Source organism: Peromyscus maniculatus, chromosome 8 (genome assembly GCF_049852395.1).
Source record: "Peromyscus maniculatus bairdii isolate BWxNUB_F1_BW_parent chromosome 8, HU_Pman_BW_mat_3.1, whole genome shotgun sequence".
In the NCBI taxonomy this organism is placed as follows: Eukaryota; Metazoa; Chordata; class Mammalia; order Rodentia; family Cricetidae; genus Peromyscus; species Peromyscus maniculatus.
Window position 1 is genome coordinate 86822676 of NC_134859.1, and position 72089 is coordinate 86894764.

General features: G+C 42.1%; 6 protein-coding genes and 5 pseudogenes across 6 annotated transcripts; 6 read left to right on the plus strand and 5 right to left on the minus strand.

The window, feature by feature from the left end:
* Positions 1–5291: 5291 nt before the first annotated feature.
* LOC143274495 (large ribosomal subunit protein uL22 pseudogene) lies at positions 5292–5844 on the minus strand (annotated as a pseudogene).
* Positions 5845–6239: 395 nt separating this feature from the next.
* LOC121831591 (uncharacterized) lies at positions 6240–6899 on the plus strand. The gene has a single exon (XM_042283394.2). It carries the CDS (start codon positions 6240–6242, stop codon positions 6897–6899), a length of 660 nt encoding a protein of 219 aa, XP_042139328.2.
* Positions 6900–11167: 4268 nt separating this feature from the next.
* LOC143267085 (large ribosomal subunit protein uL22 pseudogene) lies at positions 11168–12635 on the minus strand (annotated as a pseudogene).
* Positions 12636–13028: 393 nt separating this feature from the next.
* Positions 13029–13688, plus strand: LOC143267086 (uncharacterized). The gene has a single exon (XM_076544000.1). It carries the CDS (start codon positions 13029–13031, stop codon positions 13686–13688), a length of 660 nt encoding a protein of 219 aa, XP_076400115.1.
* Positions 13689–24769: 11081 nt separating this feature from the next.
* Positions 24770–25399, plus strand: LOC143267087 (uncharacterized). The gene has a single exon (XM_076544001.1). The coding sequence runs from the start codon at positions 24770–24772 to the stop codon at positions 25397–25399; it is 630 nt and encodes a 209-aa protein (XP_076400116.1).
* An 827-nt stretch (positions 25400–26226) lies between these two features.
* LOC121831665 (large ribosomal subunit protein uL22 pseudogene) lies at positions 26227–30497 on the minus strand (annotated as a pseudogene).
* LOC143267088 (uncharacterized) lies at positions 30496–31170 on the plus strand. The gene has a single exon (XM_076544003.1). It carries the CDS (start codon positions 30496–30498, stop codon positions 31168–31170), a length of 675 nt encoding a protein of 224 aa, XP_076400118.1.
* Positions 31171–42857: 11687 nt separating this feature from the next.
* Positions 42858–43487, plus strand: LOC121831592 (uncharacterized). The gene has a single exon (XM_042283395.2). It carries the CDS (start codon positions 42858–42860, stop codon positions 43485–43487), a length of 630 nt encoding a protein of 209 aa, XP_042139329.2.
* Positions 43488–53839: 10352 nt separating this feature from the next.
* On the minus strand, positions 53840–54396 carry LOC107399457 (large ribosomal subunit protein uL22 pseudogene; annotated as a pseudogene).
* Positions 54397–63560: 9164 nt separating this feature from the next.
* LOC143274496 (large ribosomal subunit protein uL22 pseudogene) lies at positions 63561–64142 on the minus strand (annotated as a pseudogene).
* Positions 64143–64538: 396 nt separating this feature from the next.
* Positions 64539–65198, plus strand: LOC121831589 (uncharacterized). Its single transcript, XM_076544004.1, has one exon. It carries the CDS (start codon positions 64539–64541, stop codon positions 65196–65198), a length of 660 nt encoding a protein of 219 aa, XP_076400119.1.
* The last annotated feature ends 6891 nt before the right edge of the window (positions 65199–72089 follow it).

Sequence of the window (72089 nt, forward strand, 5' to 3'; positions counted from 1 at the left end):
TGAGGGTTCTACGATGACAGTTAGGGTATTCAGCTACCAAACACCAGTATAGGCCAGTGCAGGCAACTTCTCAACTATTGCTAGTAGTCTATGATGGAGTCATTCTTGTGGATTCCTGGGAACCTTGCCATGGTGTCTTCATTTATTATGGTATCTCTTTCCTTGCTCTCTCACACTGTTTCCATTCCATGACCCGTCCAGCAGGCCAGGTTATTCGAGGGTCTCGAGGAGGGACCACCTGTGAATCAATGGGGGGTGAGAGGGAAAGGAGACCAAGCGCGTGAAGAAAGACAAAGTCAGTCTGAGTTGCGTCAAGGTCTCCCTTTATTGACTGGTGTTAGAGCTTATAAACAGGGCTTCAGGTAGGGAGGGGGAGCAGGAGTGAGGAGAGGACAAAGAAAATTCCTAAGGGAGGGTCAGCAGGAGGTCGCTTTGGTCCCAGGCCCCTGCAGCTAGCTGATTTAAAGAGGTTTATTTAATCCTACATTCCTAGGTTAGACTAAAAGCCTCTTATTTACACGAGGCTTGATAAATCGTGGCAGGTAACACAAGGTTCAAGACACAGCTGTCCAGAGTCGGTCTCCAACAATTCCAGCTCAAACCTCCCTGTCCTCTAAGCTCTCATCCCCCATCCCTTGTACTCCATTACCTCCCTGACTCCTAGTATGCTCATGTAGATCTGATCCATTTCTCTATCACTCAGCAATTCATGCATCCTTCGTAGGGTCCTCCTTACTAGCTAGCCTCCATGGATCTGTGGGTTACAGTCTGGTTATTCCTTGCTTTATATCTAGTATCCATGTAGGAGTGAGGACATACCATGTTTGTCCTTCTGAGTCTGGGTTACCTCACTCAGGATGATATTCTCTAGCTCCATCCATTTGCCTGCAAACCTCAGGATGTCATTGTTTTTCTCTGCTGAAGTGTACTCTATTGTGTATATGTACCACATCTTATTTATCCTATCTTCATTTGAGGGACATCTGGATTATTTCCAAGTTCTGGCCATTACTAATAATGCTTCTATGAACATAGTTGAACATGTGTCCCTGTGGTATGATTGAGCATTCCTTGGGTATATGCCCAAGAGTGGTATAGCTGGGTCTTGAGGAAGATTGATTCCCAATTTTCTGAGAAACTGCCATACTGATTTCCAAAGTGGCTGTACAAGTTTGCATTCCCACCAACAGTGGAGGAGTGTCCCCATTGTACCACATCCTCTCCAACATAAGCTCTTCGGTGCTTTTTTTTTTTTTTTAATCTTAGCCATTCTGACAGGTGTAAGATGGTATCTCAGAGTCATTTTGATTTGCAATTCCCTGATGACTAAGGATTGAGCAATTCCTTAAATGTCTTTCAACCATTTGTGATTCTTCTATTGAGAATTCTCTGTTTAGCTATATAGCCCATTTTTTAATTGGAATGCTATGTAATTTGATGTCTAGTTTCTTGTGTTCTTTAAATATTCTGGAGATCAGCCCTCTGTCAGATGTAATTTTGGTGAAGATCTTTTCCCATTCTGTCATTTTGCTGTCATTTTGTCTTAAGGACCGCATCCTTTACCCTACAAAAGCCTCTCAGATTCAAGAGGTCCTATTTATTAATTGTTGCTTTCAGTGCCTGTACTACTGGTATTATATTTAGGACATGATCTCTGCTGCCAATATATTCAGACTACGTCCTACTTTCTCTTCTATCAGATTCAGAGTAACTGGATTTATGTTGAGTCTTTCATCCACTTAGACTTAAGTTTTGTGCATGGTGACAGATATGGTTCTATTTGCAATTATCTACATGTTGACATCCAGTTATGAAAGTATCATTTGTTAGATGCTCATGGATAGATAGGATTAACATCGTAAAAATGGCAATCTTACCAATAGCAATCTACAGAATCAATGCAATCCTCATAAAAATCCCAACACAATTCTTGACAGATCTGGAAAGAATATTATTCAACTTCATATGAAAAAAACAGAAGACCCAGGATAGCTAAAACCATCCTTTACAATAAGGCAACCTCTGGAAGAATCACTACCCTGACTTCATTCTCTACTATAGAGCTACAAGAATAAAAACAGCTTGGTACTGGCATAAAAACCAAAATGTGGACCAATGGAATCAAAATGAAGTCCCTGACATTAATCTACACACGTATGAACACCTAATTTTTGACAAAGAAGCAAAAATTATTCTCTATTTCTGATGGCCAACATGAATAAAAGTCCTTGTTAGAGGACTAACAAGAGCTTGTCCTGCTTGGATGGGGGCAGGGGAGAAGAGTCTGTGTCTCAAAAGAGGTGAATGGCATGTGTGATAATGACACCTGATATTGTCCTCCAACCCCTGGTGCATACACACACATGAACACAAACACACACATATCACTGTGTGCATACACACGTGCATTCAAATGTCCCACTAACACATAGTGGAGTAGAACCCATCCCATTTAACAGACAGCACTGAGAAACTGAGATATCTAATTGTACAAGACTGATAGTACATCCCTGTCTCTCACTCTAGGCAAAACCCAACATAGAATGGATTACACTCCATTCTGGCCCCAACTAATACCCCTTCTCATATGTGAATCTGAGTTTTGAATTTTTACATTTGTGTGTTTATCTTGGAATGCCTGTAGAGGCCAGGGAGATTGACAGGGACTTATGATGTGGGAAGGGCTTAAAAGACAGGAGACAGTAGAACACATGTCAATAAAAATAGAGAGGTAGACTATTGTGGTGGAAATGTTTGCAGGGAGCTAGTAGTAGGAGAATGGGGAATAATACAGAGTGGAGGAGAGAGTTAATCAAAACTAATGATGTGTTAAAAGTTAACTGGAGACTGATTATTTTCTACATTAGTTGACAAGTATTATAAGAAGAGTCTGAATGGAAATACCCTGAATGGGTAGTGCAGCTCCCAGAAGCTATAGGCAATTAAACAAAATACAATTTGGGGTATGTCATAAAAACACTGTGAGAAGCCCACAGGTCTCTAACACAACACACACTATTAGCATTTCTTTTGATTACTCATCAGACCCAGCTAGTAAGACCCTACTGCCAAAAACATCGTATGATTTGGACATAGGACATAGAGAAAAGAAGCCAGTAGTGTAACCAGAGTTATGTTGCCCATAACTGCCTACCATGATTATGAAAGCAACAGTAATTAAACTCAGTGGGATGGACACACACAAAAAACACAGAAAGACACAGAAAAATATAGACACACACACACACACACACACACAATGAACACTGGAGGGAATCTTTGGAGGAAGAAAATAAGATTCAGTGGAAGAGAGATCCAAGAGAGTGATTAGGAAACCATATCATCAAAACATATTATTTGCATATATGAAATCAATAAAAGGCATCATGAAAGAAGCTTTTAATCCTGCATGCAAGAGACAGAGTTAGGAAAATTTTTGTGATATTCGGGCCATCCTTGTTTACAAAGTGAAATCCAGGGCAGTCGGTGCTTTATAGTGAAACTGTTTTGAAAGAAAAATAATGAAGCATAAAAGGATAAAAGTAAAAAAAAAGGAAAATAAAATATTTTAAATAAACCCAATAACATTCAAGGTATTTTCATAAAAAAACTTCAAGACAGATTTCTGAAAAGTGAAGATGTGGAACAGTCCAGAAAATGAAGAAGAAAGACAGACAGAGAGAGATGAGGACAGGGGTTAGAGAGCCAGGTAGATGGAAGGAAATCAGGAGATCACCAGTCTAAGATCACTGCTCCTGCTGACAGCCAGTTGTGCACTGGAGTCACCAGCTCACCCTCATTTGTCTGGATCTTAGCACTTCATCCACATGAGCTCCTGGGAGCAGACAGTCAGCCAGGATTATTGATAACCACATCTACCCAGGAGCAGACAGTCAAGACTGATAGTCACCACATCTTTCCAGGAGCAGAAAGTCAGTCTGTCAGGATTAATTGTCACTACATCTACCCAGGAGCACACAGTCAGTCAAGATTAACTGTCACTACATCTACCCAGTTGCAGACAGTCAGTCGGGATTGATGGTCAGCACAACTACACTGGAGAGGACAGTCAAGACTGATGGTCACCACACTCCACTGATGTCTCCTTATTTCTAATATGCTGTTTCTTTTTATACCCATCAATTGTGGGTTCTAATCCATGAAACACATCATTCCATATACCCTTATCTCAAACCACCTTTAAATGAAACCCACATACACAGGGATAGGAAATCACACAGAGATTGACACCTGGGACACTTTAGTTGGGCTTTGTGGGCAATACTCAGGGAACTAGGCAGAGAGTACATCATTGTGAATACAGCTCCATCATACCTGTGGTGATATTGTGTTCCCCAAAATATTGTGCACCCTAATAAATTTTTCTGGGGTCAGTGAAGGGACATCCACTAGATAGAAAGACTAGAAAATGAGGGCACTAATGTGTTGTGGTTATCACTCTATATAAAGAAAACACTGATGGCCAGTGACCAGGCAGGAAGTATAGGTGGTACAAAGAGAGAGGAAAATTGGGGAAACAGGAAGAAGGAGGAGAGACACTACAGCCACCGCTAGGACAAGTAGCATGTAAAGACGCCGGTAAGCCACCAGCCACATGGCAAGGTATAGTTTTATAAAAATGGGTTAATTTAAGATATAAGAACAGTTAACAAAAAGCCTGCCATGGCCATACAGTTTATAAGTAATATAAGTGTCTGAGTGATTATTTTATAAGTGGATTGTGGGATGCGGGGCTTGGGGAACCTGGAGAGAAGCCCTCCAGCAAAACTCATGCCTTTAATCCTCCCATTCTAGAGACAGAAATCCCCCTGGATCTCAGTGAGTTCAAGGCTACATTGGAAAGAGCTAGTCATGGTGACACTTTAATCCCAAGAAGTGAGCCTTAATCCCAGGGAGTGATGGCAAAAACATAAAGATATAGAAGGCATGAAGACCAGAAACTAGAAGCATTTGGCGGGTTAAGCTTTCAGGCTTCTAGCAGCAGTTCAGCTGAGATTCATTCTGGATGAGGACTCAGAGGCTTCCAGTCTGAGGAAACAGGATCAGCTGAGGAATTGGCAAGGTGAGGTAGCTGTGGCTGGTTCTGCTTCTCTGATCTTCCAGCATTCACCCCAATACCTGGCTCCAGGTTTGTTTTTATTAAGACCTTTTAAGATTCATGCTACACATACCCAGAGACATGTATCAATCTAAGTGCAGAGAGCAGAAGAAAGTTGTAAGAACAAACTAATCCTTTTTTTTTACTTCTATCCGCATTTTTTATGTGGAATTCATTCCTGTGCCATAAGTTTTTGTTTCTTCAGTTTCTTCTGGGTATCTTCTTCTTCTGTGCAATCTCCTCTTCTGGCTTTGGGACAATTTGTTCCTTTTCAGTGAGGATCATCTCGATGTGGCAGGGGGAGCTCATGTATGGGTTAATCCAGCCATGAGCTCTGTAAGTCTCTCAGCGCATCTTAGGTGCTTTGTCACCTTCATGTATTCAATGACTAGAGAATCCACATCTAAACCCTTCAGTTCAGCATTACTCTCTGCATTCGTAAGCATGTGCAGCAAAAACTCAGCACTCTTTTTAGGCCACCAGCCCTGTGTCCAGCCCCACTGTTTGGCCTGGGCGCACCTACCGGCCCCACCATTATACCGCCTGAAAGGCACACATTGCTTCTTTAAAGTGACATCTTTCAGATATTTGATCGCTTTTCGGATATGCATACCCTTGATGGCCTGGGCAGTTTCACTGGTGTTCTTAAAGTGAACCCAAAGATTTGAACCTCTGGATTTGCATGATTTTGTAGAGTTTTCTGGGTCAAGTGTGTAGAGAACCATCTTCACGGGTCACCTGAGGCTACTTACAGGAAGAGGAAGTGCTCAAGAACAAACTAATCTTGACCTTCTCATCCAGGCAGGAGCTACCAAAGGACCAGATGGTGATGAGAGTTACAAACAGCGCTGAAGGGATGAACCCATGACTTATTGGAACAAGTTCAAGTGAGCTATTCCCAAGTAAGCAATGAACACTTTCAAATGATTCAGAGCATTAGGTGAGAATGTACTTCTTCAAAAACACAAATTAAATATGGAAATGATACACAAAGAGGAAGAGTCTTTCTGATTGGCCCAAATGTTGGAGGACGGTTGTATAAAAGGCCCTGACTGGAAGAACTTGCTACACTGTTGAAAACTCACCTGTGAACAGACTATCACCCTTAACACCTGATACCATGACCCTCTGCTGCTGCCCACCTTGCTGTCAGCCTAGCTGCTGCAGCACCACCGGCTGCAAGACCACCTCTTGCTGTGAATCCAGCAGCTGCCCTGAGTCCATCTGCTGCCAGCTTTGCTGTCCCCCAAGTTGCTGTTGCATACCCTGCTGCCAGTCCAGCTGCTGTAACATCAAGTCTGTCAGCAACTGCTGCCAGCCCTGCTGCCCACCAGCCTGCTCTGAAAGCACATGCTGCAAGACCACCTGTTGCAAGCCAACCTGTGTGAGTATCTGCTGCAGCACACCCTGCTGCCAGCCCTGCTGCTGTGTGCCTACCTGCTGCCAGCCCTGCTGCTGTGTGCCCAGCTGCTGCCAGCCCAGCTCCATAAAGATCAGCTGTCAACCAGCTTGCTGTGAAACCAGTTGCTGCAAGAATACCTGTTGCAAAAAAAATTGTGTGACCATTGGTTGCAGCCCACCCTGCTGCCAGCCCTGCTGCTTTGTGCCCACCTGTTGCCTGCCTTGCTGCTGTGTGCCCAGCTGCTGCCAGCCCAGCTCCATAAAGATCAACTGTCAACCAACTTGCTGTGAAACCAACTGCTGCAAGACCACCTCTTTTAAACCAACCTGTGTGAGCATCAGCTGCAGCCCACCCTGCTGCCAGCCCTGCTGCTGCTGACCAGCTCCACAAAGGAACATCTGCAGTGCCATGCTCTGTGATGACCTAGCAGCACAAAGCCACATCTCAACCCTTGCTGACCACCTTCATGTTCTCACCAGGAAACCTGACCAATGTAAATTCCTACTTACGTGTTGGAAATGCATTGAGGAAGCAAGGAGTCCCTCACCTTTACTTTCCTCTTATCCAAGATTATGGATCTTTTGCCATCTTCATAGGGGCTCATGTGAAGGTCTGGAATCAGTTTAAGTTCTGAGCCAAGATCTTTAGATCTCTCACCAAATAACTTAACAAAATGCTTCCCCAACAATAACTGTATTTAACCACTTATTTTCTCAACTGGATTTTCTTCTGAATTTCCCAAGATTTTTGTGTACTGTTTTCTTCTTTCTGCTCACTTATGAGTTGTGTCCCTGGAAGCAAGCAATTTTAATAAACTCTGTGCTATCATCATTCCATATTGTCTATCATTTTATTTTGATAAATTACTTAATGAAAAATCTACAGAATCAATAGACTTTCAAATGCTCAACGTGGTGCCCTGCATTAGTAACACTAGCATGTTGGTGAACAGCCAATCAATGGAGAGTTCCTAGCTGGAATAATTGAAAATCAACACTCAGTGGTTGCCGTCTTCCTAGTTCCTCCACCTCAGCTCCCATAAACCAAGGGTCTGTTCTCTCCTTTGATCTCTGACTTTTATAAACATCACTTGGAATCGTTTATAACAGTGACTTTTCTGTGATATTCTCTTTATCACATCTTATCAGTTCACAATGGGATAGGCATAAACTTAGAAGTGTCAATATCCCTCTAGGATTTGGAATCAACCATGTCATTTGCTAAAACACAGGGGCATATGTGATTATCATGTTGAATAAAATAACAAATTGAAAAAAAATTTTCATCAAGTGTTCTCACTTGGAAACCCACAATTTTACACAGGAATTTCAAATCCGATAGATTGTCTGTAAGAACAAGGGGAGGGTCTGTGGAAGAACAAATATCATTAGGTACATGAGTGCATGATATGCTTAAGGGGACTTCATAGATTCAAGTCACTACATTCAATATGTGGGGATGATTAAAAATAAAAAATGTAAATTATAAAAGACTCCAATTTCAATGATCTTGAACAAATATCCTGAGATAATGGCTACCAAGTCATAATGTCCCTTTACTTTTACATTTTTGAGGAGTCTTTGAAATGTTCTGCACACCTGCTTTTCATCACATTCCCATTGCTGTGTACCAGTTTCTGGGGCTAGAGAGATGGCTCAGCTCTTAAGAGCACACACAGCTCTTGAGGGCACCTGGGCTCAGTTCTCACCATCCACATAGCAGCTCACAACCACCTATAATTCAGGTACCAAGACATCCAATGACCTCTTCTGGCATCCCTGGGCATTGCTGTACATACATATATACATACAAGCAAAATACTCGTATATATACAATATAATAAATGTACATATATGTGCATCAAAACAATCATGAACATAAAATATAATACATAAACCTTTTTAAATTTTTTAAAGGTTGAAGAGGCCCAATCCTCCACACTTGTCAACATCTTTTGATCTCTTCTATCTCTGATACTAGATAGACAAAATTCTAATACTGCAGTTGTTATACACTCAAATAATATTCCAGTGCTTGGTGATATCTCACACCATCAGGGAGAATAAAGGAGACAAGGAAGGAACCCTGTCCCTCTGCTGTGCTGCGCTGGGCAAGCCCTGTCTCAGTGCAGCTCCCTGGACTCTAGACTTCCGTGCTTCATCGAGTAGTTATCTTTAGAGGAATGGCATTCCTTCCCACCACCTGCACCAGGACCTGTTCTCCTCATTTCTGAGTTACTCATTTCCACAAAATAGCTCTGTAGCTACTTGTACTATTCTCTTAAAAAAACAAAAGCAAAAACAACCAGAATCTATTTATGTAGCCCTGGCTATTCTGGAGCTCTCTCTGTACAGCACCCAGGCAGGAACTCACAGAGATCTGCCTGCCTCTTCCTCCCAACTGCTGGTTTTAAAGGTGTGTGCTACACACCTGGACACATATGTGCTTACAAGTTGTGCCCCTCACAGGGAATCTCTCTTGATTTCTGTCTTGAGCACCAGGATAAATAGTTTTCATGATGAGTTTTCTGACTTAGTGTAACTTTTGCTACCATTGAAAACCTTCTCAAACCCTGAAAAATGTTATTTCTGGAACCCAGAATTAATGTTTCATACATGACACTTCTCCAGTCAGCCATGAAGACATCCAGATCCTTTGCTATTCTTAAGAAACAGCCTTCGGGAGGCAGAGGCAGGCAGATCTCTGTGAGTTCCAGGCAAGCCTGGTCTCCAAAGTGAGTTCCAGGAAAGGCGCAAAGCTACACAGAGAAATCCTGTGTCAAAACACCAAAAAAAAGTAAAGGAAAGAAAGAAAGGAAGGAAGGAAGGAAGGAAGGAAGGAAGGAAGGAAGGAAGGAAGGAAGAAAGAAAGAAAGAAAGAAAGAAAGAAAGAAAGAAAGAAAGAAAGAAAGAAAGAAAGAAAGAAAGAAAGAAAGAAAGAAAGGAAGGAAGGGAAACAGGGTATGGTAGGAGGATAAGTAAAAATGCTCTAAAATACATTATGCTGACCCGAAGTTCACCCTGAGATTCATTACCATCCCATTCTACATCTCCCTACTTAATTCCTGACCCACAGGATTATCTTCTGCCTGCCAGCCTTCAGCCCACACTCAAGCCAGGTCATAGGAGAGTTAAAGGAATATGAACTCTCCCAGCACTGGAATCCCACCCTGAATACTTGAAGGAAGATGTTCTTATTCATTATCTAAACTCCTCCTTTGTATTTCCTGACCCACCGGAGACTCTCTCATCCTTCATTTATATAAAAAGTTGTTTGACCTGTCACATCTCCCTTCCTATACTCTGGCCAAGAATGAGGTCCATAGCTCAGTGGTATCTTAGCTCTTTCCATTATTCCTAGAAGGATAAGAAGACCAGGTCTGAGAATAGAAACTCTTATTTTATCCATTCATAACATGCTTTAAAGTCAGTTATGAGTTTATCTGTCATAAAAGTCAACTTGTTTATGAATATAAAAAGATATGAATGTTTGTCTATAGGTATTATGTGCACCATACAAGCACAGTGCCCACAGAAGCCAGAAGAGGGCATCTGATGCCCTGGAACTAGAGTTACAGACAGTAGTGAATTGCCATATAGGTGCTGAGAACTAAGTCTGTGCTCTCTGTAAGAGCATCCAGTGGTTTTAACAACTGAGCTATCTCCCCAGACCCCAAAGTGCCTTCTTTACCAACTCAGAGCTTCACCTATGATGTCTTTGAAATTCAAAGTTTCTATGTCAGTAGAGTAGCTAACTGTCTTCCCAAAGACCCAGAGCTTGCCTGTTTTTGTGCTTATGGATCTGGTGACAATCTGGTAGCATCAGCTTCTTAGTTATGTTTAGTTAGCGGGCACATTTCTCCAGAGTCTCCTCAGTGAATTTAGCTGGCACATCCTTTGTTTAAACCTTAAAACCTCTGTAAGTGAGAAGAGACAAAAAACAGACTGCTATTACTTATAAGTGTTCAGAAGAATGTTAATATATGAAAACATTAGTGTGCTACTAGGAATCTAAGCACAGACCCTTACAGAATAGTTGTGTTGGCTTTTTATTACTTTGTGAGCATTATTATTATTATTATTATTATTTACTTATTGTTATTATTATTGTTTGATTAATCAAATTTGTTCCCTGACATTTTCAAACATGTTTATAATGCATACTGATCGCTCTTACCCCTACATTCCCTGATTTCACTGCCACCCATGTCAACCCATCCACTTCATATGAATCTCTTTTCCATACTCATTTATTTGTTTTGGTGAGTGGCCCAAAGACTTTAAGCAGGGCTGTCCAAGTGTCCAGGAGTTTGAAGCTATCCACTGAGCATGGTGAGCTCAGCAATGGGCACAAATCTAAAGACTTCCTCTCCCAGAACTTATCAAAATAGTTCAGCAATGAAGCATTGCATCTTAAAAGCCCCTCCCCCATCAACCATTGATTATTGACAGGGCTGATCTTGTACATGTTCAGTGAAACTAAATACATCTGCTATGAGTTTGTAAATCAATGGCTGTCCTGGGCTTTGGAGGATAACATTTACAGACATTCTCCCATCTTCCAGCTCTTACATTCTTCCTGCCCCTTTTTCTCAGTTTTCTCTGAACCTTACAGGGGGTGACACAAATGTTTTCCTTGGTGCTGGTCTATAAATCATCATTTATTCTCAGGATCTTCGGCAGCCATGAGACTGTGCATTCACTACCACTGGCTGCAGAGAGGCTTCTCTGATTAAGGCTGAGAAAATTGCTTTGGTCTACAGAAATAAACAGAGATGTTTAGAAGGCAGTTTGATGCCATGTCAATGAATTAAACAATAGCAGTATAAGTTCCTCCCTCATACCTATGAACTTGCCAGTCATGGGAAATTGAATGGGTTTACAATACCAGGCATGGATTCCTTCCTGTGCAGCAGGCCTCAAGTGTAACTGAAAGGCATAAATGTGGTGGTATTGTGTTCCCCAAAATATTGTGCATGCTAATAAACTTACCTGGGGTCAGAGAACAGAAAAGTCACAATATTAAACGTAGAGGATAGGCAGTGGTAGCACATGCCTTTAATCCTAGCATTCCAGAGACAGAAATCCCTCTGGATCTCTGTGAGTTCAAGGCTACATTGGAAACAGCCAGGAATGGTGACACATGCCTTTAATCTCAAAAAGTGAGCCTTTAATCCCAGGGAGTGATGGCAAAAACAGGAAGATATATAAGGCATGAAGACCAGAAACTAGAAGCATTTGACTGGTAAAACTTTCAGGCTTCTAGCAGCAGTTCAGCTGAGATACATTCTGGATGAGGACTCAGAGGCTTCCAGTCTGAGGAAACAGGATCAGCTGAGGAATTGGCAAGGTGAGGTAGCTGTGGCTTGTTCTGCTTCTCTGATCTTCCAGCATTCACCCCAATACCTGGCTCCAGGTTTGTTTTCATTAAGAAGACCTTTTAAGATTCATGCTACACATACCCAGAGACATGTATCAATCTAAGTGCAGATAGCAGAAGATGTAAGAACAAACGAATCTTTTTTTTTTTTTTACTTCTATCTGCATTTATTTTATGTGGAAGGTATTCCCGTGCCATAAGTTGTTGTTTCTTCAGTTTCTTCTGGGATATCCTCTTCTTTTGTGAAACCTCTTCTTCTGGCTTTAAAACAATTTGTTCCTTTTCAGTGAGGATCATCTTGATGAGGCAGGGGGAGCTCATGTATGGGTTAATCCGGCCATGAGCTCTGTAAGTCCATAGGCACATCTTAGGTGTTTTGTAACCTGCATGTGTTCAATGACTAGAGAATCCATATCTAAACCCTTAAGTTCAGCATTACTCTCTGCATTCTTAAGCATGTGCAGCAAAAATTCAGCACTCTTTTTAGGCCACCAGCCCTGTGTCCAGCCCCACTGTTTGGCCTGGGTCACCTACCGGCCCCACCATTATACCGCCAGAAAGGCACACATTGCTTCTTTACAGTGACATCTTTCAGATATTTGGTGACTTTTCAGATATGCATACCCTTGATGGCCTGGGCAGTTTCACGGGTGTTCTTAAAGTGAACCCAAAGATTTGAACCTCTGGATTTGCATTATATTTTAGGGTTTTCTGGGTCATCGAGTAGCGAACCATCTTCACGGGTCACCTGAGGCCACTTACAGGAAGAGGAAGTGCTCAAGAACAAACTAATCTTGACCTTCCCATCCAGGCAGGAGCTACCAAAGGACCAGATGGTGATGAGAGTTACAACAGCGCTGAAGGAATGAACCCATGACTTATTGGAACAAGTTCAAGTGAGCTATTCCCAAGTAAGCAATGAACACTTTCAAATGATTCAGAGCATTAGGTGAGAATGTACTTCTTCAAAAACACAAATTAATATGGAAATGGTACACAAAGAGGAAGAGTTTTTCTGATTGGCCCAAACATTGGAGGACGGTTGTATAAAAGGCCCTGACTGGAAGAACTTGCTACACTGTTAAAAACTCACCTGTGAACAGACTATCACCCTCCACACCTGATACCATGACCCTCTGCTGCTGCCCACCTTGCTGTCAGCCTAGCTGCTGCAGCACCACCTGCTGCAAGACCACCTCTTCCTGTGAATCCAGCAGCTGCCCTGAGTCCATCTGCTGCCAGCCTTGCTGTCCCCCAAGTTGCTGCTGCATACCCTGCTGCCAGTCCAGATGCTGTAACATCAAGTCTGTCAGCAACTGTTGCCATCCCTGCTGCCCACCAGTCTGCTCTGAAAGCACATGCTGCAAGACCACCTGTTGCAAGCCAACCTGTGTGAGCATCTGCTGTAGCACACCCTGCTGCCAGCCCTGCTGCTGTGTGTCCAGCTGCTGCCTGCCCTGCTGCTGTGAGCCCAACTGCTGCCAGCCCAGCTCCATAAAGATCAGCTGTCAACCAGCTTGCTGTGAAACCAGTTGCTGCAAGAATACCTGTTGCAAAACAAATTGTGTGACCAGTGGTTGCAGCCCACCCTGCTGCCAGCCCTGCTGCTGTGTGCCCACCTGCTGCCCACCCTGCTGCTGTGTGCCCAGCTGCTGCCAGCCCAGCTCCATAAAAATCAACTGTCAACCAACTTGCTGTGAAACCACCTGCCGCAAGACCACCTCTTTTCAACCAACCTGTGTGAGCATCAGCTGCAGCCCACCCTGCTGCCAGCCCTGCTGCTGCTGACCAGCTCCACAAAGGAACATCTGCACTGCCATGCTCTGTGATGACCTAGCAGCACGAAGCCACATCTCAAACTTGCTGACCACCTTCATGTTCTCACCAGGAAACCTGACCAATGTAAATTCCTACTTACGTGTTGGAAATGCATTGAGGAAGCATGGAGTCCCTCACCTTTACTTTCCTCTTATCCAAGATTATGGATCTTTTGCCATCTTCATAGGGGCTTATGTAAAGTCTGGAATCAGTTTAAGTTCTGAGCCAAGATCTTTAGATCTCTCACCAAATAACTTATCAAAATGCTTCCCCAACAATAACTGTATTTAACCACTTATTTTCTCAACTGGATTTTCTTCTGAATTTCCCCAGATTTTTGTGTACTGTTTTCTTCTTTCTGCTCACTTATGAGTTGTGTCCCTGGAAGCAAGCAATTTTAATAAACTCTGTGCTATCATCATTCCATATTGTCTATCATTTTATTTTGATAAATTACTTAATGAAAAATCCACAGAATCAATAGACTTTCAAATGCTCAACGTGGTGCCCTGCATTGGTAACACTAGCATGCTGGTGAACAGCCAATCAATGGAGAGTTTCTAGCTGGAATAATTGAAAATTAACACCCAGTGGTTGCCACCTTCATAGTTCCTCCACCTCAGCTCCCATAAACCAAGGGTCTGTTCTCTCCTTTGCTTTCTGACTTTTATAAACATTACTTGGGATCATTTATAACAGTGGCTTTTCTGTCATATTCTCTTTATCACATCTTATCAGTTCACAATGGGATAGGCATAAACTTAAAAGTGTCAATATCCCTCTAGGATTTGGATTTCAACCATGTCATTTGCTATAAAAAAAAAAAAAAAAAAAACAAAACAAAAAAAAAACAGGGGCATATGTGATTATCATGCTGAATAAAATACCTAAATGAAAAAGACAAATTATCAAGCAAGTGTTCTTACTTGGAAACCAAGATTTTACAGGAATTTCAAATCTGATAGATTGTCTGTAAGAACAAGGGGAGAGGCTGTGGAAGAACAAATATCATATAAGTACATGAGTGCATGATATGTTTAAGGGGACTTCATAGATTCAAGTCACTACATTCAATAAATGGGTTGATTAAAAATAAAAAAAAATGTAAATTATAAAATACTCCAATTTCAATGATCTAGAACAAATATCCTGAGATATGGCCACCAAGTCATAATGTCCCTTTACTTTTACATTTTTGAGGAGTCTTTGTAACGTTCTGCACACCTGCTTTTCATCACATTCCCATTGCTGTGTAAGAGTACCAGTTTCTGGGGCTAGAGAGATGGCTCAGCTCTTAAGAGCACACACAGCTCTTGAGGGCACCTGGGCTCAGTTCTCACCATCCACATAGCAGCTCACAACCACCTATAATTCGGGTGCCAAGACATCAAATGACCTCTTCTGGCATCCCTGGGTATGTGCTGTACATACATATATACAGGCAAAATACTTGCATAAATAAAATATAATAGGTGTACATACATATGTGCAGTCAAAACAATCATGTACATGAAATAAAATATAAAAACCGTTTTAAATTTTTTAAAGTTTGAAGAGGCCCTATCCTCCACACACTTGTCAACACCTTTTGATTTCTTCTATTTCTGATACTAGATAGACAACCTTCTAATACTTCAGTTGTTATACACTCAAATAATATTCCAGTGCTTGGTGATATCTCAGGCCATCAGGGAAAATAAGGAGACAAGGAAGGAACTATGTCTCTCTGCTGTGCTGCGCTGGGCAAACCCTGTCTCAGTGCAGCTCCCTGGACTCTAGACTTCCGTGCTTCATCAATGTCTTATCTTTAGAGGAATAGTATTCCTTCCCACCACCTGCACCAGGGCCTGCTCTCCTCATCTCTGAGTTACTCCTTTCCACAAAATGACTCTGTAGCTACTTGTGCTATTGTCTTTAAAGAAAAAACAACCAGAATCTATTTATGCAGCCCTGGCTGTTCTGGAATTCTCTCTGTAAAGCACCCAGGCAGGAACTCATAGAGATCTGCCTACCTCTTCCTCCCAACTGCTGGTTTTAAAGGTGTGTTCTGCACACCTGGACACATATGTGCTTACAAGTTGTGCCCTCCACAGGGAATCTCTCTTGATTTCTGTCTTGAGTACCAGGATATGTAGTTTTCATGATGAATTTTCTGACTTAGTGTAACATTTGCTACCATTGAAAACCTTCTCAAACCCTGAAAAATGTTATTTCTGGAACCCAGAGTTAATGTTTCATGCATGACACTTCTCTAGCCAGCCATGAAGACATCAAGATCTTTGCTATTCTTAAGAAACAGACTTCAGGAGGCAGAGGCAGGCAGATCTCTGTGAGTTCGAAGCCAACCTGGTCTCCAAAGTGAGTTCCATGAAAGGCGCAAGCTACACAGAGAAACCCTGTCTCGGAAAAAAAAAAAAAAACAAGGAAAGAACAAAAGAAAAGGAAGAAAGGAAAGAAGGAAGGAAGGAAGGAAGGAAGGAAGGAAGGAAGGAAGGGAAGAAGGAAGGGAAGAAGGAAGGAAGGAAGGGAAGAAGGAAGGAAGGAAAAAAGGAAGGAAGGGAAGAAGGAAGGAAAGAAGGAAGGAAAAAAGAAAGAAGGAAAGAAGGAAGGAAAAAGAAAGAAAGAAAGAAAGAAAGAAAGAAAGAAAGAAAGAAAGAAAGAAAGAAAGAAAGAAAGAAAGAAAGAAAGAAAGAAAGAAAGAGAAGAAAGAAAAAGAAACAGGGTATGGTAGGAGGATGAGTAAAAATGCTCTAAAATACATTATGCTGACGTGAAGTCCACCCTGAGATTCCTTACCATCCCATTCTACATCTCCCTACTTAATTCCTGGCCCACAGTATTATCTCCTGCGTGCCAGCCTTCAGCTCACACTCAAGCCAGGTCATAACAGAGTTAAAGGAATATGAACTCTCCAAGCACTGGAATCCCACCCTGAATAGTTCAAGGAATATGTTCTTATTCATTATCTAAAGTCCTCCTCTGTCTCCCCTGACCCACCAGAGACTCTCTCATCCTTCATTTATATAAAATGTTGTTTGACCTGTCACATCTCCCTTCCTATACTCTGGCCAGGAATGAGGTCCATAGCTCTGTGGTACCTCAGTTCTTTCCATTATTCCTAGAAGGATAAGAAGACCTGAGAATAGAAACTCCTTTATTTTATCCATTCATACCATGCTATCAAGTCAGTTATGAGTTTATCTGTCATAAAAGTCAACTTTTTATGAATATATAAAGATATGAATGTTTGTCTACAGGCAATATGTTCACCATCAAGCACAGTGCCCACAGAAGCCAGAAGAGGGCATCTGATGCCCTGGAACTAGAGTTACAGACAGTAGTGAATTGCCATATAGGTGCTGAGAACTAAGTCTGTGCTCTCTGTAAGAGCATCCAGTGGTCTTAACAACTGAGCTATCTCCCCAGACCGAAAGTGCCTTCTTTCCAACTCAGAGCTTCACCTATGATGTCTTTGAAATTCTCAATGTCTGTGTCAGTAGAGTAGCTAACTGTCTTCCCAAAGACCCAGATCATGCCTGTTTTTGTGCTTATGGATCTGGTGACAATATGGTAGCATCAGCTTCTTAGTTATGTTTAGTTAGCAGGCACATTTCTCCAGATTCTCTTCAGTGAATTTAGCTGGCACATCCTTTGTTTAAACCTTAAAACCTCTATAAGTGAGAAGAGACAAAAAGCAGACTGCTATAACTTGTAAGTGGTAAGAAGAATGTTAACATATGAAAACATTAGTGTGCTACTAGGAATCTAAGCACAGACCCTTACAGAATAGTTGTGTTGGATTTTTCTTACTTGTGAGCAATATTATTATTATTATTATTATCATTATTATTATTATTAACTTATTGTTATTATTATTGTTTGATTAATCAAATTTGTTCCCTGACAGTTTCAAACATGTTTATAATGCATACTGATGGCTCTTACCCCTACATTCCCTGATTTCACTCCCACCTATGTCAACCCATCCACTTCATATGAATCTCTTTTCCATACTCATTTTTATTTGTTTAGGTGAGTGGTCCAAAGACTTTAAGCAGGGCTGTCCAAGTGTCCAGGGATTTGGAGCTATCCACTGGAGCAATGTGAGCTCGGCAATGGGCACAAATCTGAAGACTCTTCCTCTCCCAGAACTTATCAAAATAGTTCAGCAATGAAGCATTTTGTCTTAAAGGCCCCTCCCCCATCAATCATTGATTATGGACAGGGCTGATCTTGTACATGTTCAGTGAAACTAAATACATCTGCTATGAGTTTGTAAAAATCAATGGCTGTCCTGAGTTTTGGAGGATAACATTTTCCCGACATTCTCGCATCTTCCAGTTCTTACATTCTTCCTGCCCCTTTTTCTCAGTTTTCTCTGAACATTACAGGGGGTGGCATAAATGTCTTCCTTGGTGCTGGTCTATAAATCATCATTTATTCTCAGCATCTTGGGCAGCCATGAGACTATGCATTCACGACCATTGCCTGCAGAGAAGCTTCTCTGATTAAGGCTGAGAAAATAGCTTTGGTCTATAGAAATAAACACAGTAATTTAGAAGGTAGTTTGATGCCATGTCAATGAATTAAACAATAGCAGTATAAGTTCCTTTCTCATACCTATGAACTTCCCAGTCATAGGTAATTGAATGGGTTTACAATACCAGGCATGGATTCCTTCCTGTGGAGCAGGCCTCAAGTGTAACTGAAAGGCATAAATGTGATGGTATTATACATGCTAATAAACTTACCTGGTGTCAGAGAAGAGAAAAGCCACAATATTAAACATAGAGTATAGGCAGTGGTAGCACATGCCTTTAATCCTAACATTCAGGAGGCAGAAATCCCTCTGGATCTCTGTGAGTTCAAGGCCACATTGGAAACAGCCATGTATGGTGACACACGCCTTTAATCCCAAGAAGTGAATCTTATTCCCAGGGAGTGATGGTAGAAGGCAGAAAGATATATATAACGCGTGAGGACCAGAAACTAGATGCATTTGACTGGTTAAACTTTCAGGCTTGTAGCAGCAGTTCAGCTGAGATTCATTCTGGATGAGGACTCAGAGGCTTCCAGTCTGAGGAAACAGTACCAGCTGAGGAATTGGCAAGGTGAGGTAGCTATGGCTTGTTCTGCTTCTCTGATCTTCTAACATTCACCCTAATACCCAGCTCCAGGTTTGTTTTTATTAATAAGACTCTTTAAGATTCCTGCTACACATAAATACTTGTGTCATTGTTACCCAAGGTGATATATTTGCCTGACAGGTTGTTTTGTAGTTTGTAGTGGCAAAGTTAGGAAAGACTGTTGATAACAGACACCACCCCCAGCACCACCCTAGTAACCTCTATAGTTCTTTTTGGCACTTTGATAGCTCACCATAGGGCAAAAGATTCCAACTTAGTTTCAAATTGCTTTCTCTGAACATTTGACCATGGTGTGTGCTATCTTCAGCCATATGGTCTTATTCTCTATTTCTTTTTCTTTTTTTTTTATATGTATTTTATTTAGAGATTTTCTATTTATTTTTCATACCAACCACAGATTCCCCTGTCCTCCCTCCTACCGCACTCCAGCATTCCCCCCAACCCACCCCTCATTCCCAACTCCTCCAATGCAAGGTCTCCCATGGGGACTCAGCAGAGCCTGGTACATTCAGTTGAGGCAGGTCCAAGCCCCTTTTTCCTGCACCAATAGTGCACAAAGTGTCTCACCATAGGCAGTAGGTTCTAAAAAGCTGGCTCATGCACTAGGAACAGGTCCTGATCCCACTGCCTGTGGGCCCCCTATACAGTCCAAGCTAAACACCTGTCTTGCTAATCCAGTCGGCCTAGTTCAGTACCATGGGGGTTCCTCAGCTATTGGTCCTCAGTTCATGCATTTCCAATAGTTTGGCTAGTTGTCTCTGCACTTTTTCCAGTCATGGCCTCGAAATCCCTTGCTCATAGAATCCCTCCTCTCTCTCATCTATTGGACTCCTGGAGCTCTGCCTGGGACCCAGCAGTGGATCTCTGCATCTGCTTCCATCAGTCAGTGAATGAGGGTTCTATAATGACAGTTAGGGTATTCAGCTATCCAAACACCAGTGTAGGCCAGCTCAGGCACCCTCTCAACTATTGCTAGTAGTCTATTGTGGAGTCATCCTTGTGGATTCCGGGTAAACTTTTAACAGTGTCTTGATTTATTATGGTATCTTTTTCCTTGCTCTCTCACACTGTTTCCATTCCAGCTCAAACCTCCTCTTCCCCTAAGCTCTCATCCCCCATCCCTTGTCCTCCATTACACCCACTTCCCCCACCCTCAGTTTGCTCATGTAGATCTGATCCATTTCTCTATCACTAGGCAATCCATGCATCCTTCCTAGGGTACTCCTTACTAGCTAGCCTCCATGGATCTGTGGGTTACAGTCTAGTTATCCTCAGCTTTATATCTAGTATCCATATAGAAGTGAGGACATACCATGTTTGTCCTTCTGAGTCTGGGTTACCTCACTCAGGATGATATTCTCTAGCTCCATCCATTTGCCTGCAAACCTCAGGATGTCATTGTTTTTCTCTGCTGAAGTGTACTCCATTGTGTATATGTACCACAATTTACTTATCCATTCTTCAGTTGAGGGGCATCTAGATTGTTTCCAAGTTCTGGCTATTACAAATAATGCTGCTATGAACATAGTTGAACATGTGTCCCTGTGGTATGATTGAGCATTCCTTGGGTATATGCCCAATAGTGGTATAGCTGGGTCTTGAGGAAGACTGACTGCTAATTTTCTGAGAAGCTGCCATACTGATTTCCAAAGTGGCTGTACAAGTTTGCATTCCCACCAACAGTGGAGGAGTGTCCCCATTGTACCACATCCTCTCCAACATAAGCTCTTCAGTGTTTTTTTTTAATCTTAGCCATTCTGACAGGTGTAAGATGGTATCTCAGAGTCATTTTGATTTGCAATTCCCTGATGACTAAGAATTGAGCAATTCCTTAAATGTCTGTCAGCCATTTGTGATTCTTCTATTGAGAATTCTCTGTTTAGCTATATAGCCCATTTTTTAATTGGAATGTTATGTATTTTGATGTCTAGTTTCTTGTTTTCTTTAAATATTCTGGAGATCAGCCCTCTGTCAGATCTAATGTTGGTGAAGATCTTTTCCCATTCTGTCATTTTGCTGTCATTTTGTCTTAATGACCGAATACTTTACCCTACAAAAGCCTCTCAGTTTCAAGAGGTCCTATTTATTCATTGTTGCTCTCAGTGTCTGTATCACTGGTGTTATATTAGGAAGTGATCTCTGCTGCCAATGTATTTGAGACTATTTCCTACTTTCTCTTCTATCAGGTTCCGAGTAACAAAATTAAGTTGACCTATTTGATCCACTTGAACTTAAGTTTTGTGCATAGTGACAGATATGGATCTATCTTCTACATGTTGACATCCAGTTATGATAGCACCATTTGTTATAGATGCTTTTGGATATGTAGGATTAACATAGTAAAATGGCAATCTTACCAAAAGCAATGTACAGATTCAATGCAATTCCCATCAAAATTGAACACAATTCTTCACAGACCTGGAAAGAACAATGCACAACTTCATATGAAAAAACAAAAACCCAGGATAGCTAAAACAATCCTTTACAAATGAAGCAACCTCTGGAAGATTCATTACCCTGACTTGAAGCTCTACTATAGAGCTACAGGAATAAAAACAGCTTGGTACTGGCATAAAAATCAACATGTGATCCAATAGAATTGAATTGAAGACCCTGACATTAATCCATACACGTATGAACACCTAATTTTTGACAAAGAAGCCAAAATTATTCTCTATTTCTGATGGCCAACATGAATAAAAGTCCTTGTTAGAGGACTAACAAAAGCTTGTCCTGTTTGGCTGGGGACAGGGGAGAAGAGTCTCTGTCTCAAAAGAGGTGGATGGCATGTGTGATAATGAAACCTGACATTGTCCTCCAGTCCCTGGTGCATACACAATATGAACACAAACACACACATATCGGAGTATGCATCCATACGTGTATTAAAATATCCCAATAACACATAGTGGAGTAGAACCCATCCCCTTTAACAGACAGCACTGAGAAACTGAGATGTCTAATTGTACAAGACTGATACTAGGTCCCTGTCCCTCACTCTAGGCAATACCTAACATAAAATGGAATATATTCTATTTTGGCCCCAACTAATGCCCCTTCTCATATGTGAATCTGAGTTTTGAATTTTTACATTTGTGTGTTTATCTTGGAATGCCTGTAGAGGCCAGGGAGATTGACAGAGACTGATGATGTGGGAAGGGCTTAAAAGAGAGGAGACAGTAGAACACATGTCAATAAAAATAGAGAGGTAGACTATTGTGGTGGAAATGTTTGCAGGGAGCTAGTAGTAGGAGAATGGAGAATAATACAGAGTGGAGGGGAGAGTTAATCAAAACTAATGATGTGTTAAAAGTTAACTGTAGCCGGGCGTTGGTGGCGCACGCCTTTAATCCCAGCACTCGGGAGGCAGAGCCAGGCGGATCTCTGTGAGTTCGAGGCCAGCCTGGGCTACCAAGTGAGCTCCAGGAAAGGTGCAAAGCTACACAGAGAAACCCTGTCTCGAAAAACCAAAAAAAAAAAAAAAAAAAAAAGTTAACTGTAGACTGATTATTTTCTACACTAGTTGACAAGTATAATAAGAAGAGTCTGAATGGAAGTACCTTGCATGGGTAGTACAGCTCCCAGAAGCTATAGGCAATTAAACAAAATCCTAGTTTGGGTATGTGATTAAAAACCCTATGAGAAGCCCACAATTCTCCAACACACCACACACTATTAGCTTTTGATTACCCACCAGACCAGGCTAGTGAGACCCTACTGCTGAAAACATCATATGATTTGGTCATAGGATATAGAGAAAAGAAACCAGTAAAGTAAACAGAGTTATGTTGCCAATAACTGCCTACCATGCTCATGAAAGCAACACTAATTAAACTCAGTGGGATGGACACACACAAACAAACACAGAAAGACACAGACACATACATAGACACAAACACACACACACACACACACACGCACACGCACACGCACACACACACACACACACACACACACACAATGAACACTGGAGGGAATCTTTGGAGGAAGAAAAAAGTTTCAGTGGAAGAGAAATCCAAGAGAGTGATTAGGAAATGGTATAATCAAAACATATTATTTGCATATATGAAATCAATAAAAGGCATCATGAAAGAACCCTTTAATCCTTGCATGCAAGAGACAGAGTTAGGAAAATCTTTGTGATATTTAGGCCATCCTTGTTTACACAGTGAATTCCAGGCCAGTCAGTGCTTCATACTGAAACTGTTTTGAATGAAAAAAAAATAAAGAATAAATGGATAAAAATAAAAATAATAAAAATAAAATATTTTAAATTAACCCAATAACTTTCAAAGTATTTTCTTAAAAAACTTCAAGACAGATTTCAGAAAAGTGAAGATGTAGAACATTCCAGACAGGAAGAACAAAAACAGTCAGAGAAAGATGAGGACAGGAGTTTAGAGAGCCAGGCAGATGGAAGGAAATCAGGAGATCACCAGTCTAAGATCACTGCCTCTGCTGACAGCCAGATGTGCACTGGAGTCACCAGCTCACCCTCATTTGTCTGGATCTTAGCACTTCATCCACATGAGATCCTGGGAGCAGACAGTCAGCCAGGATTATTGATAACCACATCTACCCAGGAGCAGACAGTCAGTCAGGATTAATTGTCACTACATCTACCCAGGAGAAGACAGTCAGTCAGGATTAATTGTCACTACATCTACCCAGGAGAAGACAGTCAGTCAGGATTGATGGTCAGCACAACTATCTGGGAGAGGACAGTCAAGACTGATGGTCACCACACTCCATTGATGTTTCCTTATTTCTAATATGATGTTTCTTTTTATACCCATAAATTCTGGGTTCTAATCTGCTATGAAATACATCATTCCATATACCCTTATCTCAAACCACCTTTAAATGAACCCCACATACACAGGGATAGGAAATCACACAGAGAGTGACACCTGGGACACTTTGGAATTGGGCTTTGTGGGCAACGCTCAGGGAACTAGGCAGAGAGTACATCATCGTGAATACAGCACCATCATACCTGTGGTGATAATGTGTTCCCCAAAATATTGTGCACCCTAATAAATGTATCTAGAGTCAGTGAACAAACATCCACTAGATAGAGAGGTTAGAAAATGATGGCACTTCGCCTTTAATCCCAGCATTCCAGAGACAGAAATACCCCTGGATCTTTGTGAGTTCAGGGCTACTTGGAAACAACCAGTCATGGTGACACACACCTTTAATCCCAAGAAGTGAGCCTTTAATTCCAGGGAGTGATGGCAAAAATATAAAGATATATAAGGCATGAAGACCACAAACTAGAAGCTTTGGCTGGTTAAGCTTTCAGGCTTCTAGCAGCAGTTCAGCTGAGATTCATTCTGGATGAGGACTCAGAGGCTTCCAGTCTGAGGAAACAGGATCAGCTGAGGAATTGGCAAGGTGAGGTAGCTGTGGCTTATTCTGCTTCTCTGATCTGCCAGCATTCACCCCAATACCTGGCTCCAGGTTTGTTTTTATTAAGAAGACCTTTTAAGATTCATGCTACACATACCCAGAGACATGTATCGATCTAAGTGCAGATAGCAGAAGAAAGTTGTAAGAACAAACTAATATTGACCTTCCCATGGAGGCAGGAGCTACCAAAGGACCAGATGATGATGAGAGTTACAATGCGCTGAAGGGATGAACCCATGACTTATTGGAACAAGTTCAAGTGAGCTATTCCCAAGTAAGCAATGAACACTTTCAAATGATTCAGAGCATTAGGTGAGAATTTCCTTCTTCAAAAACACAAATTAAATATGGAAATGGTACACAAAGAGGAAGAGTCTTTCTGATTGGCCCAAACCTTGGAGGACAGTTGTATAAAAGGCCCTGACTGGAAGAACTTGCTACACTGTTGAAAACTCACCTGTGAACAGACTTTCACCCTCCACACCTGATACCATGACCCTCTGCTGCTGCTCACCTTGCTGTCAGCCTAGCTGCTGCAGCACCACCTGCTGCAAGACCACCTCTTGCTGTGAATCCAGCAGCTGCCCTGAGTCCATCTGCTGCCAGCCTTGCTGTCCCCCAAGTTGCTGCTGCATACCCTGCTGCCAGTCCAGCTGCTGCAACATCAAGTCTGTCAGCAACTGCTGCCAGCCCTGCTGCCCACCAGCCTGCTCTGAAAGCACTAGCTGCAAGACCACCTGTTGCAAGCCAACCAGTGTGAGCATCTGCTGTAGCACACCCTGCTGCCAGCCCTGCTGCTGTGAGCCCAACTGCTGCCAGCCCAGCTCCATAAAGATCAGCTGTCAACCAGCTTGCTGTGAAACCAGTTGCTGCAAGAATACCTGTTGCAAAACAAATTGTGTGACCATTGATTGCATCCCACCCTGCTGCCAGCCCTGCTGCTGTGTGCCCACCTGCTGCCTGCCCTGCTGCTGTGTGCCCAGCTGCTGCCAGCCCAGCTCCATAAAGATCAACTGTCAACCAACTTGCTGTGAAACCACCTGCCGCAAGACCAACTCTTTTCAACCAACCTGTGTGAGCATCAGCTGCAGCACACCCTGCTGCCAGCCCTGCTTCTGCTGACCAGCTCCACAAAGGAACGTCTGCACTGCCATGCTCTGGGGAGAGCTGATGAGACCTAGCAGCACAAAGCCACATCTCAACCCTTGCTGACCACCTTCATGTTCTCACCAGGAAACCTGACCAATGTAAATTCCTACTTACATGTTCGAAATGCATTGAGGAAGGATGGAGTCCCTCAACTTTACTTTCCTCTTATCCACGATTATGGATCTTTTGCCATCTTCATAGGGGCTCATGTGAAGGTCTGGAATCAGTTTAAGTTCTGAGCCAAGATCTTTAGATCTCTCACCAAATAACTTAACAAAACGCTTCCCCAACAATAACTCTATTTAACCACTTATCTTCTCAACTGGATTTTCTTCTGAATTTCCCCAGATTTTTGTGTACTGTTTTCTTCTTTCTGCTCACTTATGAGTTGTGTCCCTGGAAGCAAGCAATTTTAATAAACTCTGTGCTATCATCATTCCATATTGTCTATCATTTTATTTTGATAAATTACTTAATGAAAAGTACACAGAATCAATAGACTTTCAAATGCTCAACGTGGTGCCCTGCATTGGTAACACTAGCATGTTGGTGAACAGCCAATCAATGGAGAATTTCTAGCTGGAATAATTGAAAATTAACACCCAGTGGTTGCCACCTTCATAGTTCCTCCACCTCAGCTCCCATAAACCAAGGGTCTATTCTCTCCTTTGCTCTCTAACTTTTATAAACATTACTTGGATGTATTCATTTATAACAGTGGCTTTTCTGTCATATTCTCTTTATCACATTTTATCAGTTCACAATTGGATAGGCATAAACTTAGAAGTGTCAATATCCCTCTAGGATTTGGAATCAACCATGTCATTTGCTAAAACACAGGGGCATATGTGATTAACATGTTGAATAAAATACCAAATTGAAAGAGACAAATTTTCATCAAGTGTTCTCACTTGGAAACCCAAGATTTTACACAAGAATTACAAATCCGATAGATTGTCTGTAAGAACAAGGGGATGGACTGTGGAAGAACAAATATCATATAAGTACATGAGTGCATGATATGCTTAAGGGGACTTCATAGATTCAAGTCACTACATTCAATATGTGGGGATGATTAAAAATAAAAAAATGTAAATTATAAAAGACTCCAATTTCAATGATCTTAAACAAATATCCTGAGATAATGGCTACCAAGTCATAATGTCCCTTTACTTTTACATTTTTGAGGAGTCTTTGTAACGTTCTGCACACCTGCTTTTCATCACATTCCCATTGCTGTGTAAGAGTACCAGTTTCTGGGGCTAGAGAGATGGCTCAGCTCTTAAGAGCACACACAGCTCTTGAGGGCACCTGGGCTCAGTTCTCACCATCCACATAGCAGCTCACAACCACCTATAATTCGGGTGCCAAGACATCCAATGACCTCTTCTGGCATCCCTGGGCATGTGCTGTACATACATATATACATACAGGCAAAATACTCGTGTATATACAATATAATAAATGTATATATATGTGCATCAAAACAATCATGAACATAAAATATAATACATAAACCTTTTTAAATTTTTTAAAGGTTGAAGAGGCCCAATCCTCCACACTTGTCAACATCTTTTGATCTCTTCTATCTCTGATACTAGATAGACAAAATTCTAATACTGCAGTTGTTATACACTCAAATAATATTCCAGTGCTTGGTGATATCTCACGCCATCAGGGAAAATAAGGAGACAAGGAAGGAACCATGTCCCTCTGCTCTACTGTGCTGGGAAAGCCCTGTCTCAGTGCAGCTCCCTGGCCTCTGGACTTCTATGCTTTATCAGGCAGCTATCTCTAGAGGAATGGCATTCCTTCCCACCACCTGCACCAGGACCTGCTCTCCTCATCTCTGAGTTACTCCTTTCCACAAAATGACTCTGTAGCTACTTGTGCTATTCTCTTTTTTAAAAAACCAACCAGAATCTATTTATGCAGCCCTGGCTGTTCTGGAACTCTCTCTGTACAGCACCCAGGCAGGAACTCACAGAGATCTGCCTACCTCTTCCTCCCAACTGCTGGTTTTAAAGGTGTGTGCTGCACACCTGGACACATATGTGCTTACAAGTTGTGCCCCTCACAGGGAATCTCTCTTGATTTCTGTCTTGAGCACCAGGATAAATAGTTTTCATGATGAGTTTTCTGACTTAGTGTAACTTTTGCTACCATTGAAAACCTTCTCAAACCCTGAAAAATGTTATTTCTGGAACCCAGAATTAATGTTTCATACATGACACTTCTCCAGTCAGCCATGAAGACATCCAGATCCTTTGCTATTCTTAAGAAACAGCCTTCAGGAGGCAGAGGCAGGCAGATCTCTGTGAGTTCCAGGCAAGCCTGGTCTCCAAAGTGAGTTCCAGGAAAGGCACAAAGCTGCACAGAGAAACCCTGTGTCAAAACACCAAAAAAAAAGTAAAGGAAAGAGAGAAAGAAAGAAAGAAAGAAAGAAAGAAAGAAAGAAAGGAAGGAAGGAAGGAAGGAAGGAAGGAAGGAAGGAAGGAAGGAAGGAAGGAAGGAAGGGAAACAGGGTATGGTAGGAGGATAAGTAAAAATGCTCTAAAATACATTATGCTGACCCGAAGTTCACCCTGAGATTCATTACCATCCCATTCTACATCTTCCTACTTAATTCCTGACCCACAGGATTATCTCCTGCCTGCCAGCCTATGATGTCTTTGAAATTCTCAGTTTCTCTGTCAGTAGAGTAGCTAACTGTCTTCCCAAAGACCCAGAGCTTGCCTGTTTTTGTGTTTATGGATCTGGTGACAATCTGGTAGCATCAGCTTCATAGTTATGTTTAGTTAGCGGGCACATTTCTCCAGAGTCTCCTCAGTGAATTTGGCTGGCACATCCTTTGTTTAAACCTTAAAACCTCTATAAGTGAGAAGAGACAAAAAACAGACTGCTATAACTTGTAAGTGTTCAGAAGAATGTTAATATATGAAAACATTAGTGTGCTACCAGGAATCTAAGCACAGACCCTTACAGCATAGTTGTGTTGGCTTTTTATTACTTTGTGAGCATTATTATTATTATTATTATTATTAACTTATTGTTATTATTATTGTTTAATTAATCAAATTTGTTCCCTGACATTTTCAAACATGTTTATAATGCATACTGATCGCTCTTACCCCTACATTCCCTGATTTCACTGCCACCCATGTCAACCCATCCACTTCATGTGAATCTCTTTTCCATACTCATTTATTTGTTTTGGTGAGTGGCCCAAAGACTTTAAGCAAGGCTGTCCAAGTGTCCAGGAGTTTGAAGCTATCCACTGAGTATGGTGAGCTCAGTAATGGGCACAAATCTAAAGACTTCCCCTCCCAGAACTTATCAAAATAGTTCAGCAATGAAGCATTTCATCTTAAAAGCCCCTCCCCCATCAACCATTGATTATTGACAGGGCTGATCTTGTACATGTTCAGTGAAACTAAATACATCTGCTATGAGTTTGTAAATCAATGGTGGTCCTGGGCTTTGGAGGATAACATTTACAGACATTCTCCCATCTTCCAGCTCTTATATTCTTCCTAATAAACTTACATGGGGTGAGAGAAGAGAAAAGCCACAATATTAAACGTAGAGGATAGGCAGTGGTAGCACATGCCTTTAATGCTAGCATTCCATAGACAGAAATCCCTCTGGATCTCTGTGAGTTCAAGGCTACATTGGAAACAGCCAGGAATGGTGACACATGCCTTTAATCTCAAGAAGTGAGCCTTTAATCCCAGGGAGTGATGGCAAAAACAGGAAGATATATAAGGCATGAAGACCAGAAACTAGAAGCATTTGACTGGTTAAACTTTCAGGCTTCTAGCAGCAGTTCAGCTGAGATACATTCTGGATGAGGACTCAGAGGCTTCCAGTCTGAGGAAACAGTTTCAGCTGAGGCACTGGCAAGGTGAGGTAGCTGTGGCTTGTTCTGCTTCTCTGATCTTCCAGCATTCACCCCAATACCTGGCTCCAGGTTTGTTTTTATTAAGAAGACCTTTTAAGATTCATGCTACACATACCCACAGACATGTATCAATCTTAGTGCAGATAGCAGAAGAAAGATGTAAGAACAAACGAATCTTTTTTTTTTTTTTTACTTCTATCTGCATTTATTTTATGTGGAAGGTATTCCCGTGCCATAAGTTGTTGTTTCTTCAGTTTCTTCTGGGATATCCTCTTCTTTTGTGAAACCTCTTCTTCTGGCTTTAAAACAATTTGTTCCTTTTCAGTGAGGATCATCTTGATGAGGCAGGGGGAGCTCATGTATGGGTTAATCCGGCCATGAGCTCTGTAAGTCCATAGGCGCATCTTAGGTGTTTTGTCACCTGCATGTGTTCAATGACTAGCGAATCCACATCTAAACCCTTAAGTTCAGCATTACTCTCTGCATTCTTAAGCATGTGCAGCAAAAATTCAGCACTCTTTTTAGGCCACCGGCCCTGTGTCCAGCCCCACTGTTTGGCCTGGGCGCACCTACCGGCCCCACCATTATACCGCCGGAAAGGCACATATTGCTTCTTTACAGTGACATCTTTCAGATATTTGGTGGCTTTTCAGATATGCACACCCTTGATGGCCTGGGCAGTTTCACGGGTGTTCTTAAAGTGAACCCAAAGATTTGAACCTCTGGATTTGCATTATATTTTAGGGTTTTCTGGGTCATCGAGTAGCGAACTATCTAAACGGGTCACCTGAGGCCACTTACAGGAAGAGGAAGTGCTCAAGAACAAACTAATCTTGACCTTCCCAACGAGGCAGGAGCTACCAAAGGACCAGATGGTGATGAGAGTTACAACAGCGCTGAAGGAATGAACCTATGACTTATTGGAACAAGTTCAAGTGAGCTATTCCGAAGTAAGCAATGAACACTTTCAAATGATACAGAGCATTAGGTGAGAATGTACTTCTTCAAAAACACAAATTAAATATGGAAATGGCACACAAAGAGGAAGTGTCTTTCTGATTGGCCCAAACCTTGAAGGCCAGTTATATAAAAGGCCCTGACTGGAAGAACTTGCTACACTGTTGAAAACTCACCTGTGAACAGACTTTCACCCTCCACACCCGATACCATGACCCTCTGCTGCTGCCCACCTTGCTGTCAGCCTAGCTGCTGCAGCACCACCTGCTGCAAGACCACCTCTTGCTGTGAATCTAGCAGCTGCCCTGAGTCCATCTGCTGCCAGCCTTGCTGTCCCCCAATTTGCTGCTGCATACCTTGCTGCCAGTCCAGCTGCTGCAACATCAAGTCTGTCAGCAACTGCTGCCAGCCCTGCTGCCCACCAGCCTGCTCTGAAAGCACTAGCTGCAAGACCACCTGTTGCAAGCCAACCTGTGTGAGCATCAGCTGCAGCACACCCTGCTGCCAGCCCTGCTGCTGCCAGCCCAGCTCCATAAAGATCAGCTGTCAACCAGCTTGCTGTGAAACCAGTTGCTACAAGAATACCTGTTGCAAAACAAATTGTGTGACCATTGGTTGCAACCCACCCGGCTCTCAGCCCTGCTGCTGTGTGCCCACCTGCTGCCAGCCCTGCTGCTGTGTGCCCACCTGCTGCCAGCCCTGCTGCTCTGTGCCCACCTGCTGCCAGTCCTGTTGCTGTGTGCCCACCTGCTGCCAGCCCAGCTCCATAAAGATCAGCTGTCAACCAACTTGCTGTGAAACCACCTGCCGCAAGACCACCTCTTTTCAACCAACCTGTGTGAACATCAACTGCAGCACACCCTGCTGCCAGCCCTGCTGCTGCTGACCAGCTCCACAAAGGAACATCTGCACTGCCATGCTCTGGGGAGAGCTGATGTGACCTAGCAACACAAAGCCACATCTCAACCTTGGCTGACCACCTTCATGTTCTCACCAGGAAACCTGACCAATGTAAACTCTTACTTAAGTGTGGGAAATGGGTTGAGAAAGGATGGAGTCTTCAACCTTCACTCTCCTCATCTCCAACGATTATGGAATTTGTGCCATCTTCATGGAGGACTGTTGTGAAGGTCTGGAATCAGTTTACATCTGAGCCAAGATCTTTATATCTCACACCAAATAACTTAACAAAACACTTTCCCCAAAACAACTTTATTTAAACACTTATCTTCTGAACTCTGTTTTTTTCCTGAATTTTCCCAGAATTTTGTGTACTGTTTTCTTTTTTCTGTCCACTTATGAGTTGTGTCCTTGGAAGCAAGCAATTTTAATAAACTCTGCGCTATCATCATTCCATATGGTCTATCTTTTTTATGATAAAACACTTAATGAAAAGTACACATAATCAATAGACACTCAAATGTTCAACATGGTACCCTGCATTAGTAACACTAGCATGATGATGAACAGCAGTAGCATGAAGGGTTTCTCGCTGGAATAATTGAAAGTTAATACCCAGTGGTTGCCGTCTTCCTAGTTCCTCCACCTCAGCTCCCATAAACCAAGGGTCTGTTCTCTCCTTTGCTGTCTGACTTTTATAAACATCACTTTGATGGAATCATTCATAACAGTGGCTTTTATGTCATATTCTCTTTATCACATTTTATCAGTTCACAATGGGATAGGCATAAACTTAGAAGTGTCTATATCCCTCTAGGATTCTGATTTCATGTCATTTGTTAAAAAGCCAGGGCATATGAGATTATAATGTTGAATGAAATAAACCAAATTCAAAAAGACAAATTATCAAGCAGTTGTTCTCACTTAGAAACCAAGATTTTACACATAAACGTCAAATCCTGTAGATTGTCTATGAGAAAGAGGGACCAGTGAGGGGAGGGGCTGTGGAAGAGCAAATATCATATAAGTACATGAGTGCATGATGTACTTAAAGGGATTCCATAAATTCACTCACTACATTCAATAAGTTGGCATGATTAAAAACAAAAATTTAAATTAAAAAAATTTTGATATCAATGATCTTGAACAAATATGCTGAGATATGGCTACCAAGTCATAATGTCCCTTTCCTTTTACTTTTTTTGAGGAGTCTTTGTAATGATCTGCACACCTGCTGTTCTTCACATACACATTGCTGTGTAAGAGTACCAGTTTCTGGGGCTAGAGAGATGGCTCAGCTCTTAAGAGTGCACATTGCTCTTGAGAGCACCTGGGTTCATTTCCCACCATCCACATAGCAGCTCACAACCACCTGTAATTTGGGTTCCAAGACATCCAATAACCTCTTCTGGCATCCCTTGGAATGTGCTGTACATACATACATACATACATACATACATACATACATACAGGCAAAATACTCGTATATATAAAGTATAATAAATGTGCATATATGTGCAGGCAAACAATCATGAACATAAAATATAATTTATAAACCTTTTTAAATTTTTTAAAGTTTGAAGAGGCCCAATCCTCCACACACTTGTAAACACCTTTTGATCTCTTCTCTCTCTGACACTAGATAGACAACATTCAAATACTGCATTTGTTATACACTCAAATAATATTCCAGTGCTTGGTGATATCTCACGCCATCAGGGAGAATAAAGGAGACAAGGAAGGAACCACGTGCCTCTGCTATACTGCGCTGGGCACGCCCAGTCTCAGTGCACCTCCCTGGACTCTAGACTTCCGTGCTTCATCATGTAGTTATCTCTAGAGGAATGGCATTCCTTCCCACCACCTGCACCAGGACCTGCTCTCCTCATCTCTGAGTTACTCCTTTCCACAAAATGGCTCTGTAGCTACTTGTGCTATTCTCTTTTTTAAAAACCAACCAGAATCTATTTATGTAGCCCTGGCTGTTCTGGAATTCTCTCTGTACAGCACCCAGGCAGGAACTCACAGAGATCTGCCTACCCCTTCCTCCCAACTGCTGGTTTTAAAGGTGTGTGCTGCACACCTGGACACATATGTGCTTACAAGTTGTGCCCCCCACAGGGAATCTCTCTTGATTTCTGTCTTGAGCACCAGGATAAATAGTTTTCATGATGAGTTTTCTGACTTAGTGTAACTTTTGCTACCATTGAAAACCTCAAACCCTGAAAAATGTTATTTCTGGAACCCAGAATTAATGTTTCATACATGACACTTCTTTAGCCAGCCATGAAGACATTCATATCCTTTGCTATTCTTAAGAAACAGGCTTCAGGAGGCAGAGGCAGACAGATCTCTGTGATTTCGAGGCAAGCCTGGTCTCCAAAGTGAGTTCCAGGAAAGGCTCAAAGCTACACAGAGAAACCCTGTCTCAAAACACCAAAAAAAGCATATGAAAGAAGGAAAGAAAGAAAGAAAGAAAGAAAGAAAGAAAGAAAGAAAGAAAGAAAGAAAGAAAGGAAGGAAGGAAGGAAGGAAGGAAGGAAGGAAGGAAGGAAGGAAGGAAGGAAGGAGAGAGAGAGAGAAAGGAAGAAAGAAAGAAAGAAAGAAAGAAAGAAAGAAAGAAAGAAAGAAAGAAAGAAAGAAAGAAAGAAAGAAAGAAAGAAAGAAAGAAAGAAAGAAAGAAAGAAAGAAAGAAAGAAAGAAAGAAAGAAAGAAAGAAGAAACAGGGTATGGTAGGAGGATGAGTAAAAATGCTCTAAAATACATTATGCTGACGTGAAGTCCACCCTGAGATACATTACCATCCCATTCTACATCTCCCTACTTAATTCCTGACCCACAGGATTATCTTCTGCCTGCCAGCCTTCAGCCCGCACTCAAGCCAAGTCATAGGAGAGTTAAAGGAATATGAACTCTCGCAGCACTGGAATCCCATCCTGAATAGTTGAAGGAAGGTGTTCTTGTTCATTATCTAAACTCCTCCTCTGTATCCCCTGACCCACCAGAGACTCTCTCATCCTTCATTTATATAAAAAGTTGTTTGACCTGTCACATCTCCCTTCCTGGACTCTGACCAAGAATGAGGGCCATGGCTCAGTGGTATCTCAGCCCTTTCCATTATTCCTAGAAGGATAAGAAGACCTTGTCTGAGAATAGAAACTCCTTTATTTTATCCTTCATACCATGCTTTGAAGCCAGTTATGAGTTTATCCGTCATAAAAGCCAACTTGTTTATGAATATATAAAGATATGAATGTTGGTCTACAGATATTATGTGCACCATACAAGCACAGTGCCCACAGAAGCCAGAAGAGGGCATCTGATGCCCTGGAACTAGAGTTACAGACAGTAGTGAACTGCCATACAGGTGCTGAGAACTAAGTCTGTGCTCTCTGCAAGAGCATCCAGTGGTCTTAACAACTGAGCTCTCTCCCCAGACCCCAAAGTGCCTTCTTTCCAACTCAGAGCTTCACCCCTGATGTCTTTTAAAGTCTCAATGTCTCTGTCTGTAGAGTAGCTAACTGTCTTCCCAAAGACCCAGAGCTTGCCTGTTTTTGTGCTTATGGATCTGGTGATAATCTGGTAGCATCAGCTTCTTAGTTATGTTTAGTTAGCAGGCACATTTCTCCAGAGTCTCCTCAGTGAATTTAGCTGGCACATCCTTTGTTTAAACCTTAAAACCTCTATAAGTGAGAAGAGACAAAAAACAGACTGCTATAACTTGTAAGGGTTCACAAGAATGTTAACATATCATAACATTAGTGTGCTACTAGGAATCTAAGCACAGACCCTTACAGCATAGTTGTGTTGGCTTTTTCTTACTTTGTGAGCAATATTATTATTATTATTGTTATTATTATTAATATTTACTTATTGTTATTATTATTGTTTGATTAATCAAATTTGTTCCCTGACAGTTTCAAACATGTTTATAATGCATACTGATCGCTCTTACCCCTACATTCCCTGATTTCACTGCCACCCATGTCAACCCATCCATTTCATATGGATCTCTTTTCCATACTCATTTTCATTTGTTTTGGTGAGTGGCCCAAAGACTTTAAACAAGGCTGTCCAAGTTTCCAGGGGTTTGAAGCTATCCATTTGAGGATGGTGAGTTCGGCAATGGGCACAAATCTGAAGACTCTTCCTCTCCCAGAACTTATCAAAATAGTTCAGCAATGAAGCATTGCATCTTAAAAGCCCCTCCCTCATCAACCATTGATTATTGACAGGGCTGATTTTGTACATGTTCAGTAAAACTAAATACATCTGCTATGAGTTTGTAAAAATCAATGGCTGTCCTGGGCTTTGGAGGATAACATTTTACACACATTCTCCCATCTTCCAGCTCTTACATTCTTCCTCCCCCTTTTTCTCAGTTTTCTATGACCCTTACAGGGGGTGACACAAATGTCTTCCTTGGTGCTGGTCTATAAATCATCATTTATTCTCAGCATCTTGGGCAGCCATGAGACTGTGCATTCACTACCACTGGCTGCAGAGAGGCTTCTCTGATTAAGGCTGAGAAAATAGCTTTGGTCTATAGAAATAAACACAGATATTTAGAAGGCAGTTTTATGCCATGTCAATGAATTAAACAATAGCAGTATAAGTTCCTTTCTCATACTTATGAACTTGCCAGTCATGGGAAATTGAATGCGTTTACAATACCAGGCATGGATTCCTTCCTGTGCAGCAGGCCTCAAGTGTATATGAAAGGCATAAGTGTGGTGGTATTGTGTTCCCCAAAATATTATACATGCTAATAAACTTACCTGGGGTCAGAGAAGAGAAAAGCCACAATATTAAACCTAGAGGATAGGTAGTGGTAGCACATGCCTTTAATCCTAGCATTCCAGAGGCAGAAATCCCTCTGGATCTCTGTGAGTTCAAGGCCACATTGGAAACAGCCAGGCATGGTGACACATGCCTTTAACCCCAAGAAGTGAGCCTTTAATGCAAGGGAGTGATGGTAGAATGCAGAAAGATATATATATAACGCGTGAGGACCAGAAACTAGATGCATTTGACTGGTTAGACTTTCAGGCTTCTAGCAGCAGTTCAGCTGAGATTCATTCTGGATGAGGACTCAGAGGCTTCCAGTCTGAGGAAACAGGATAAGCTGGAGCAATTGGCAAGGTGAGGTAGCTGTGGCTTCTTCTGCTTCTCTGATCTTCTAACATTCACCCTAATACCCAGCTCAAGGTTTGTTTTTATTAATAAGACTCTTTAAGGTTCCTGCTACACATAAATCCTTGTGTCATTGTTACTGGACGTGATATATTTTCCTGACAGGTTGCTTTTGTAGTTTTTCGTGTCAAAGTTAGGAAAGACTGTTGATAACAGACACCATACCCAGCACCACCACAATAACCTCAAGAGTTCTTTCTGGCACTTTGATATCTCACCATAGGGAGAAAGCTTCCAACTCAGTTTCAGATTGCTTTCTCTGAACATTTGACCATGTTGTGTGCTATCTTCAGCCATGTGGTGTTATTCTCTATTTCTTTTTGTTTCTTTTTTTAAATACATTTTTTATTTAGAGATTTTCTATTTTTTTTACATACCAACCACAGATTCCCCTGTCCTCCCTCCTCCTGCATTCAGAATTCCCCCCAACCCACCCCTCATTCCCACCTCCTCCATGGCAAGATCTCCCATGGGGAAGAAGCAGAGCCTGGTACATTCAGTTGAGGCAGGTCCAAGCCCCTCTTTCCTGCACCAATACTGCACAAAGTGTCTCACCATAGGCACTAGGTTCTAAAAAGCCTGCTCATGCACTAGGGACAGGTCCTGATCCCACTGCCTGAGGGCCCCCTATACGGTTCAAGCTAAACAACTTTCTCCTTTATCCAGTGGGCATAGTCCAGTACCATGGGGGCTCCTCAGCTATTGGTCCGTAGTTCATGTGTTTCCACTAGTTTGGCTAGTTGTCTCTGTACTTTTTCTAATCATGGTCTTGATGTCCCTTGCTCATAGAATCCCTCCTCTCTCTCATCGATTGGACTCCTGGAGCTCTGCCTGGGACCCAGCAGTGGATCTCTGCATCTGCTTCCATCAGTCAGTGGATGAGGGTTCTATGATGACAGTTAGGGTATTCAGCTATCCAAACACCAGTGTAGGCCAGCTCAGGCACCCTCTCAACTATTGCTAGTAGTCTATGGTGGAGTCATCCTTGTGGATTCCTGGTAAACTTTTAACGGTGTCTTGATTTATTATGGTATCTTTTTCCTTGCTCTCTCACTCTCCATTGTTTGGATAGCTGAATACCCTAACTGTCACCCTCTCGACTATTGCTAGTAGTCTATGATGGAGTCATTCTTTTGGATTCCTGGGAACCTTGCCATGGTTTCTTCATTTATTATGGTATCTCTTTTCTTGCTCTCTCACACTGTTTCCATTCCAGCTCAAATCTCCTCTTCCCCTAAGCTCTCATCCCCCATTCCTTGCCCTCTATTACCTCCCTGAACCCCAGTTTGCTCATGTAGATCTGATCCATTTCTCCACCACTGGGCAATCCATCATGCATTCTTCCTAGGGTCTTCCTGTGGTGGTATTGTGTTCCCCAAAATATTGTATACCCTAATAAATTTATGTGGGATCAGAAAACAGACAGCCACTATTTCAAAGGCTAGAAAATGGTGGCACTCACACCTTTAATCCTAGCATTCCAGACATAGAAATCCCTCTGGATCTCTGTGAGTTCAAGGCCACATTGGAAATAGCCAGTCATGGTGACACATGCCTTTAATGCCAAAAAGCCAACCATTAATCCCAGAGAGTGGTTGTAGAAAGCAGAGAGGTATATAAGGCATGAGGACCAGAAACTAGAAGCATTTGGCTGGTTAGGCATTTGGCTGGTTAGGCATTTGGCTGGTTAGGCATTTGGCTGGTTAAGCATTCAGGCTTTTGAGCAGTGATTCAGCTGAGACCCAATCCGGATGAGGACTCAGAGGCCTCCAGTCTGAGGAGACAAGACCAGCTGAGGATCCGGCGAGGTGAGATAGCCGTGGCATGTTCTGTCTCTCTGATCAATTAGCATTGACCACTATAACTTGCATAGGGTTTGATTTTATTAATAAGAATTTTTAAGATTCCTGCTACATCCTCCTTACTAGCTACCCTCCCTGGATCTGTGGGTTACAGTCTGGTTATCCTCTGCATTATATCTAGTATCCTTGTAGGAGTAAGGACATACCATGTTTGTCTTTCTGAGTCTGGGTTACCTCACTCAGGATGATATTCTCTAGCTCCATCCATTTGCCTGCAAACCTTATGATGTCATTGTTTTTCTCTGCTGAAGTGTACTCCATTGTGTATCTGTACCACATCTTATTTATCCATTCTTCAGTTGAGGGGCATCTGGATTATTTCCAAGTTCTGGCTATTACAAATAATACTGCTATGAATATAGTTGAGCATGTGTCCCTGTGGTATGATTGAGCATTCCTTGGGTATATGCCCAAGAGTGGTATAGCTGGGTCTTGAGGAAGATTGATTCCCAACTTTCTGAGAAAATGCCATACTGATTTCCAAAGTGGCTGTACAAGTTTGCATGCCCACCAACAGTGGAAGAGTGTTCCCCTTGCTCCACATCCTCTCCAACATAAGGTGTCTTCAGTGTTTTTTTTTTTAATCTTAGCCATTCTGACAGGTGTAAGATGGTATCTCAGAGTCATTTTGATTTGCATTTCCCTGATGACTAAGGATGTTGAGCAATTCCTTAAATGTCTTTCAGCCATTTGAGATTCTTCTATTAAGAATTCTCTGTTTAGCTATATAACCCATTTTTTAATTGGAATATAATGTATTTTGATGTCTAGTTTCTTGAGTTCATTAAATATTCTGGAGATAGCCCTGTGACAGATGTAAGGTTGGTGAAGATATTTTCCCATTCTGTAGGCTGTCATTTTGTCTTACTGGCTGCATCCTTTACCCTACAAAAGCCTCTCAGTTTCAAAAGGTCCTATTTATTAATTAGGTACTACTGGTGTTATATTTAGAAAGTGATCTCTGCTGCCAATGTATTCAAGACTACTTCCTACTTTCTCTTCTATCAGGTTCAGAGTAGCTGGATTAATGTTGACATCTTTGATCCACTTAGACTTAAGTTTGTGCATGGTGACATATATGGATCTATTTTCAATTATCTACATGTTGACATCCAGTTATGAAAGCACCATTTGTTGTAGATGCTCATGGATAGGTAGGATTAACATAGTAAAAATGGCAATCTTACCTAAAGCAATCTACAGAATCAATGCAATCCCCATAAAAATCCCAACACAATTCTTCACATATCTGGAAAGAACAATATTCAACTTCATGTGAAAAAAACAAAAAACCCAGGATAGCTAAAACAATCCTTTACAATAAGGCAACCTCTGGAAGAATCACTACCCTGACTTCAAGCTCTACTATAGAGCTACAGGAATAAAAAACAGCTTGGTACTGGCATAAAAACTGACATGTGGACCAATGGAATCAAATTGAAGACGCTGACATTAATCCACACACATATTAAGATCTAATTTTTGACAAAGAAGCCAAAATTATTCTCTATTTCTGATGGCCAACATGAATAACAGTCCTTGTGAGAGGACTAAGAAGAGCTTGTCCTGTTTGGGTGGGGACAGGGGAGAAGAGTCTCTGTCACAAAACAGGTGGATGGCATGTGTGATAATGACACCTGAAATTGTCCTCCAGTCCCTGGTGCACACACACATGAACACAAACACGCACATATCAGTGTATGCATCCATACATGCACTCAAATGTCCCAGTAACACATAGTAGAGTAGAACCCATCCCCTTTAACAGATAGAGTTGAGAAACTGAGATGTCTAATAGTACAAGACTGATACTAGATTCCTATCACTCACTCTAGGAAAAACCCAAGATAGAATGGAATACACTCCATTCTGGCCCCAATTAATGCCTCTTCTCATATGTGACTCTGAGTTTTGAATTTTTACATTTGTGTGTTTATCTTGGAATGCCTGTAGAGGCCAGGGAGATTAACAGGGACTGATGATGTGGGAAGGGCTTAAAAGAGAGGAGACAGTAGAACACATGCCAATAAAAATAGAGAGGTAGACTATTGTGGTGGAAATGTTTGCAGGGAGCTAGTAGTAGGGGAATGGAGAATAACACAGAGTGGAGGGGGGAGTTAATCAAAACTAATGATGTGTTAAAAGTTAACTGGAGACTGATTGTTGTCTACACTATTTGACAAGTATAATAAGAACAGTCTGAATGGAAGTACCCTGCATGAGTATTGCAGCTCCAAGAAGCTATAGGCAATTAAACAAAATCCTAGTTTGGGCATGTGATAAAAACCCTATGAGAAGCCCACAGGTCTCCAAAACAACACACACTATTAACTTTTCTTTTGATTACCCACCAGACCCACCTATTAAGACCCTACTGCTGAAAAAATCGTATGATTTGGTCATAGGATATAGAGAAAGGAAGCCAGTAATGTAACCAGAGTTATGTTGTCCATAACTGCCTACCATGCTTATGAAATCAACACTAATTAAACTCAGTGGGAAGGACACACACAAACAAACACAGAAAGACACAGACAAATACATAGAGACATACACACACACACACACACACACACACACACACACACACACTGAACACTGGAGGGAATCTTTGGAGGAAGAAAAAAGGTTCAGTGAAAGAAAGATCCAAGAGAGTGATTAGGAAATGGTATTATTAAAACATATTATTTGCATATATGAAATCAATAAAGGTATCATGAAAGAAGCCTTTAATCCTTGCATGTAAGAGACAGAGTTAGGAAAATCTTTGTGATATTCAGCCCATCCTGGTCTACACAGTGAATTCCATGCCAGTCAGTGCTTCATTGTGAAACTGTTTTGAAAAAAAAATGAAGCATAAAGATTAAAAATAAAAATAATGAAAATAAAATATTTTAAATAAACCCAATAACATTCAAGGTATTTTCTTAAAAAACTTCAAGACAGATTTCTGAAAAGTGAAGATGTAGAACAGTCCAGAAAATGAAGAAGAAAGACAGACAGAGAGAGATGAGGACAGGGGTTTAGAGAGCCAGGCAGATGGAAGGAAATCAGGAGATCACCTGTCTAAGATCACTGCTCCTGCTGACAGCCAGATGTGCACTGGAGTCACCAGCTCACCCTCATTTGTCTGGATCTTAGCACTTCATCCACATGAGCTCCTGGGAGCAGTCAGCCAGGATTATTGATAACCACATCTACCCAGGAACAGTGAGTCAAGAAGGATGGTCACCACATCTATCCAGGAGGAGACAGTCAGTCAGGATTAATTGTAACTACATCTACCCAAGAGAAGAGAGTCAGTCAGGATTGATGATCAACACAACTATCCTGGAGAGGACAGTCAAGACTGATGGTCACCACACTCCACTGATGTCTCCTTATTTCTAATATGCTGTTTCTTTTTATACCCATCAGTTCTGGGTTCTAATCTGCTATGAAATATATCATTCCATATACCCTTATCTCAAACAACCTTTAAATGAACCACACATACACAGGGATAGGAAATTACACAGAGATTGACACCTGGGACACTTTGGAATGGAGCTTTGTGGGCAACACTCAGGGAACTAGGCGGAGAGTATATCATTGTGAATAGAGCACCATCATACCTGTGGTGATATTGTGTTCCCAAAAATATTGTGCACCCTAATAAATTTATCTGGGGTCAGTGAACAGACATCCACTAGATAGAGAGGCTAGAAAATGATGGCACTCATGTCTTTAATCCTAGCATTCAGGAGACAGAAACCCCCTGGATCTCTGTGAGTTCCAGGCCACATTGGAAACAGCCAGTCACGGTGACACAAGAAAGACATAAGAACAAACTAATCTTTTTTTTTTTTTTTACTTCTATCTGCATTTATTTTATGTGGAATTTATTCCCGTGCCATAAGTTTGTGTTTCTTCAGTTTCTTCTGGGATATCTTCTTCTTTGCGAAACCTCCTCTTCTGACTTTGGAACAAATTGTTTCTTTTCAGTGAGGATCATCTCGATGTGGCAGGGGGAGCTCATGTATGGGTTCATCCAGCCATGAGCTCTGTAAGTCCGTAGGCGCATCTTAGGTGCTTTGTTCACTGGATGTATTCAATGACTAGAGAATGCACATCTAAACCCTTAAGTTCAGCATTACTCTCTGCATTCTTAAGCATGTGCAGCAAAAAACCTCTGGATTTGCATGATTTTGTAGGGTTTTCTGTGTCAAGCGAGTAGCGAACCATCTTCACGGGTCACCCAAGGCCACTTACAGGAAGAGGAAGTGCTCAAGAACAAACTAATCTTGACCGTCCCATCCAGGCAGGAGCTACCAAAGGACCAGATGGTGATTAGAGTAACAACAGCACTGAAGGGATGAACCCATGACTTATTGGAACAAGTTCAAGTGAGCTATTCCCAAGTAAGCAATGAACACTTTCAAATGATTCAGTGCATTAGCTGAGAATTTCCTTCTTCAAAAACACAAATTAAATATGGAAATGATACACAAAGAGGAAGAGTCTTTCTGATTCGCCCAAACCTTGAAGGCCAGTTGTATAAAAGGCCCTGACTGGAAGAACTTACTACACTGTTGAAAACTCACCTGTGAACAGACTATCACCCTCCACACCTGATACCATGACCCTCTGCTGCTGCCCAACTTGCTGTCAGCCTAGCTGCTGCAGCACCACCTGCTGCAAGAACACCTCTTGCTGTGAATCCAGCAGCTGCCCTGAGTCCATCTGCTGCCAGCCTTGCTGTCCCCCAATTTGCTGCTGCATACCATGCTGCCAGTCCAGCTGCTGCAACATCAAGTCTGTCAGCAACTGCTGTCAGCCCTGCTGCCCACCAGCCTGCTCTGAAAGCACGGGCTGCAAGACCTCCTGTTGCAAGCCAACCTGTGTGAGCATCTGCTGCAGCACACCCTGCTGCCAGCCCTGCTGCTGTGAGCCCAGCTGCTGCCAGCCCAGCTCCATAAAGATCGGTTGTCAACCAACCTGCTGTGAAAATAGTTGCTGCAAGAATACCTGTTGCAAAACAAATTGTGTGACCATTGGTTGCAGCCCACCCTGCTGCCCGGCCTGCTGCTGTGTGCCCACCTGTTGCCTGCCCTGCTGCTGTGTGCCCAGCTGCTGCCAGCCCAGCTCCATAAAGATCAACTGTCAACCAACTTGCTGTGAAACCACCTGCCGCAAGACCACCTCTTTTCAACCAACCTGTGTGAGCATCAGCTGCAGCACACCCTGCTGCCAGCCCTGCTGCTACTGAACAGCTCCACTAAGGAACATCTGCACTGCCATGCTCTGGGGAGAGCTGATGTGACTGAGGTGCACAAAGCATCATCTCTACCTTTGCTGACCACCTTCATGTTCTCACCAGGAAACCTGACCAATGTAAATTCCTACTTATGTGTTGGAAATGCATTGAGGAAGGATGGAGTCCCTCACCTTTACTTTCCTCTTATCCAAGATTATGGATCTTTTGCCATCTTCATAGGGGCTCATGTGAAGGTCTGGAATCAGTTTAAGTTCTGAGCCAAGATCTTTAGATCTCTCACCAAATAACTTAACAAAACGCTTCCCCAACAATAACTGTATTTATCCACTTATTTTCTCAACTGGATTTTCTTCTGAATTTCCCCAGATTTTTGTGTACTGTTTTCTTCTTTCTGCTCACTTATGAGTTGTGTCCCTAGAAGCAAGCAATTTTAATAAACTCTGTGCTATCATCATTCCATATTGTCTATCATTTTATTTTGATAAATTACTTAATGAAAAATCCACAGAATCAATAGACTTTCAAATGCTCAATGTGGTGCCCTGCATTAGTAACACTAGCATGCTGGTGAACAGCCAATCAATGGAGAGTTCCTAGCTGGAATAATTGAAAATTAACACCCAGTGGTTACCGTCTTCCTAGTTCCTCCACCTCAGCTCCCATAAACCAAGGGTCTGTTCTCTCCTTTGCTCTCTGATATTTATAAATATCATTTGGGTGGAATCATTTATAATGGTGACTTTATTGTCATATTCTCTTTATCACATCTTATCAGTTTACAATGGGATAGGTATAAACTTAGAAGTGTCAATATCCCTCTAGGATTTAGATTTCAACCATGTAATTTGCTAAAAAAAAAAAAAAAAACAGGGGCATATGTGATTATCATGGTGAATAAAATAAACCAAATTGAAAAAGACAAATTATCAAGCAAGTGTTCTCACTTGGAAAACAAGATTTTACACAGGAATTTCAAATCTAATAGATTATCTGTAAGAAAAAGGGGAGGGCTGTGGAAGAACAAATATCATATAAGTACATGAGTGCATGATATGCTTAAGGGGACTTCATATATTCAAGTCACTACATTCAATAAATGGGGATGATTAAAAATAAAAAATGTAAATTATGAAATACTCCAATTTCAATGATCTTGAACAAATATCCTGAGATATGGCTACCAAGTCATAATGTCCCCTTCCTTTTACTTTTTTTGAGGAGTCTTTGTAACGTTCTGCACACCTGCTTTTCATCACATTCACATTGCTGTATAAGAGTACCAGTTTCTGGGGCTAGAGAGATGGCTCAGTCCTAAGAACACACACAGCTCTTGAGGGCACCTGGGCTCAGTTCCCACCTTCCATATAGCAGCTCACAACCACCTATTATTCGGGTGCCAAGACATCCAATGACCTCTTCTGGCATCCCTGGGCATGTGCTGTACATACATACATACATACAGGTAAAATACTTGTATACATAAAATGTAATAGGTGTACATACATATGTGCAGTCAAAACAATCATGTAATATATATATATATATATATATATATATATATATATATATATATATATATACCATTTTAAATTTTTTAAAGTTTGAAGAGGTCCAGTCCTCCACACACTTTTCAACACCTTTTGATTTCTTCTATTTCTGATACTAGATAGACAACATTCTAATACTGCAATTGTTATACACTCAAATAATATTCCAGTGCTTGGTGATATCTCATGCCATCAGGGAAAATAAAGGAGACAAGGAAGAAACCATGTCCCTCTGCTGTGCTGCGCTGGGGAAGCCCTGTCTCAGTGTAGCCCGCTGGCCTCTGGACTTCCATGCTTCATCATGCAACTATCTCTAGAGGAATGGCATTCCTTCCCATCACCTGCACCAGAGCCTGATCTCCTCATCTCTGAGTTACTCCTTTCCACAAAATGGCTCTGTAACTACTTATGCTATTCTCTTTTTTTAAAACACCAACCAGAATCTATTTATGTAGCCCTGGCTGTTCTGGAATTCGCTCTGTAAAGCACCCTGGCAGGAACTCACAGAGATCTGCCTACCTCTTCCTCCCAAATGCTTGTTGTAAAGGTGTGTGCTGCACACCTGGACACATATGTGCCTACAAGTTGTGCCCTCCACAAGGAATCTCAACTCTTGATTTCTGTCTTGAGCACCAGGATGTGTAGTTTTCATGATGAGTTCTCTGACTTAATGTAACTTTTGCTACCATTGAAAACTTTCTCAACCCCTGAAAAATGTTATTTCTGGAACCCAGAGTTAATGTTTCATACTTGTCATTTCTCTAGCCAGCCATGAAGACATCCAGATCCTTTGAAACAGGGTATGGTAGGAGGATGAGTAAAAATGCTCTAAAATACATTATGTTGACCTGAAGTCCACCCTGAGATTCATTTCCATCCTATGATACACCTCCCTAGTTAATTGCTGACTGACAGCATCATCTCCTGCCTGCTGCCTTCAGTCCACACTCAATCCATGTCATAGGAGAGTTAAAGGAATAGGAAGTTCGCCAACAGTGGATTACCACCCTGAATAGTTCAAGGATGATGTTCTTATTCATTATCTAAAGTCCTCCTCTGTCTCCCCTGATCGACCGGAGACTCTCTCATCCTTCATTTATATAAAAAGTTGTTTGACCTGTCACATCTCCCTTCCTGGACTCTGACCAAGAATGAGGGCCATGGCTCAGTGGTATCTCAGCCCTTTCCATTATTCCTAGAAGGATAAGAAGACCTTGTCTGAGAATAGAAACTCCTTTATTTTATCCCTTCATATCATGCTTTGAAGCCAGTTATGAGTTTATCGGTCATAAAAGCCAACTTGTTTATTAATATATAAAGATATAAATGTTTGTCTACAGGTATTATGTGCACCATACAAGCACAGTGCCCACAGAAGCCAGAAGAAGGCATCTGATGCCCTGGAATTAGAGTTACAGACAGTAGTGAACTGCCATATAGGTGCTGAGAACTAAGTCTATGCTCTCTGCAAGAGCATCCAGTGGTTTTAACAACTGAGCTCTCTCCCCAGACCCCAAAGTGCCTTCTTTCCAACTCAGAGCTTTACCTATGATGTCTTTGAAAGTCTCAATTTCTCTGTCAGTAGAGTAGCTAGCTGTCTACCCAAAGAACCAGAGCTTGCCTGTGTTGTGCTTATGGATCTGGTGACAATCTGGTAGCATCAGCTTCTTAGTTATGTTTAGTTAGCAGGCACAAGCCTCTATAAGTGAGAAGAGACAAAAAGCAGACTGCTATAACTTGTAAGTGTTCAGAAGAATGTTAATATATGAAAACATTAGTGTGCTACCAGGAATCTAAGCACAGACCCTTACAGAATAGTTGTGTTGGCTTTTTCTTACTTTGTGAGTAACATTATTATTATTATCATTATCATTATTATTATTATTTACTTACTGTTATTATTATTGTTTGATTAATCAAATTTGTTCCCTGACAGTTTCAAACATGTTTATAATGCATACTGATCGCTCTTACCCCTACATTCCCTGATTTCCCTGCCACCCATGTCAACCCATCCACTTCACATGAATCTCTTTCCATACTCATTTATTTTTTTGGTGTGTGGCCCAAAGACTTAAACAGGGCTGTCCAAGTGTCCAGGGATTTGGAGCTATCCACTGGAGCATGGTGAGCTCAGCAAGGAGAACAATTGAGAAGACTTCCTCTCCCAAAACTTATCAATATAGTTCAAAAAAGAAGCATTGGGTCTAATGAGCCCCTACCCTATCAATCACTGATTATTTACAGGGCTGATCTTGTACTTGTTCAGTGAAACTAAAAACATCTGCTATGATTTTGTAAAAATCAATGGTTGTCCTGAGCTTTGGAGGATAACATTTTACACACATTATCCCATCTTCCAGTCTTACATTCTTCCTGCACCTTTTTCTCAGTTTTTTCTGGCCCTTACAGGGGGTGGCACAAATGTCTTCCTTGGTGCTGGTCTATAAATCATCATTTATTCTCAGCATCTTGGGCAGCCATGAGACTATGCATTCACTACCATTGGCTGCAGAGAGGCTTCTCTGATTAAGGCTGAGAAAATAGCTTTGGTGTATAGAAATAAACATAGATAATTAGAAGGTAGTTTGATGCCATGTCAATGAGTTAAGCAATAGCAGTATAAGTTCCTCTCTCATACCTACGAACTTGCCAGTCATGGGTAATTGAATGGGTTTACAATACCAGGCATGGATTCCTTCCTGTGCAGCAGGCCTCAAGTGTAACTGAAAGGCATAAATGTGGTGGTATTGTGTTCCCCAAAACATTGTGCATGCTAATAAACTCACCTGTGGTCAGAGAACAAAACAGCCACAATATTAAACCTAGAGGCTAGGCAGTGGTAGCATGTGCATTTAATCCTAGCATTCCAGAGACAGAAATCCCTCTGGATCTCTGTGAGTTCAACGTCACATTGGAAACAGCCAGGCATGATGACACAGGCTTTAACCCCAAGAAGTGAATGTTATTCCCAGGGAGTGATGATAGAAGGCAGAAAGATATATAAGGCTTGAGGACCAGAAACTAGATGCATTTGACTGGTTAAGCTTTTGGGCTTCTAGCAGCAGTTCAGCTGAGATTCATTCTGGATGAGGACTCAGAGGCTTCCAGTCTGAGGAAACAGGATCAGCTGAGGAATTGGCAAGATGAGGTAGCTGTGGCTTATTCTGCTTCTCTGATCTTCCAACATTCACCCTAATACCCAGCTCCAGGTTTGTTTTTATTAATAAGACGCTTTAAGATTCCTGCTACACATAAATTCTTGTGTCATTGTTACCCAAGGTGATATATTTGCCTGACAGGTTGCTTTTGTAATTTGTAGTGTCAAAGTTAGGAAAGACTGTTGATAACAGATACCATCCCCAGCACCACCACAATAACCTCAAGAGTTCTTTCTGGCACTTTGATATCTCACCATAGAGAGAAAGCTTCCAACTCAGTTTCAGATTGCTCTCTCTGAACATTTGACCATGGTGCATGCTATCTTCAGCCATGTGGTCTCATTTTCTATTTCCTTTTGTTTCTTTTTTTAAATACATTTTTTATTTAGAGATTTTCTATTTATTTTACATACCAACCACAGATTCCCCTGCCCTCCCTCCTCCTTCATTCAGCATTCCCCCCAACCCACCACTCATTCCCACCTCCTCCATGGCAAGGTCTCCCATGGGGAGGAAGCAGAGCCTGGTATATTCAGTTGAGGCAGGTCCAAGTCCCTCCTTCCTGCACCAATACTGCACAAAGTGTCTCACCATAGGCACTAGGTTCCAAAGAGCCTGGGCATGCGCTAGGGACAGGTCCTGATCCCACTGCCTGTGGGCCCCCTATACAGTTCAAGCTAAACAGCTGTCTCGCTTATCCAGTGGGCCTAGTCCAGTACCATGGCGGCTCGTCAGCTATTGGTCCACAGTTCATGTGTTTCTACAAGTTTGGCTAGTTGTCTGTACCTTTTCCAGACATGGTCTTGATATTTCTTGCTCATAGAACCCCCGTCTGACTCATCACCTGGACTCCTGGAGCTCTGCCTGGGACCCAGCCATGGGTCTCTGCATCTGCTTCCATCAGTCAGTGGATGAGGGTTCTATGATGACAGTTAGGGTATTCTCTATCCAAACACCAGTGTAGGTCAGCTCAGGCACCCTCTCGACTATTGCTAGTAGTCTATGATGGAGTCATTCTTGTGGATTCCTGGGCACCTTGCCATGGTTTCTTCATTTATAATGGTATCTCTTTCCTTGCTCTCTCACACTGTTTCCATTCCAGCTCAAACCTCCCAGTCCTCTAAGCTCTCATCCCCCATCCCTTGCCCTCCATTACTTCCATGAACCCCAGTTTGCTCATGTAGATCTGATCCATTTCTCCATCACTGGGCAATCCATGCATCCTTCCTAGGGTCCTCCTTACTAGCTAGCCTCCCTGGATCTGTCGGTTACAGTCTGGTTATCCTCTGCTTTATATCTAGTATCTATGTAGGAGTGAGGACATACCATGTTTGTCTTTCTGAGTCTGGGTTACCTTACTCAGGATGATATTCTCTAGCTCCATCCATTTGCCTGCAAACCTTATGATGTCATTGTTTTTCTCTGCTGAAGTGTACGCCATTGTGTATATGTACCACATTTTACTTATCCATTCTTCAGCTAAGGGGCATTGTTTCCAAGTTCTGGCTATTACAAATAATGCTGCTATGAACATAGTTGAGCATGTGTCCCGTGGTATGATTGAGCATTCCTTGGGTATATGCCCAATAGTGGTATACCTGGGTCTTGAGGACGATTGATTCCCAATTTTCTGAGAAAATATCATACTGATTTCCAAAGTCGCTGTACAAGTTTGAATTCCCACCAACAGTGGAGGAGTGATTCCCCTTGTTCCACATTCTCTCCAACATAAGCTGTTCAGTGTTTTTTTTTTTTTATCTTAGCCATTCTGACAGGTGTAAGATGGTATCTCAGAGTCATTTTGATTTGCATTTCCCTGATGACTAAGGATGTTGAGCAATTCCTTAAATGTTTTTCAGCCATTTGAGATTCTTCTATTGAGAATTCTCTGTTTAGCTATATAGTCCATTTTTTAACTGGAATGTTATGTATTTTGATGTCTAGTTTCTTGTGCTCTTTAAATATTCTGGAGATCAGCCCTCTGTCAGATGTAATGTTGGTGAAGATCTTTTCCCATTCTGTCATTTTGCTGTCATTTTGTCTTACGGACCGCATCCTTTACCCTACAAAAGCCTCTCAGTTTCAAGAGGACCTATTTATTAATTGTTGCTTTCAGTGTCTGTACTACTGGTATTATATTTAGGAAGTGATCTCTGCTGCCAATGTATTCAAGACCACTTCCTACTTTCTCTTCTATCAGGTTCAGAGTAACTGGATTTATGTTGATGTCTTTGATCCACTTAGACTTATGTTTTGTGCATGGTAATAGATATGGATCGATTTTCAATAATCTACATGTTGACATCCAGTTATGAAAGCACCATTTGTTGTAGATGCTCATGGATAGGTAGGATTAACATAGTAAAAATGGCAATCTTACCAAAAGCAATCTACAGAATCAATGCAATCCCCATAAAAGTCCCAACACAATTCTTCACAGATCTGGAAAGAACAATATTCAACTTCATATGAAAAAAACAAAAAACCCAGGATAGCTAAAACAATCCTTTACAATAAGGCAACCTCTGGAAGAATCACTACCCTGACTTCAAGATCTACTATAGAACTACAGGAATAAAAACAGCTTGGTACTGGCATAAAAACTGACATGTGAACCAATGAAATCAAATTGAAAACTCTGACATTAATCCAAACACATATTAAGATCTAATTTTTGACAAAGAATCCAAAATTATTCTCTATTTCTGATGGCCAACATGAATAATACTCCTTGTTAGAGAACTAACAAAAGCTTGTCCTGTTTGGGTGAGGGCAGGTTGGAGAGTCTCTGTCTCAAAAGAGGTGGGTGGCATGTGTGATAATGACACCCGACATTGTCCTCCAGCCCCTGGTGCATACACACACATGAACACAAACACACACATATCAGTGTATGCATACATACGTGCATTCAAATGTCCCAATAACACATAGTAGAGGAGAACACACCCCTTTAACAGACAGTACTGAGAAACTGAGATGTCTAATTGTACAAGACTGATACTAGATCCCTGTCTCTCACTCTAGGCAAAACCCAAGATAGAATGGAATACACTCCATTCTGGCCCCAACTAATGCCCCTTCTCATATGTGACTCTGAGTTTTGAATTTTTACATTTGTGTGTTTATCTTGGAATGCCTGTAGAGGCCAGGGAGATTGACAGGGTCTGTTGATGTGGGAAGGGCTAAAAGACAGGAGACAGTAGAACACATGTCAATAAAGATAGAGAGGTAGACTATTTTGGTGGAAATGTTTGCACAGAGCTAGTAGTAGGGAAATGGAGAATAATACAGAGTGGAGGGGAGAGTTAATCAAAACTAATGATGTGTGAAACGTTAACTGGAGACTGACTATTTTTTACACTAGTTGACAAGCAAAATAAGAACAGTCTGAATGGAAGTACCCTACATGGGTAGTGCAGCTCCCAGAAGGTATAGGCAATTAAACAAAATCCTAGTTTGGGTATGTGATAAAAACCCTATGAGAAGCCCACAGGTCTCCAACACACCACACACTATTAACTTTTCTTTTGATTACTCATCAGACGCAGCTAGTAAGACCTTACTGCTGAAAACATCCCATGATTTGGTCATAGGACATAGAGAAAAGAAGCCAGTAGTGTAACCAGAGTTATGTTGTCCATAACTTCCTACCATGCTTATGAAAGCAACACTAATTAAACTCAGTGGGATGGACACACACAAACAAACACAGAAAGACACAGAAAAATAGATACAGACATACATACACACAAACACACACACACATACACACACATACAAAATGAACACTGGAGGGAATCTTTGGAGCAAGAAAAAAGGGTTCAGTGGAAAAGTGATTCAAGAGAGTGATTAGGAAACAGTATCATTAAAACATATTATTTGCATATATAAAATCAATAAAAGGCATCATGAAAGAAGCCTTTAATCCTTGCATGCAAGAGACAGATTTAGGAAAATTGATGTGATATTCGGGCCATCATGGTGTACACAGTGAATTCCAAGCCAGTCGGTGCTTCATAGTGAAACTGTTTTGAAAGAAAAATAATGAAGAATAAAAAGATAAAATTAAAAATAATAAAAATAAAATATTTTAAATAAACCTAATAACATTCAAGGTATTTTCATTAAAAAAAAAACTTCAAGACAGATTTCTGAAAAGTGAGGATGTGGAACAATCCAGAAAATGAAGAAGAAAGACAGACAGAGATATTTGAGGACAGGGGTTTAGAGAGCCAGGCAGATGGAAGGAAATCAGGAGATCACCAGTCTAAGATCACTGCCTCTGCTGACAGCCAGATGTGCACTGGAGTCACCAGCTCACCCTCATTTGTCTGGATCTTAGCACTTCATCCACATGAGATCCTGGGAGCAGACAGTCAGCCAGGATTATTGATAACCACATCTACCCAGGAGCAGACAGTCAACAGTGATGGTCACCACATCTATCCAGGAGCAGCAAGTCAGTCAGGATTAATTGTCACTACATCTATCCAGGAGCAGACAGTCAGTCAGGATTGATGGTCAACACAACTATCTGGGAGAGGACAGGCAAGACTGATGGTCACCACACTCCATTGATGTTTCCTTATTTCTAATATGATGTTTCCTTTTATACCCATCAGTTCTGGGTTCTAATCTGCTATGAAACACACCATTCCATATACCCTTATCTCAAACCACCTTTAAATGAAACCCACATACACAGGGATAGGAAATCACACAGAGATTGACACCTGGGACACTTTGGAATTGGGCTTTGTGGGCAACACTCAGGGAACTAGGCAGAGAGTACATCATTGTGAATACAGCTCCATCATACCTGTGGTGATATTGTGTTCCCCAACATATGGTGCACCCTAATAAATTTATTTGGGGTCAGTGAAGAGACATCTAGTAGATAGAGAGGATCGAAAATGATGGCACTCACGCCCTTAATCCTAGCAATCAAGAGACAGAAATACCCCTGGATCTCTGTGAATTCAAGGCTACTTGGAAACAACCAGTCATGGTGACACACACCTTTAATCCCAAGAAGTGAGCCTTGAATCCCAGGGAGTGATGGCAATCACATAAAGATATATAAGGCATGAAGACCAGAAACTAGAAGCATTTGGCGGGTTAAGCTTTCAGGCTTCTAGCAGCAGTTCAGCTGAGATACATTCTGGATGAGGACTCAGAGGCTTCCAGTCTGAGGAAACAGGATGAGCTGAGGAACTGGCAAGGTGAGATAGCTGTGGCTTGTTCTGCTTCTCTGATCTTCCAGCATTCACGCCAATACCTGGCTCCAGGTTTGTTTTTATTAAGAAGACCTTTGAAGATTCATGCTACACAAACCCAGAGACATGTATCAATCTAAGTGCAGATAGCAGAAGAAAGTTGTAAGAACAAACTTATTTTTTTTTTACTTCTATCTGCATTTTATTTATTTATTTATTTATTTATTTATTCATTTATTTATTGGTTTTTCAAGACAGGGTTTCTCTGTGTAGCTTTGTGCCTTTCGTGGGGCTCACTTGGTAGCCCAGGTTGGCCTCGAACTCACAGAGATCCGCCTGGCTCTGCCTCCCAAGTGCTGGGACTAAAGGCGTGCACCACCAACGCCCAGCATATCTGCATTTAATTTATGTGGAATTTATTCCCATACCATAAGTTTTTGTTTCTTCAGTTTCTTATGGGATATCTTTCTTCTTCTTCTGCGCAACCTCCTATGATGGCTTTGGAATCATTTGTTCCTTTTCAGTGAGGATCATCTCGATGAGGCAGGGGGAGTTAATGTATGGGTTAATCTGGCCATGAGCTCTGTAAGTCCATCGGCGCATCTTAGGTGTTTTGTCACCTGCATGTGTTCAATGACTAGAGAATCCACATCTAAACCCTTCAGTTCAGCATTACTCTCTGCATTCTTAATCGTGTGCAGCAAAAACTCAGCACTCTTTTTAGGCCACCGGCCCTGTGTCCAGCCCCACTGTTTGGCCAGGGTCACCTACCGGCCCCACCATTATACCACCAGAAAGGCACACATTGCTTCTTTAAAGTGACATCTTTCAGATATTTGGTGACTTTTCGGATATGCACACCCTTGATGGCCTGGGCAGTTTCACAGGTGTTCTTAAAGTGAACCCGAAGATTTGAACCTCTGGATTTGCAAGATTTTGTAGGGTTTTCTGGGTCAAGCAAGTATTGAACCATCTTCACGGGTCACCTGAGGCCGCTTACAGGAAGAGGAAGTGCTCAAGAACAAACTAAACTTGACCTTCCCATCGAGGCAGCAGCTACCAAAGGACCAGATGGGATGAGAGTTACAACAGCACTGAAGGAATGAACCCATGACTTATTGGAACAAGTTCAAGTGAGCTATTCCCAAGTAAGCAATGAACACTTTCAAATGATTCAGAGCATTAGGTGAGAATTTCCTTCTTCAAAAACACAAATTAAATATGGAAATGATACACAAAGAGGAAGAGTCTTTCTGATTCGCCCAAACCTTGAAGGCCAGTTGTATAAAAGGCCCTGACTGGAAGAACTTGCTACGCTGTTGAAAACTCACCTGTGAACAGACTATCACCCTCCACACCTGATACCATGACCCTCTGCTGCTGCCCACCTTGCTGTCAGCCTAGCTGCTGCAGGACCACCTGCTGCAAGAAGACCTCTTGCTGTGAATCCAGCAGCTGCCCTGAGTCCATCTGCTGCCAGCCTTGCTGTCCCCCAAGTTGCTGCTGCATACCCTGCTGCCAGTCCAGCTGCTGCAACATCAAGTCTGTCAGCAACTGCTGCCAGCCCTGCTGCCCACCAACATGCTCTGAAAGCACATGCTGCAAGACCACCTGTTGCAAGCCAACCTGTATGAGCATCTGCTGCAGCACACCCTGCTGCCAGCCCTGCTGCTGTGTGCCCAGCTGCTGCCCGCCCTGCTGCTGTGAGCCCAGCTGCTGCCAGCCCAGCTCCATAAAGATCAGCTGTCAACCAGCTTGCTGTAAAACCAGTTGCTGCAAGAATACCTGTTGCAAAACAAATTGTGTGACCATTGGTTGCAGCCCACCCTGCTGCCTGCCCTGCTGTTGTGTGCCCACCTGCTGCCTGCCCTGCTGCTGTGTGCCCAGCTGCTGCCAGCCCAGCTCCATAAAGATCAACTGTCAACCAACTTGCTGTGAAACCACCTGCCACAATACCACCTCTTTTCAACCAACCTATGTGAGCATCAGCTGCAGCACACCCTGCTGCCAGCCCTGCTGCTGCTGAACAGCTCCACAAAGGAACATCTGCACTGCCATGCTCTGGGGAGAGCTGATGTGACCTAGCAACACAAAGCCACATCTCAACCTTGGCTGACCAACTTCATGTTCTCACCAGGAAACCTGACCAATGTTAATTCCTACTTAAGTGTGGGAAATGCTTTGAGAAAGGATGGAGTCTCCAACCTTCACTCTCCTCATCTCCAAAGATTATGGATTTTGTGCCATCTTCATGGAGGACTGTTGTGAAGGTCTGGAATCAGTTTAAATCTCAGCCAAGATCTTTATCTCTCATACCAAATAACTTAACAAAACACTTCCCCCAAAACAACTTTATTTAAACACTTATCTTCTAAACTCTGTTTTTTCCTGAATTTTCCCAGAATTTTGTGCACTATTTTCTTTTTTCTGCTCACTTATGAGTTGTGTCCTGGGAAGCAAGCAATTTTAATAAACTCTGCTCTATCATCATTCCATATTGTCTATCTTTTTTATGATAAAACACTTAATGAAAAGTACACATAATCAATAGACTTTCAAATGCTCAACATGGTACCCTGCATTAGTAACACTAGCATGATGATGAACATCAGAACCATGAAGGGTTTCTAGCTGGAATAATTGAAAGTTAATACCCAGTGGTTGCCATCTTCCTAGTTCCTCCACCTCAGCTCCCATAAACCAAGGGTTGGTTTCCTCCTTTGCTGTCTGACTTCTATAAACATCATTTGGATGGAATCATTTATAACAGTGGCTTTTATGTCATATTCTCTTTATCACATTTTATCAGTTCAAAATGGGATAGGCATAAACTTAGAATTGTCAATATCCCACTAGGATTCTGATTTCATGTCATTTGCTAAAAAGCCAGGGCATATGAGATTATCATGTTGAATGAAATAAACCAAATTCAAAAAGACAAATTATCAAGCAAGTGTTCTCACTGGAAACGAAGATTTTACACATAAACTTCAAATCCTGTAGATTGTCTATGAGAAAGAGGGACTAGTGAGGGGAGGGGCTGTGGAAGAGCAAATATCATATAAGTCCATGAGTGCATGATGTACTTAAAGGGATTCCATAGATTCACTCACTATTTTCAATAACTTGGCACGATTAAAAACAAAAATTTAAATTAAAAAATTGTGATATCAATAATCTTGAACAAATATCCTGAGATATGGCTACCAATTCATAATGTCCCTTTCCTTTTACTTTTTGAGGAGTCTTTGTAATGATCTGCACACCTGCTTTTCTTCACATTCCCTTTACAGTGTAAGAGTACCAGTTTCTGGGGCTAGAGAGATGGCTCAGCTCTTAAGAGTGCGCATTGCTCTTGAGAGCATCTGGGTTCAGTTCCCACCACCCACAATGCAGCTCACAACCACCTGTAATTTGGGTTCCAAGACATCCAATGACCTCTTCTGGCATTCCTGGGCATGTGCTGTACATACATACATACATACATACATACATACATACATACATACAGGCAAAATACTTGTATATATAAAATATAATAAATTTACATATATGTGCAGTCAAAACAACCAGGCACATAAAATATAATACATAAACCTTTTTAAATTTTTTAAAGTTTGAAGAGGCCCAATCCTCCACACACTTGTCAACACCTTTGGATCTCTTCTATTTCTGATACTAGATAGACAACATTCTAATACTGCAATTGTTATACACTCAAAAAATATTCCAGTGCTTGGTGATATCTCACGCCATCAGGGAAAATAAGGAGACAAGGAAGGAATTGTGTCCCTCTGACGTGCTGGGCTGGGCAAACCCTGTCTCAGTGCACCTCCCTGAACTCCAGACTTCCATGCTTCATCATGTAGTTATCTTTAGAGGAATAGCATTCCTTCCCACAACCTGCACCAGGACCTGCTCTCCTCATCTCTGAGTTACTCCTTTCCACAAAATGACTCTGTAGCTACTTGTGCTATTCTCTTTAAAAAAAAAAAAACAAAAAAAAAACAGAATCTATTTAAGTAGCCCTGGCTGTTCTGGAGCTCTCTCTGTAAAGCACCCTGGCAGGAACTCTCAGAAATCTGCCTACCTCTTCCTCCCAACTGCTGGTTTTAAAGGTGTGTGCTGCTTGGGCTGGAGCGATGGCTCAGCCGTTAAAGGCTAGACTCACAACCAAAAATATAAGAGTTCGGTTCCCCAAACCCACGGCTGTCTCTCCAGCCACAAAAAAAAAAAAAAAAAAAAAAAAGGTGTGTGCTGCACACCTGGACACATATGTGCTTACAAGTTGTGCCCTCCACAGGGAATCTCTCTTGATTTCTGTCTTGAGCACCAGGATGTATAGTTTTCATGATGAGTTTTCTGACTTATTGTAACATTTGCTACCATTGAAAACCTTCTCAAACCCTGAAAAATGTTATTTCTGGAACCCAGAATGAATGTTTCATATATGACATTTCTCTAGCCAGCCATGAAGACATCCAGATCCTTTGCTATTCTTAAGAAACAGCCTTCAGGAGGCAGAGGCAGGCAGATCTCTGTGAGTTTGAGGCCAGCCTGGTCTCCAAAGTGAGTTCCAGGAAAGGCGCAAAGCTACACAGAGAAACCCTGTCTCAAAACACCAAAAAAAAAGTAAAGGAAAGAAAGAAAGAAAGAAAGAAAGAAAGAAAGAAAGAAAGAAAGAAAGAAAGAAAGGAAGGAAGGAAGGAAGGAAGGAAGGAAGGAAGGAAGGAAGGAAGGAAGGAAGGAAGGAAGGAAGGAAGAGTATCAGGGTATGGTAGTAGGATGAGTAAAAATGCTCTAAAATACATTATGCTGACCTGAAGTCCACCGTGAGATTCATTACCATCCCATTCTACACCTCCCTACTTAATTCCTGACCCACAGTATTATCTCCTGACTGCCAGCCTTCATCCCACACACAAGCCAGGTCAAGGAGAGTTAAAGGAATATGAACTCTCCCAGCACTGGAATCCCAATCTGAATAGTTCAAGGAAGATGTTCTTATTCATTATTTAAACTCCTCCTCTGTATCCCCTGACACACCGGAGACTGTCTCATCCTTCATTTATATAAAAACTTGTTTGACCTGTCACATCTCCCTTCCTATACTCTGGCCAAGAATGAGGTCCATAGCTCGGTGGTATCTCAGTTCTTTCCATTATTCCTAGAAGGATAAGAAGACCAGGTCTGATAATAGAAACTCTTTTATTTTATCCCTTCATAACATGCTATAAAGTCAGTTATGAGTTTATCTGTCATAAAAGTCAACTTGTTTATGAATATATAAAGATATAAATGTTTGTCTACAGGTATTATGTGCACCATACATGCACAGTGCCCACAGAAGCCAGAAGAAGGCAACTGATGCCCTGGAACTAGAGTTACAGATTCAGTTGAGGCAGGTCCCAGCCCCTCCTTCCTGCACCAATATTGCACAAAATGTCTCACCATAGGCACTAGGTTCTAAAAAGCCAGCTCATGCACTAGGGACAGGTCCTGATCCCACTGCCTGTGGGCCCCCTATAAGGTTCAAGTTAAACAACTGTCTCACTTATCCAGTGGGCCTAGTCCAGTACCATGGGGGCTCCTCAGCTATTGGTCCACAGTTCATGCATTTCTAATCATTTGGCTAGTTGTCTCTGTACTTTTTCCAGTCATGGTCTCATATTCCCTTGCTCATAGATTCCCTCCTCTCTCTCATCAATTAGACTCCTGGAGCTCTGCCTGGACACTGGATCTCTGCATCTACTTCCATCAGTCAGTGAATGAGGGTTCCATGATGACAGTTAGGGTATTCAGCTATCCAACCACCAGTGTAGGCCAGCTCAGGCACCCTCTAAACTATTGCTAGTACTCTATGGTGGAGTCATCCTTGCGGATTCATGGGAACCTTCCAATGGTGTCTTCATTTATTATGGTATCTCTTTCCTTGCTCTCTCACACTGTTTCAATGCCATCTCAAACCTCCTCTTCCCCTAAGCTCTCATCCCCCATTCCTTGTCCTCCATTACCCTCCCTCACCCCCCAGTTTGTTCATGTAGATCTGATCCATTTCTCTATCACTGGGCAATCCACGCAGCCTTCCTAGGGTCCTCCTTTCTAGCTAGCCTCCATGGATCTGTGGGTTATACTCTGGTTATCCTTTGATTTATATCTAGTATCCATGTAGGAGTGAGGACATACCATGTTTGTCTTTCTGAGTCTGGGTTACCTCACTCAGGATGATTTTTTCTAGTTCCATCCATTTGCCTGTAAACTTCATGATGTCATTGTTTTCTCTGCTGAAGTGTACTCCATTGTGTATATGTACCACATTTTACTTATCCATTCTTCAGTTGAGAAGCACCTAGATTGTTTCCAAGTTCTGGCTATTACAAATAATGCTGCTATGAACGTAGTTGAGCATGTGTCCCTGTGGTATGATTGAGCATTCCTTGGGTATATGCCCAAGAGTGGTATAGCTGTGTCTTGAGGAAGATTGACTCCCAATTTTCTGAGAAACTGCCATACTGATTTCCAAAGTGGTTGTACAAGTTTGCATTCCCACGAAGAGTGGAGGAGTGTTCCCCTTGCTCCACATCCTCTCCAACATAAGTATTTTTTATCTTAGTCATCCTGACAGGTGTAAGATGGAATCTCAGAGTCATTTTGATTTGCATTTCCCTGATGACTATGGATGTTGAGCAATTCCTTAAATGTCTTTCAGCCATTTGAAATTCGTCTATTGAGAATTCTCTGTTTAGCTATATAGCCCATTTTTAATTGAAATGTTACATATTTGATGTTTAGTTTCTTGAGTTCTTTATATATTCTGGAGATCAGCCCTCTGTAAGATGTGGGGTTGGTGAAGATCTTTTCCCATTCTGCAGGCTGTCATTTTGTCATATTGACCATGTCGTTTGGCCTCATATGCCTCTCACTTTCAAGAGGTACTATTTATTAATTGTTGCTCTCAGTGTCTGTACTACTGGTGTCATATTTAGGAAGTGATCTCTGCTACCAATGCATTCGAGACTACTTCCTACTTTCTCTTCTATTAGGTTCTGAGTAACTGAATTTATGTTTACATTTTTGATCCACTTGAACTTAAGTTTTGTGCATGGTGACAGATATGTATCTATTTACAATCTTCTACTTGTTGACATCAAGTTATGATAGCGCCATTTGTTGTAGATGCTCATGGATATGTAGGATTAACATAGTAAAAATGGGAATCTTACCAAAAGCAACCTACAGATTCAATGCAATCCCCATCAAAATTGAACACAATTCTTCACAGACCTGGAAAGAACAAAACTCAACTCCATATGGAAAAATAAAAAACCCAGGATAGCTAAAACAATCCTTTACAATAAAGCAACCTCTAAAAGAATCACTACCCTGACTTCAAGCCTTACTATAGAGCTACGTAATAAAAAACAGCTCAGTACTGGCATAAAAACCGACATGTGGACCAATGGAATCAAATTGAAGACCCTGACATTAATCCACAAATGTATGAACACCTAATTTTTGACAGAGAAGCCAAAATTATCCTCTATTTCTAATGGCCAACATGAATAAAAGTCCTTGTTAGAGGACTAACAAGAGCTTTTCCTCTTTGGGTGGGGGTAGGGGAGAAGAGTCTCTGTCTCAAAAGAGGTGGATAGCATGTTTGATAATGACACCCGACATTGTCCTCCAGCCCCTGGTGCACACACACACATGAACACAAACACACACATATCGGTGTATGCATCCATACGTGTATTAAAATGTCCCAATAACACATAGTAGAGCAGAACACATCCTCTTTAACATAGAACCGAGAAACTGAGATGTCTAATTGCACAAGACTGATACAAGGTCCCTGTCTCTCACTCTAGGCAAAACCCAACATAGAATGGAACACACTCCATTCTGGCCCCAATTAATGCCTCTTCTCATATGTGAATCTGAGTTTTGAATTTTTAGATTTGTGTGTTTATCTTGGAATGCCTGTAGAGGCCAGGGAGATTGGCAGGGACTGATGATCTGGAAAGGGCTTAAAAGACAAGAGACAGTAGAACACATGTCAATAAAAATAGAGAGGTAGACTATTTTGGTGGAAATGTGTGCAGAGAGCTAGTAGGGGAATGGAGAATAATACAGAGTGGAGATGAGAGTTAATCAAAACTAATGATGTGCTAAAAGTTAACTGGAGATTATTATTTTCTACACTAGTTGACAAGTATAATAAGAAGAGTCTGAATGGAAGTACCCTGCATGGGTAGTGCAGCTCCCAGAAGCTATAGGCAATTAAACAAAATCCTAGGTTGGGGTATGTGATAAAACACCCTATGAGAAGCCCACAGGTCTCCAAAACAACACACACTATTAGCTTTTGATTACCCACCAGACCAGGCTAGTAAGACCCTACTGCTGAAAACATCATATGATTTGGTCATAGGACATAGAGAAAAGAGTTAGTAATGTAACCAGAGTTATGTTGCCCATAACTGCCTACCATGCTTATGAAAGCAACCCTAATTAAACTCAGTGGGATGGACACACACAAACAAACACAGAAAGACACAGACACAAACACACACAATGAACACTGGAGGGAATCTTTGGAGGAATAAGAAAGGTTCAGTGGAAGAGAAATCCAAGAGAGTGATTAGAAATGGTATGATCAAAACATATTATTTGCATATATGAAATCAATAAAAGGCATCATGAAAGAAGCCTTTAATCCTTGCATGCAAGAGAGAGAGTTAGGAGAATCTTTGTGATATTTGGGCCATGATGGTCTACACAATGAATTCCAGGCTAGTCAGTGCTTCATAGAGAAAGTGTTTTGAAAAAAAATGAAGAATAAAAGGATAAAAATGAAAATAATGAAAATAAAACACTTTAAATAAACCCAATAACATTCAAAGTATTTTCATAAAAAAACCTTCAAGACAGATTTCTGAAAAGTGAAGATGTAAAGCAGTCCAGAAAATGAAGAAGAAAGACAGACAGAGGACAGGGTTTTAGAGATCCAGGCAGATGGAAGGAAATCAGGAGATCACCAGTCTAAGATCACTACTCCTGCTGACAGCAAGATGTGCACTGGAGTCACCAGCTCACCCTCATTTGTCTGGATCTTAGCATTTCATCCACATGAGCTCCTGGGAGCAGAGAGTCAGCCAGGATTATTGATAACCACATCTATCCAGGAGCAGACAGTCAGTCAGGATTAATTGTCACTACATCTACCCAGGAGCAGACAGTCAGTCAGGACTGATGGTCAGCACAACTACCCTGGAGAGGACAGTCAAGACTGGTGGTCACCACACTCCACCGATGTCTCCTTATTTCTAATATGCTGTTTCTTTTTATACCCATCAGTTCTGGGTTCCAATCTGCTATGAAACACATCATCCCATATACCCTTATCTCAAACCACCTTTAAATGAAACCCACATACACAGGGATAGGAAATCACACAGAGATTGACACCTGGGACACTTTGGAATTGGGCTTTGTGGGCAACGCTCAGGGAACTAGGCGGAGCGTACATCATTGTTAATATAGCACCATCATACCTGTGGTGATACTGTGTTCCCCAAAATATTGTGCACCCTAATAAATTTATCTAGGGTCAGTGAACAGACAGCCACTAGATAGAGAGGCTAGAAAATGGTGGCACTCATGCCTTTAATCCTAACATTCCAGAGACAAAAATCCCTCTGGATCTCTGTGAGTTCAAGGCTACATTGGAAACAGCCAGTCATGGTAACACATGCCTTTAATCTCAAGAAGTGAGCCTTTAATTCCAGGGAGTGATGGCAAAAACATAAAGATATATAAGACATGAAGACCAGAAACTAGAAGCATTTGGCTGGTTAAGCTTTCAGGCTTCTAGCAGCAGTTCAGCTGAGATTCATTCTGGATGAGGACTCAGAGGATTCCAGTCTGAGCTGAGGAATTTGCAAGGTGAGGTAGCTGTGGCTTGTTCTGCTTCTCTGATCTTCCAGCATTCACGCCAATACCTGGCTCCAGGTTTGTTTTTATTAAGGAGACCTTTTAAGATTCATGCTACACATACCCAGAGACATGTATCAATCTAAATGTAGATAGCAGAAAAAAGTTGTAAGACAAACTGACCTTTTTTTTTTTTTTTTTACTTCTATCTGCATTTATTTTATGTGGAATTTATTCCCGTGCCATAAGTTTTTGTTTCTTCAGTTTCTTCTGGGATATCTTCTTCTTCTGTGCAACCTCCCTTTCTGGCTTTGGAACAATGTGTTCCTTTTCAGTGAGGATCATCTCGATGTGGCAGAGGGAGCTCATGTATGGGTTAATCCAGCCATGAGCTCTGTAAGACCATAGGCACATCTTAGGTGCTTTCTTCACCTGCATGTGTTCAATGACTAGAGAATCCCCATCTAAACCCTTAAGTTCAGCATTACTCTCTGCATTCGTAAGCATGTGCAGCAAAAATTCAGCACTCTTTTTAGGCCACCGGCCCTGTGTCCAGCACCATTGTTTGGCCTGGGCACACCTACCGGCCCCACCATTATACCGCCAGAAAGGCACACATTGCTTCATTAAAGTGACATCTTTCAGATATTTGGTGGCTTTTCGGATATGCATACCCTTGTTGGCCTGGGCAGTTTCACGGGTGTTCTTAAAGTGAACCGGAAGATTTGAACCTCTGGATTTGCATTATTTTGTAGGGTTTTCTGGGTCAAGCGTGTAGCAAACCATCTTCACGGGTCACGTGAGGCTGCTTACAGGAAGAGGAAGTGCTCAAGAACAAACTAATCTTGACCTTCCCATGGAGGCAGGAGCTACCAAAGGACCAAAGATGGTGATGAGAGTTACAACAGTGCTGAAGGAATGAACCCATGACTTATTGGAACAAGTTCAAGTGAGCTATTCCCAAGTAAGCAATGAACACTTTCAAATGATTCAGAGCATTAGGTGAGAATTTCCTTCTTCAAAAACACAAATTAAATATGGAAATGGTACACAAAGAAGAAGAGTCTTTCTGATTGGCCCAAACCTTGAAGGACAGTTGTATAAAAGGCCCTGACTGGAAGAACTTGCTACACTGTTGAAAACTCACCTGTGAACAGACTATCACCCTCCACACCTGATACCATGACCCTCTGCTGCTGCCCACCTTGCTGTCAGCCTAGCTGCTGCAGCACCACCTGCTGCAAGACCACCTCTTGCTGTGAATCCAGCAGCTGCCCTGAGTCCATCTGCTGCCAGCCTTGCTGTCCCCCAAGTTGCTGCTGCATACCCTGCTGCCAGTCCAGCTGCTGCAACATCAAGTCTGTCAGCAACTGCTGCCAGCCCTGCTGCCCACCAACATGCTCTGAAAGCACATGCTGCAAGACCACCTGTTGCAAGCCAACCTGTGTGAGCATCTGCTGCAGCACACCCTGCTGCCAGCCCTGCTGCTGTGTGCCCAGCTGCTGCCCGCCCTGCTGCTGTGAGCCCAGCTGCTGCCAGCCCAGCTCCATAAACATTAGCTGTCAACCAGCTTGCTGTGAAACCAGTTGCTGCAAGAATACCTGTTGCAAAACAAATTGTGTGACCATTGCTTGCAGCCCACCCTGCTGCCAGCCCTGCTGCTGTGTGCCCACCTGCTGCCTGCCCTGCTGCTGTGTGCCCAGCTGCTGCCAGCCCAGCTCCATAAAGATCAACTGTCAACCAACTTGCTGTGAAACCACTTGCCGCAAGACCACCTCTTTTCAACCAACCTGTGTGAGCATCAGTTGCAGCACACCCTGCTGCCAGCCCTGCTGCTGCTGACCAGCTCCACAAAGGAACATCTGCACTGCCATGCTCTTGGGAGAGCTGATGTGACCTAGCAACACAAAGCCACATCTCAACATTTGCTGGCCACCTTCATGTTCTCACCAGGAAACCTGACCAATATAAATTCCTACCTACGTGTTGGAAATGCATTGAGGAAGGATGGAGTCTCTCACCCTCACTCTCCTCTTACCCAAGATTATGGATCTTTTGCCATCTTCATAGGGGCTCATGTGAAGGTCTGGAATCAGTTTAAGTTCTGAGCCAAGATCTTTAGATCTCTCACCAAATAACTTAACAAAACACTTCCCCAACAATAACTATTTAACCACTTATCTTCTCAACTGGATTTTCTTTTGAATTTCCCCAGATTTTTGTGTACTGTTTTCTTCTTTCTGGTCACCTATGAGTTGTGTACCTGGAAGCAAGCAATTTTAATAAACTCTGTGGGATCATCATTCTATATTGTCTATCATTTTATAAATTTGATAAATCACTTAATGAAAAGTACACAGAATCAATAGACTTTCAAATGTTCAACATGGTGCAAAGCATTAATAACACTAGCATGTTGGTGAACAGCCAATCAATGGAGAGTTTCTAGCTGGAATAATTGAAAGTTAACACCCAGTGGTTGCCGTCTTCCTAGTTCCTCCACCTCAGCTCCCATAAACCAAGGGTCTGTTCTCTCCTTTCCTCTCTGACTTTTATAAACATTACTTGGATGGAATCATTTATAACAGTGGCTTTTCTGTCATATTCTCTTTATCACATCTTATCAGTTCACAATGGGATAGGCATAAACTTAGAAGTATCAATATCCCTCTAGAATTTGGATTTCAACCATGTCATTTGCTAAAAAAACAGGGGTATATGTGATTATCATGTTGAATAAAATAAACCAAATTGGAAAAGACAAATTATCAAGCAAGTGTTCTCACTTGGAAACCAAGATTTTACATAGGAATTTCAAATTGGATAGATTGTCTGTAAGAACAAGAGGAGGGACTGTGGAAGAACAAATATATGAGTACATGAGTGCGTGATATGCTTAAAGGGGACTACATAGATTGAAGTCACTATATTCTATAAATGGGCATGATTAAAATAAAAATGTAAATTATAAAATACTCCAATTTCAATGATCTTGAACAAATATCCTGAGATATGGCTACCAAGTCATAATGTCCCTTTCCTTTTACTTTTTTGAGGAGTCTTTGTAACGTTCTGCACACCTGCTTTTCATCACATTCCATTTGCTGTGTAAGAGTACCAGTTTCTGGGGCTAGAGAGATGGCTCAGCTCTTAAGAGCACACACAGCTCTTGAGGGCACCTGGGCTCAGTACCCACCATCCACATAGCAGCTCACAACCACCTATAATTCGGGTGCCAAGACATCCAATGACCTCTTCTGGCATCCCTGGGCATGTGCTGTACATACATACATACAGGCAAAATACTTGTATACATAAAATGTAATATGTGTACGTACATATGTGCAGTCAAAACAATCATGTACAAAAAATAAAATATATAAACCTTTTTAAATTTTTTAAAGTTTGAAGAGGCCCAATCCTCCACACACTTGTCAACACCTTTTGATTTCTTCTATTTCTGATACTAGATAGACAACATTCAGATACAGCAGTTGTTAATATTCCAGTGCTTGCTGATATCTCATGACATCAGGGAAAATAAAGGAGACAAGAAAAGAACCATGTCCCTCTGCTGTGCTGTGCTGTGCAAGCCCTGTCTCAGTGCTCATGTAGTTATCTGTAGAGGAATAGCATTCCTTCCCACCACCTGCACCAGGACCTGCTCTCCTCATCTCTGAGTTACTCCTTTCCACAAAATGACTCTGTAGCTACTTGTGTTATTCTCTTTAAAAAAAAAACCAACAAGAGTCTATTTATGTAGCCCTGGCTGTTCTGGAATTCTCTCTGTAATGCACCCTGGCAGGAACTCACAGAGATCTGCCTGCCTCTTCCTCCCAAATGCTTGTTTTAAAGGTGTGTGCTGCACACCTGGACACATATGTGCTTACAAGTTGTGCCCTCCACAGGGAATCTCAACACGTGATATCTGTCTTAAGCACCAGGATTTATAGTTTTCATGATTAGTTCTCTGACATAATGTAACTTTTGCTACCATTGAAAACTTTCTCAACCCCTGGAAAATGTTATTTCTGGAACCCAGAGTTAATGTTTCATACGTGTCATTTCTCTAGCCAGCCATGAAGACATCCAGATCCTTTGAAACAGGGTATGGTAGGAGGATGAGTAAAAATGCTCTAAAATACATTATGCTGACCTGAAGTCCACCCTGAGATTCATTTCCATCCTAAGATACACCTCCCTAGTTAATTGCTGACTGACAGCATCATCTCCTGCCTGCCAGCCTTCAGCCCACACTCAAACCAGGTCATAGGAGAATTAAAGGAATAGGAAGTTCACCAAAAGTGGATTACCACCCTGAATAGTTCAAGGATGATGTTCTTATTCATTATCTAAAGTCCTCCTCTGTCTCCCCTGACCCACTAGAGACTCTCTCATCCTTCATTTATATAAAAAGTTGTTTGACCTGTCACTTCTCCCTTCCTGGACTCAGACCAAGAATGAGGGCCATGGCTCAGTGGTATCTCAGCCCTTTCCATTATTCCTAGAAGGATAAGAAGACCTTGTTTGAGAATAGAAACTCCTTTATTTTATCCCTTCATTCAACGCCTTGAAGCCAGTTATGAGTTTATCTGTCATAAAAGCCAACTTGTTTATGAATATATAAAGATATGAATGTTTGTCTACAGGTATTATGTGTACCATACAAGCACAGTGCCCACAGAAGCCAGAAGAAGGCAACTGATTCCCTGGAACTAGAGTTACAGACAGTAGTGAACTGCCATATAGGTGCTGAGAACTAAATCTGTGCTCTCTGCAAGAGCATCCATTGGTTTTAACAACTGAGCTATCTCCCCCGACCCCAAAGTGCCTTCTTACCAACTCAGAGCTTCACCTATGATGTCTTTGAAAGTCTCAATGTCTCTGTCAGTAGAGTAGCTAGCTGTCTTCCCAAAGACCCAGAGCTTGCCTATTTTTCTGCTTATGGATCTGGTGACAATCTGGTAGCATCAGCTTCTTAGTTATGTTTAGTTAGCAGGCACATTTCTCCAGAGTTTCCTCAGTGAATTAAGCTGGCACATTCTTTGTTTAAACCTTAAAACCTCTATAAGTGAGAAGAGACAAAAAGCAGACTGCTATAACTTGTAAGTGTTCAGAAGAATGTTAATATATGAAAACATTAGTATGCTGCCAGGAATCTAAGCACAGACCCTTACAGAATAGTTGTGTTGGCTTTTTCTTACTTTGTGAGTAACATTATTATTATTATTATTATTATTATTATTTACTTATTGTTATTATTATTTACTTATTGTTATTATATTGTTTAATTAATCAAATTTATTCCTTGACAGTTTCAAACATGTTTATAATGCATACTGACTGCTCTTATGCCCTACATTCCCTGATTTCAGTGCCACCGATAACTACCAATCAACTTCATATGAATCTCTTTTCTATACTCATTTTTATTTGTTTTGGTGAGTGGCCCAAAGACTTTAAGCAGGGCTGTCCAAGTGTCCAGGGATTTGGAGCTATCCACTGAGCATGGTGATCTCAGCAAGGGGAACAAATCTGAAGACTCTTCCTCACCCAGAACTTATAAATATAGTTCAACAAAGAAGCATTGGGTCTAATGAGCCCCTCCCCTATCAATCATTCATTATTGACAGGGCTGATCTTGTACATGTTCAGTGAAACTAAATACATCTGCTATGAGTTTGTAAAAATCAATGGCTGTCCTGAGATTTGGAGCATAACATTTTACAGACATACTCCCATCCTCCAGTTCTTACATTCTTCCTGCCCCTTTTTCTCAGTTATCTCTGAACATTACAGGGGGTGGCACAAATGTCTTCCTTGGTGCTGGTCCATCAATCATCATGTATTCTCAGCATCTTGGGCAGCTATGAGACTGTGTATTCACTACCATTGGCTGCAGAGAGGCTTCTCTGATTAAGGCTGAGAAAAGAGCTTTGGTCTATAGAAATAAACATAGATATTTAGAAGGTAGTTTGATGCCATATCAATGAGTTAAACAATAGAAGTATAAGTTCCTCCAACATACCTAAGAACTTCCCAGTCATGGGAAATTGAATGGGTTTACAATACCAGGCATGGATTCCTTCCTGTGCAGCAGGCCTCAAGTGTAACTGAAAGGCATAAATGTGGTGGTATTTTGTTCCCCCAAAATATTGTGCATGCTAATAAACTTACCTGTGGTCAGAGAACAGGACAGCCACAATATTAAACCTAGAGGATAGGCAGTGGTAGCACATGCCTTTAATCCTAGCATTCCAGAGGCAGAAATCCCTCTGGATCTCTGTGAGTTCAAGGCCACATTGGAAACAACCAGGCATGGTGACACATGCCTTTAATCCCAAGAAGTGAGCCTTTAATCCCAGCGAATGATGGTAGTAGGCAGAAAGATATATATAATGCGTGAGGACCAGAAACTAGAAGCATTTGACTGGTTAAGCTTTCAGGCTTCTAACAGAAGTTCAGCTGAGATGAGGACTCAGAGGTTTCCAGTCTGAGGAAACAGTACCAGTTGAGGAATTGGCAAGGTGAGATAGCTGTGGCTTGTTCTGCTCCTCTGATCTTCTAACATTCACTGTAATACCCAGCTCCAGTTTTGTTTTTGATTAATAAGACTCTTTAAGATTCCTGCTACACATAAACACTTGTGACATTGTTACCCAAGGTTGCCTGGCAGGTTGCTTTTGCAGTTTGTAGTGTCAAAGTTAGGAAAGACTGTTGATAACAGACACCATAACCAGCACCACCACAGTAACCTCTATAGTTCTTTCTGGCATATTGATAGCTCACCATAGGGAGAAAGCTCCCAACTCAGTTTCAGATTGCTTTCTCTGAACATTTGACCATGGTGCGTGCTATCTTCAACTATGTGGTCTTATTCTCTATTTCCTTTTGCTTCTTTTTTAAATACATTTTTTATTTAGAGATTTTCTATTTATTTTACATACCAACCACAGATTCCCCTGTCCTCTCTCCTCCCACACTCCAGCATGCCCCCCAACCCACCCCTCATTCCCACGTCCTCCATGGCAATGTCTCCACTGGGGAGTCAGCAGAGCCTGATACATTCAGTTGAAACAGGTCCAAGCCCCTCCTTCCTGCACCAGTACTGCACAAAGTCTCACCGTAGGCACTAGGTTCTAAAAAGCCTGCTCGGCAGCCGACAGGGATATTCAGACCCGGCGGCAGCCGGCAGAGACATCCAGGCCCAGCGGCGGTCCACAGAGGTAGACAGGCCCGGCGGCGGAGACAAGCAGACGCAGGTAGGCCTGTGGCGGGGGCCCGTGGAGGTAGACGGGCCCAGCGGCGGCAGCCGACAGGGATATTCAGACCCGGCGGCAGCTGGCAGAGACACTCAGGCCCAGCGGCGGCCCACAGAGGTAGACGGGCCCAGCAGCGGCCCGCTGAGGTAAATGGGCCCGGCGGCAGCGGCCAACAGGGACATTCAGGCCCGGCGGCAGCCGGCAGAGACATTCAGGCCCAGCAGCGGCCCACAGAGGTAGACAGGCCCGGCGGCAGAGACAAGCAGACGCAGGTAGGCCTGCGGCGGCGGCCCGTGGAGGTAGACGGGCCCAGCAACAGCCCGCTGAGGTAGACGTGCCCAGCGGCGGCAGCCGACAGGGATATTCAGACCCGGCGGCAGCCGGCAGAGACATTCAGGCCCAGCGGCGGTCCACAGAGGTAGACAGGCCCGGCGGCGGAGACAAGCAGACACAGGTAGGCCTGTGGCGGCGGCCTGTGGAGGTAGACGGACCCAGCGGCAGCCCGCTGAGGTAGACGTGCCCGGCGGCAGCGGCCGACAGAGACATTCAGGCCCGGTGGCGGCCCCCAGAGGCAGACAGAACCAGCGGCAGCTGACAGGGACCACAGGCCCGGCGGAGGACCGCAGAGGTAAACAGGCCCAGGGACGGAGACAAGCAGACGCAGCTTGGAACAGGGACGCCCCTAACCCCAACAACTGGGGAAGAAGCTATCTCCGTGGGTCAGAACCAGAACGAATCTGAACACTCCATCTGAGGACAACCCAGGGCCCAGCTGCTGATCCTGTGAAACCCAACAACTCGGAGGTGTTGGTGAGACTACCCTGCTCAGCTGAAACCCATCTGGGAGAGGATTCAGATGCCTACAGTTTAAAGTCTGAAGAAACAAGATCAGCTGAGGAGTTGACAAATGAACAAAAAGTGACCTGAGAACACAGAAGAAGGCGCTACCCAGACACCAAACCAGATCACCAGAATCATAAGTATATAATTCACCGATCGAAATCAGCTGCCCCTGAAGAAATAGCCCAATAGCACCAATTTAACCAAGAACCACTACTAAACCAAGACTAAAAATTAGAACAAGAGAGGCACTCTCAGACACAGACACCACCTGCACCTCACAGAGGAAGAGATGAGCAGACGCCAGTGCAAAAATACAGGCAACAACATAAAGACCTATATGGCAACATCAGAACCTAGTGATTCTACACCTGCAAGACCTAAACATACCATGACAGAAGAAGCAGAAGAAATCAACCCTAAAAATGACATTAAGAAGATGATAGAGGCCCTTAAAGAAGAAATAAAACATTCCCTCAATGAGGAAATAAAAACTTTACTTAAAGAGGAATTGAAAAACTACCTTAAAGAGGAAATAAAAACTTTCCTTAAAGAGGAAATAAAAAACTCCCTTAAAGAGGAAATAAAAACTTCCCTTAAAGAGGAAATGAAAAACTCCATTAAAGAGGAA

Excerpts from the sequence above, each read along its gene's own strand:
- LOC121831591 (XM_042283394.2), top strand. The coding sequence starts at position 6,240 with ATGACCCTCTGCTGCTGCCCACCTTGCTGTCAGCCTAGCTGCTGCAGC.
- LOC143267086 (XM_076544000.1), top strand. The coding sequence starts at position 13,029 with ATGACCCTCTGCTGCTGCCCACCTTGCTGTCAGCCTAGCTGCTGCAGC.
- LOC143267087 (XM_076544001.1), top strand. The coding sequence starts at position 24,770 with ATGACCCTCTGCTGCTGCTCACCTTGCTGTCAGCCTAGCTGCTGCAGC.
- LOC143267088 (XM_076544003.1), top strand. The coding sequence starts at position 30,496 with ATGACCCTCTGCTGCTGCCCACCTTGCTGTCAGCCTAGCTGCTGCAGC.
- LOC121831592 (XM_042283395.2), top strand. The coding sequence starts at position 42,858 with ATGACCCTCTGCTGCTGCCCAACTTGCTGTCAGCCTAGCTGCTGCAGC.
- LOC121831589 (XM_076544004.1), top strand. The coding sequence starts at position 64,539 with ATGACCCTCTGCTGCTGCCCACCTTGCTGTCAGCCTAGCTGCTGCAGC.